General features: G+C 33.6%; 5 protein-coding genes across 5 annotated transcripts; 1 reads left to right on the top strand and 4 right to left on the bottom strand.

The window, feature by feature from the left end:
* The first annotated feature begins 3,861 nt into the window (after positions 1 to 3,861).
* Positions 3,862 to 10,427, top strand: LOC18097816 (CDPK-related kinase 5). The gene is made up of 11 exons (XM_006384378.3): positions 3,862 to 4,543; positions 6,507 to 6,637; positions 6,950 to 6,991; positions 7,095 to 7,203; positions 7,760 to 7,838; positions 7,917 to 8,213; positions 8,294 to 8,406; positions 8,736 to 8,843; positions 8,935 to 8,997; positions 9,088 to 9,255; positions 9,893 to 10,427. The coding sequence occupies exons 1-11, from the start codon at positions 4,004 to 4,006 to the stop codon at positions 10,031 to 10,033; spliced, it is 1,791 nt and encodes a 596-aa protein (XP_006384440.1). The 5' UTR covers positions 3,862 to 4,003; the 3' UTR covers positions 10,034 to 10,427.
* Positions 10,428 to 12,939: 2,512 nt separating this feature from the next.
* LOC18097815 (protein ANTAGONIST OF LIKE HETEROCHROMATIN PROTEIN 1-like) lies at positions 12,940 to 14,899 on the bottom strand. The gene has a single exon (XM_006384377.3). The coding sequence runs from the start codon at positions 14,580 to 14,582 to the stop codon at positions 13,260 to 13,262; it is 1,323 nt and encodes a 440-aa protein (XP_006384439.1). The 5' UTR covers positions 14,583 to 14,899; the 3' UTR covers positions 12,940 to 13,259.
* Positions 14,900 to 34,891: 19,992 nt separating this feature from the next.
* Positions 34,892 to 36,483, bottom strand: LOC18097814 (uncharacterized). Its single transcript, XM_024598711.2, has one exon. The coding sequence runs from the start codon at positions 36,292 to 36,294 to the stop codon at positions 35,179 to 35,181; it is 1,116 nt and encodes a 371-aa protein (XP_024454479.2). The 5' UTR covers positions 36,295 to 36,483; the 3' UTR covers positions 34,892 to 35,178.
* Positions 36,484 to 41,824: 5,341 nt separating this feature from the next.
* Positions 41,825 to 46,906, bottom strand: LOC18097813 (polyadenylate-binding protein RBP47). The gene is made up of 6 exons (XM_006384375.3): positions 46,304 to 46,906; positions 44,767 to 45,244; positions 43,255 to 43,337; positions 43,051 to 43,181; positions 42,797 to 42,893; positions 41,825 to 42,296 (listed from the first exon to the last, which is right to left on the bottom strand). The coding sequence occupies exons 1-6, from the start codon at positions 46,685 to 46,687 to the stop codon at positions 42,162 to 42,164; spliced, it is 1,308 nt and encodes a 435-aa protein (XP_006384437.1). The 5' UTR covers positions 46,688 to 46,906; the 3' UTR covers positions 41,825 to 42,161.
* A 2,606-nt stretch (positions 46,907 to 49,512) lies between these two features.
* Positions 49,513 to 53,274, bottom strand: LOC18097812 (uncharacterized). Its single transcript, XM_006384374.3, has 6 exons — positions 52,847 to 53,274; positions 52,118 to 52,353; positions 51,781 to 52,039; positions 50,511 to 50,690; positions 50,281 to 50,436; positions 49,513 to 50,144 (listed from the first exon to the last, which is right to left on the bottom strand). Exons 1-6 carry the CDS (start codon positions 52,883 to 52,885, stop codon positions 49,977 to 49,979), a joined length of 1,038 nt encoding a protein of 345 aa, XP_006384436.2. The 5' UTR covers positions 52,886 to 53,274; the 3' UTR covers positions 49,513 to 49,976.
* Between the last annotated feature and the right edge of the window lie 18,815 nt (positions 53,275 to 72,089).

The raw sequence follows: 72,089 nt of genomic DNA, 5'->3' as shown, positions 1-72,089 counted from the left end.
TTTCAAGTTTATTAAAATAATGAGGCACAAACCTTACAAATTAAAAAGTTGAATGAGAATAAAATTGAAAAAAATATAATTTTATAAATTATCTCAAATAAAATAAATAATAATCAAAATAATAGAGATCAAATCTAACAAATAAAAAAAAATTGAAAGATGAAGAGATTAAAATAATAATAATTACCATTTCATAAATTATTTCAAATAAAATAAGTAACAATCAAAAGAATAAGGACTAAATTTGATAAATAGAAAATTTCAATTAAAAAATAATAAGGAAAAAGCAAATAACATTTATAAAAATAAGGATCAAAGTTAATATAAAAATTAAATTCTAAGGGATGAAATTAAAAAAAAAATATTCAAAACAAAATATATATAGCAATCAAAAGTTTGAGGACCGAATTTGATATAATCAGTAAATAATATAACATTTCTAAATTTTTCACAACTTCTGAAAAATTCTTTACGCCCAAAATAAAAATAAATACTTTTTTGAAAATCAAGTTAAATTTTTATTTGATTAAAAATTATATTTTATTGACCAACCTTTTTAATATTAATTAAATACATGATCAAACAAACACAATAGCATGCAAAAACATTATTGTGCACGAAGGAATCATTTTATTAAAATCATCAACCCATGTAATAACGTAGTTTCAATGATTTATTCTGACAAGAAACTGCTCCCATGATTTTCAACGAGACCACCACCTAGAAATCAGATTTTAATTGCCAAGAAAACTCTCCTCGTCAACAAACAACATGAAGGGAATCTCTCTGCCATCACTGAATTCAGTGCTGCTGCTGTTTTTCAAATGCGAGTCTCGTCAGCATGTTAAAATAATGCATACACTATGCAATATCCTCACCCCCTCCGACGTAGAAAATCCATCTCTAAATATATATTTCGAGGAGGCATCTCTAGAGTATGTAGAGCTTGGCGTCTACAATAATATTAGGTGCCTGTCTAATTATGATCTGTGAGTGGGTGCGGCATTGACCTTTGCACGCAGACAAAATATGGGTTTATATAATCAAATCAAATCAATTTATAGCTGAATTGTTACACAAAAATAATAAATGGTGATATGGTCCCGGAATGAGTAGACAGGGGAGGGAGAGTAGGTGCTGTGTGCAGGCAGAGGCGATGCCATTTGCCTCTGCTATGAGTTTTTTTTTTTTTTTTATTATTTTTTTTTTTTTTTAAGTTTGTGTGTCTTTAAGAAAGGAAGTTTCTTTAGGCTTTTTCTAGAACTCGGTCATAAAGCAAGAAACAAATCTATCCCATTGTTTTTTTATTACCAGCTTGTATCTTTAAAGCTGTATTCATCTGCTTAAAGTTGAACTATCACTTTCTACTTCCTGTCGGGAGTGATTTAAAAAAAAAAAAAAGATTCAATTGTAACATAGTTTTAGTAATTTAACAAATTTAGAACGGCTTATAGGGAGGTGATCGTTGTTTTTTAAAGTGTTTTTTTATTTGGAAATATATTGAACTAGTGGTTTTTTTAAAAAAAATTATTTTTAACATCAACACATCAGAATAATTTTAAAACATAAAAAAATTAATTTTAAACAAAATTAATTTAAAAATTTCATCAAACGTCATTATAACCTTTGCCGTAATTAGCTAGTTCCCATGGTTTTAAAAACTACAATTTGATCCTTTTTTTTAAAAAAAAAATATTATTTTAATGTATTTTTAAATAAAAAATACTTTAAAAACATAATTAATGTTACGGTAACAAATGCTCGAGAATTATTAGTTACGATGATAATAACAATGATATTTAGATTAAAATAGAAATTGAAAATAAAAAATCAATAATATCAAAAATATTTTCTTAAGCGTTTGATACATGAGACCGTACACGTAATTCTCGAAGATTGCCAGTAGGATTTAAATTCATTATTCTCATTAAATCTTTTAGCATTTAATAAGTTTTGCTATTGTATTAGATATTAAAATTAAATTTAGCTCACATTCACAATAACGTTTAATTTTATCCTGTTGGCTCACTTGTAGCTTTACAAATTATTATTATTTATTTATTTGATATTATTATATAAATAATTTAACAATATCCACTCGAGACAATATAAAAATATATTTTTAATAATTTGATTTTATTGTATGTACTAGTTTTATTAATGGAGTTATTACACATATTAAGGAATAACTTTTTTAACACTTGTAAAATTGAATTTAATTTTATATGTGAATAGCTTATTATAATTTTTATTTTTAAAATAAAATATTAAATCACATAATTGGATTTAGATATATTATTTGTAATATTTATAGAATTAAATTTAATTATCAATCTTGACTATTTTGTGTTTAATTCAGAATTATAAGGTACATCTTCTCAGTGAATAATTTATTTATTAAAAATATATTACGCTGAACTTCCTCATGCTGGCCTTCAGCATGGAGCTTTTTCAAAACCATACCGTTTGCTTATATTCAACAGGACTGGAAAATTATTTGTTTATATTTTGTATTATAAAAGAAGTGTTTAACTGTCTACCTTTAATGGGAAAAAAAAAACTATGGAATAAACAAATAAAATATAGAAAAACAGAAGAAAAAAAACTCATCTTGCAATTATCCATGTTAGTTACCAAATAAAATAGAGAGCAGTAGGGTTGAGCAAAAAAATTAAAAAATTGATTAAACAGAGAAAACCAGAAAAAAATAACCGAAAAAACCGAACTGTGAAAAAAACAAATTAAAATTTTCAAAAAAACCGACCGGTTCGGTTTTATAAGCCTGAAACCAAAAAAATCAAACTGAACCGAATCCAAACCGAAAAAAACCAGAAAAAACCGAGCCAAACCGAAAAAACAGAGCCAAACAGGTTTGAACCGGTTTTTGTCCTAAAAAACCGAATCGAACTGGTCAGTTTGAACTGGTTTCGTTTTTTTTTTTTTAAATTTCAGTTTGGTTACTTTTTTTTGATAAAAACCGAATCGAACCGAAAATAATCACCACCTCCAGAGAGTGAAAATAATCACCTATAGAGAGCAGTTCTTTGAAATTAATCAAACCATGATTGTGCCATCTATCATGCTTTGCATCCACTATTCTCCATTTTCTCAATAGATAAAAATTGTTTTCATTAAATACATAAGTATTTATCTATTAAATATAATGTAAATAAATGTTTGAAAAATCATATTTTTAGATAGGAGAAGGTAGCATAGATGCATAATTAAAGTAAATAGAAGTTTTTGTTGAAGAAAAAAAATATTTCTGAAATAATATTTTCAATATTAAAATTAAAAAGAGTTAATTTGCAATTTTCTATGTGATTTATTTTTATTCACTTTTTATAATTTGAATTTTATTTAGAATTCAAATCAATACTCTTATAAAAGTTTCAAACACCAGAATTGGTTTAACTCTTAAAATTAAATTCAATTTCAAATATTATAAGCATAATTAAAGAGGGTATTTTAAAATGTGATAACAATTATTTTTTAAAATATTTTTTTGTTAAAAAATACATCAAAATAATATATATACACACACATATATATTTAAATTATTTTTAATATTAATATGTTAAAATGATTTAAAAATATAAAAATATATTTTTAAAAAATTTAATTTTTTTGAAAACAAAATTTCAAAAGCGTTTCTAAACTATTTGAAATAGCTGTTCAGCTTTCTATTTTCATTTTCAAAATAAAATAAAATAAAATATCCCTCGTTTGGCTTGGCTCGGATCTGATTGGAAAGAAACAAGAAGAAAAGTTCATGTGGATGCCATGTCAGGTAGTAAAGAGTGTACAGTACAGCTCACCATCCCTAGCTTCCTATTACCCTCGGCACACCCACCAACAAATCCAGCCCACCCCCCTCCCACTCAAACTCCAATAAAAACACCCACCAAATCCTCCACTCTCTTCCTTCCCTCCTCCAAACTCCACCATCATCGCAATGCCGTAGCCCCCACCCTGCCACCACCACCACCCCCGCCTCCTCCTAATGGGAACTTGCACTTCGAAACCTCCAAAACCCAACCCCTATGCCCCATCAGACACCGACCCTCCACCCCAACTCCCATTCCAAACACCATCACAACATGACCTGCCTGCCACCCAAACTCAAACCCCCAAATCCCCAGTCACACCCTTCCCGACCTCCAAAGCCTCCCCCTTTTTCCCTTTCTACACTCCTAGCCCTTTCAAAAAGACACCTTTCAAATCAACCACTTCTACTCCTCTTCGCTTCTTCAAGAAATCCTTTGCTCCTCCCTCGCCCGCGAAGCACATTAAAGCTGTGCTTCGCAGGCAAAACAAGAAGAAGAAAAAAAGTGGGGCAGAACCGAATGCCGAAGAGGACGATGATAATGAAGAGGCAGTGGAGTTAGATAAAAGGTTTGGTTTTTCAAAAGAGTTTACTAGTAGATTGGAAGTTGGAGAGGAAGTGGGGAGAGGACATTTTGGCTATACTTGTTCTGCTAAGTTCAAGAAAGGTGAAAGAAAAGGTCAGCAAGTTGCTGTTAAAGTCATACCCAAATCAAAGGTTGGCACCTTACCTTAAGATTTTTGTGTTTCTATTCGTTTATCTGGTGGATCTTCTTGTTTGTTAATTTGTTTGTGCATGTGGGTTTTTTGTTTTGTTTTTTAAATAGTAGTTTTTTAGTGTCGAAGTTGATTTGCAGGTGGTTTTTGATTTTGGGTTCATTTTAAAGTTATTTTGCTAGTTTTGAAGTTCCAATCTCGAATCTTTGGCTACTTTTGTTGTTCTGTGGTTTTCTGTTGTCTTATCTCTTTTCTTTTCGGTTTAAGTTAAAAAGGAAAGATAAAATAACCTGAATTTGGACGGATTAAAGAATCATAATGACGAAGATATTGCTTGGGATCTTCTGTAGGGGGGATTTTGAATGTAATATTAAATGGACGCGATTTTTATGATTGGAATTTTGAGAGTGATAGGCATAACGATTGATCAATTTGTTTATTCGTTGTTTTGGTCAATGGCACTGTGTTCGGCACTTCTTATTGTGGGTATTCTATGTTCGTAAAGTAACTATTTGGGCCCATAAGTGCGATTATTCTTCAGCAATCTTTTTGTGAGTGGTTGTCAGCAAAGCGCGTGAGATGATGTTAATGCTCCTAAGACAAAAAGTTATGAAACAAATGTGAGTAACTAGGAGTGTGGTTAAGCACTTTTGGAGTGTCAATATCATCTCCCGCAAAGTGCCTGTAGACTAAAAAAGAAATGGAACAACAATTGAATTTTCCTCAATATGTTCAGATTATGCTTTTTTGACTCTTATCTTATATTTTACTATAGCTGCTATAATTTAGTAAAAACAGTGAAATATCAAATTATGCAAATTGCTCAAATATTATGACGGTATCTAATTGCTGAGAAGGATCACTGTCTCAATTGGGGTCTTCATTTATTTTTTTCAAAATAACATCTTGCTTGTTTTGGAGTTAGAATCCTGAATCTTCTGGTTCTTGTGGTTAATTTTATTCATGTTTTTTATTTGTTTTTAAGAAACTGGATAAGCAACTAAAATTTGGAAAAAAATAAAATAGAGAGGGATAACAGCAGATGGTACTGCTCAGAATCTTTATAGAGGGGAAATATTGGATGTAAGTTTAGATGGATGTGCATATCGGAGTATAATAAGCAAAAAAAGTTAGCCATTTGTTTATTTGTTGTTTCAGTCAATTTCAAGAGGCCCGAGTCTCTTCTCTTATGTATGGTTTGTTACTGTGTTGAGCACTTCTTAAATTTTCTTGACATGTTAAGTTACAATTTGATGACATCCATTCGTTGACAGTTGCTACAAGTTTGAGAGCAGATAGTTCAATTGTTGTGACTGGACCTAAATGATGAGAAGTTTCATTATCTCAACCGGGGTCTTCACTTTGACCTACATTAAAATTGATGACCTACACAGGCGGTGAACTTCTGCTCACCACCTTCTTACTCTCATGAGCATACTGGAATGGGAAAAGATTGTAGTTTGATCATTCTCCACTATTGATGCCAAACACATTGTTCGGATTGTAAAATCTCCATCAGACAGCTAACTCATCAATTTACAGTATTTCTCTTCCAAAAAAGAGATGCTGAATTGCCTATTGGGCTTATTTTGTGACTTCTCTATTTCTGTGCCCAATCCACTAAGTTTCCTGCAGTTAAACTATTTCCTCCAAACATGAAATTATGAAACCTGTTTGGCCATTGTAAACATGACTTGGAAGACTGGTAGGAATTTATACATTACCCTGTCTGGCTTTTGTGGTGGTTAGTATCCCGCTAGTGGTTCAAAATGACTAAGACTGTATTTATTAATATGTTCATTTAAACCCCTTAGAAATTAGTTGTAGTGTTTTAGAAAATAAAAATCATTTCAATATGAGAGTTTAAGGTTTCTGAATTGACATGGTGAGACCTTTCGACATTGCTCATTTATGTTTAACTATTACTGCATATCGTCTCATGTTGATCGCTTCAATGCTGTCAGATGACAACAGCTATTGCAGTTGAGGATGTAAGAAGGGAGGTCAGGATATTGAAGGACTTGACAGGACACAACAATTTAGTGCACTTCTATGATGCATTCGAAGATCTTGACAATGTCTATATAGTGATGGAGTAAGTGGAAAATACAAAGCAGCTTAAACTTAAAATAACGTGTCAGTTTTTCTTCTATAAACATATTGATAACTAATTGTGGTGCAGCATGCATCTTCTGGACAATTTTTCTGAGGACCATTAAGATTTTCTAGTTTGAGTCAGAACATTGTTTTGTAATCAAATGATGATATGCTTATTGGTATGTTTAGTTTATGACAAACATGGATATGTAGAAGAACAAATCAATGAGAAAATTGCTTGCTGCATGCGTGAATTCTTTAAGAGATCTTTGACCTCCTGAAAGTTGATTGCTGGATATGGATATTTCAGGCTATGCGAAGGAGGGGAGCTCCTAGATAGAATACTTTCAAGGTGATTCTTTTAGCAGAGGATAAATCAAAATCTGAATTGTGTATTTAGGTTTTCCTATGTTCCTCATTGTAGCTTCTAACTAAGTACTCTGATATTGTTTTAGGGGTGGGAAATACTCAGAAGACGATGCGAAGGCTGTTATGGTGCAGATACTAAATGTTGTTGCATTTTGTCATCTACAGGGTGTTGTGCACCGAGATCTCAAACCAGAGGTGGAACATACTCATTCCCTTTTCATCTCATTTCTTTTTAGTGGGAGAATCATCTGAACACAGAAAATACGTTTACCCCTTCAAACACAATGGTCATAGGAAATTCAGATGTGGATAGTCCATTTTTTTATGATTTTTCTGGAATGTAAAGTGACCTGATGAGGTGATGTTTGAAAAGGGAGGAATGTGTTGGGACGTCTCCTTTGCTTCATCTAGTTCCGAAGAAGAATGATGCTTTACATACAAATTGCACTGTTTTCCAAGCATACAAATGTTGTTTCTTCATGCTTGCTTTGTTAAACAAAGCATCACCTCACTCTCATGGGCTAAACATGTGGGCTATCTCCATGGGCTAGGTTTTGGGGTCCCCACTTGTATCATATTTATAAAGTTAAACAAAGAAAAAGTAAACACAACTGGCGCATGTCATTTCCTATGTGAGATCATTTTGCTTGCCATCTCATATCTTTTCTAAGAATATATTGCATGATTGCTTCATGTCCTCTTTATCTATTTTCCTCTTTCATAATCTAAGTTCATCCATTCACTTGGTCAGAACTTTCTATATACTTCTAAGGAGGAGAACGCTCAGCTGAAAGTTATAGACTTTGGCTTATCAGATTTTGCCAGACCAGGTTTTTTACTTGCCTGAATCTCATCCTACTTGACCTTGGGTGTTTGAGTGGGTGTTTAATGCCCTTGGTGTTTTGCAGATGAAAGACTTAATGACATCGTGGGAAGTGCATACTATGTGGCACCTGAAGTTCTGCATAGATCCTATAGCACTGAGGCTGATGTATGGAGTATAGGCGTGATAGCTTTCATTCTTTTGTGTGGTAGTCGTCCATTTTGGGCCCGGACCGAGTCTGGAATTTTTCAGGCAGTCTTGAAAGCTGATCCCAGTTTCGATGAAGCACCTTGGCCCACCTTATCTCTAGAATCAAAAGACTTTGTTAAACGCCTATTAAACAAGGATCCAAGGAAACGAATTACTGCTGCTCAGGCTTTGAGTTAGTGCTTCACTTACTCTCTTGTAGTTCAGTCTTAACCTCATCATTAGGAGCCACACTTCATTATCTTTTGTTTGCAGGTCATCCTTGGATCCGGAATTATAATGATGTAAAAGTACCTCTTGATATTATGATATTCAGGCATATGAAGGCATACATGCGGTCATCATCTCTGCGTAAGGCTGCTTTAAGGGTGTGTATTCATTTATGGTGGCAAAATAGCCAAAGAAAGCCTATAAATTATACCCATTGGTAGAACACATCTCATAGTCTTTAAGCCATATTGTGTTTGTGATTCGTGTCTTTAGCTTGCAAATAATGTAAAATCCGCTTTTTCTCTAAATCCTCTCTTTAATATTGACTCACATTCAATCGTATTGAGGCTTTTGTTCAAATGAAATTCCAGTAAAACCACAGCAGACTATCTTGATTTCAAGTTCTCTTGCAATCAAAAGCAGTAAGCTTTGTCACTTGCCTTCTAATTAACCTAGAACCCTTTTATTTTATGGCATCGTCTTGCAGGCATTGTCTAAGACATTGACAGCGGATGAACAGTTTTTTCTGAAGGAGCAGTTTGCTTTGCTAGAGCCAAAAAAAAGTGGCAGCATAACCTTGGAAAACCTTAGGATGGTTGGTGTTCTCTTCTCTTTTATATCTGAGATGGCATGACTGCATGACTTTATAGTGAAAAGCTTTGTGCCACTCATTTTATATTCTGCAGGCCTTGATGAAAAATGCAACAAATGCAATGAAGGATTCTCGCATCCCTGATTTTCTTGCCTCGGTATATGCCAGCATTTAGTTGTTCATGACTTTAGATGATCATGTGCTTTTAGTTCGATGTACCCGGGCCTTAATTTTCATTTCATGACAGCTAAATCAACTTCAATACAGAAGGATGGATTTTGAAGAATTCTGTGCAGCTGCATTGAACGTTCATCAGCTGGAGACTCTTGATCAATGGAAACATCTCGCCCGTTCTGCATATGAGATTTTTGAAAAGGATGGAAACAGGGCAATTGTAATTGAGGAGCTTGCTTCAGTAAGTTGGAATTCTAACATGTTTGGGAAGGCATGATGATTCATGATATATTTATTGCTACTGCTTGCTTCGAGCACCAAACTAAAACCTCAACAAACTTGATATCTCATGAGCTAATATACTGACATCTTAAACTTTGGCTTTTAAAATGTCTAAAATGTGACCGGTAAATGGTTAGTGATGGTCAAATGCTGATAACCTATCTAGTGACTGGCCTTTGAAGTATTAATGAATGATGGCTGTTCTTGTGTAAGTAGTCTCTAGTACTTGAATAGGAACAAGAAGAAACTAAAGGGTTAAGTAGGGTACGTTCGCCTTGTTCCCCCTCCCCCTCCTCTATTAGTCGCATTTAGTTTGCTTGAATGCCATCTTTTTCATGTTTCTTTGTAGCTCACGTCACCCTGTGTGTGCATTGCATAGTATACCAGCATTTTAGTAGGATTCAAAATTGGATTTTTTAACTGCAAGGTAATCTGCACTAGTAAATTTACCCTGTGGACCCTGGGAAGGGACAAGCCTACCGAGACATGTATCTATGTTTTCACTAACAGTCTGACAAACACTTGCACTTTTGTAGTAATTTTGGGATGCAACTAGACATTTCACCGTGCTAAGTTTTCACAAATTGTTGTTTCAGGAACTTGGGCTTGGCCCCTCCATCCCAGTTCATGCCGTTCTCAATGACTGGATAAGACATACTGATGGGAAGCTAAGCTTCCACGGGTTTGTCAAGTTGTTGCATGGCACATCCAGCCGAACCATTGCTAAGGCACAGTAAAGAGCTACTATATCTATGTTCTGTTGGATGTGCTGCTTATTCTTTGCTTCTAGGGCAAAAAAAAAAAAAGAACAAAGAAAAAAGGTGTGATGTAAAATCTAAGATGCTCACATTAGTAGCTGAAGATCTGGAGCTTCGTTGAGCATACCTATTAGAGCATCGCTCCCCTCATGTCACCAGCCTTAACCCTCATGTCATCTCTGAGGCGTCTGAGCCATTCAGAATGTGAGTGACCATGAAGATCACTGCCATCGTTGTGTAAAGATATATTTCAGGTTTTTTCCAAACAGGCAAGGAAACTTTCTTGTTCCCACTATGGATGCTTCACACATCTTAAATGTTGTTCCTAATCATTGTTGTTAATTAATACATGTTTGTTTTGTTTAGCTTTCAACATCGCTTCATTCATATCCTTTAATTATGAGTCCAAACTAGTTCATAAGCACAAGCACAGAAATTAAGATGACTAATTAGTCTTTCATCAAGGGATATCTAATTTCCTCCATTTTGTTTAGTAGCGTAGGCCTTTCGTCTTTTTGGAAACTACCCTACCATGTTCCAATTTGGAGTTAATTCAGTAAGGGAGATACTGATTCTCTCAACACCAAATCAGCAGGCCACTATAGAAAAAGTTTCTTGCACTCGAATATTTAGTTATTAGATGCCTAGTACACACCTCGGCTTCTTCTAAAGTCCATTCCTCCATAACATCCACCAGGGAAATAAAGATCGGAATGTTTCAATGACTGCTTGTTCATTGATGCCGTTAATCCTAAGCTTTTCGCAATGTTCCTCACTCTGAATAAAACGAGTTAAGAGTCCTGAATCTCAGAAGTTTTCTCGGTAAAGCAATAAAGACTCTAATTGACCTTTTTTCTCGACTTGTAGTTCCAAGTCTCGTTACCGTTGTAGTCCACCACCACCCATATGTTAAACCTATCATAGGGGGACTGCATATCACATATAACCAGGAATCTTACAAGGTCAATGAAATAGTTCCAGAGTTACGAAGTTCGGAGGGTAGGGGAATTTGTCGATGTTTCTCCTTTACGATACTGAAAGCACAAATTTGTGCACTAATCTGTTCAGGAAAAAAAATCGGTGTATTCCACAAACCAATACATAACTCCATTCAAAGTGACCAAGGACTCATCATAACAATATGAATATGGAAGAAATCCCATTCTTCTCCACGAATGTTGCCTAGTTTTTGTATTGGTTAGTCTCTACACGATCTCCAAATCGAAAAACCTGCATAGTACATGTCATTTCTTCATCTTTTGGGAGAGCAACAAATCCTCTCCGGATTGGTTTGCATGTATAAAAAGTATCGGGACTGATTTTTTCATAGAAACAAAGCAATCCATTGAAAGAATTACTCAGCAGGGATAACTATGGTCGTACTGAATATTGACGTCGATTTTATAAAAGGTTTTGAGGACAAGCAGGGATAGTTTTGCTTTTTTCATTAACTCTACCAAACAACTATAGCGATCTACTGTAAAATTCTTTTCCCCACATTGCAAGAATAGCCATATGATACCATGTTTTTTTTCCTCCTAGTTTTCTCAAACAATCCTCTTCATATAATTTGAAATTTGCTACCGGGTCGTCAAGGTTTGCCGGGTCGTCAAGGTTTTGCTGCTGGGTCATCAACGTATTTCACACACGATGTATTATAGATATCTAACAGCTATCTTTTGAAAATATACATTAAGGCTGCTTGTATTCATCCGCCTCAAAGGCATCTTGATGGCCTGGTCTTAACTTACATGACCTTTTCTTCAGCCATTGGTTATGATATTTTGCTGGTATCTCATAGTTTGAACAATGGTTTGCCAGATCAAAGGAGATGCAGATGCGGAAGCTGACATTCTCCCTGTGGCGCCTTACTGACGCGCTAGCATTCTCTGAAGCATTTCTTCTCATTCAATTGGGCCATCTAGTTCAATGGCTCAAAGTGGCTACCTCAAGATTTATATCTAATTCTTCTTTGGACGCAATGCCACGATTAACGCCAATAATTACAGTTGAGAGAATTGCACCCTAACTTCCCTCCATTAATGCTGTTAGCCAGGCAATGGAAAGGAATCACTAGGATTTGGTGGATTTATGTAATTTCCCAGTGGTTGCAATGTTAGCTTTATAGTTCCACATCAGATATCCTGCTCTGATTAAGAGCAAAACCAATATTTCACGGTCCACGGTGTGAAGAATAAATTTAGAATCAAACTTGACCAGTCAAGAGAGCAAAACAACTGCTAGGCTACCGGAACCATTCATATAATTCGATTTCAGTTAAACAGTCTCGCAGAAATTGAATCCCATAGCAAACAAGCCATCTTCCACTGCAGCAGACTCGCAGCATCCCCAAGACCTCTACTGGCCAGGAAAAAACAAAAAATCTATCGCCATGAAAAATAGTAAGCACCTCAATGTAGCAACCATGACAGTTTGTTATTATTTGGCGATGGAATACCTTACCTGAAGGCTTTGGTAAAAGATATAGCAAGGCAACATCAGCTCATTAATTTGAAAAACGAGATTCCCCTAGATGACATCGAGGATATATATATATATAAACACCTAGGATCAATATCTAGGACTGATGCATGATTTCAGCAATGCATCAAAACAGCAAACACTATCAATGAAAAAGAAATCAATATATTAATGGGAAGGTAAGGCTGCCGTAAGATTCCAATAATAAATGAATAAAAGATATGCTCTTATAAGAATTTTATTTTAATAACCAATAAACACAACAAAGAATTCATTGATCAATGACAAAAATAGATCGAAAGTGCTGACTTTCTCATCAAAACTTCAAAGTCTGCATTTAAATGTCACTGAATCAACCACACTGTACTAGATCTCAAATAAAGGACAAGAGAAAACACCACCGGTCATACAAGAGGGAAAACATACATTCATTTTATGAAGCAACAATGACATGTAACAAAAGTACTGATACCTCCAACTAAGGTTCTCTGGCTTCTCTCTGATTAGAGAATTTGAATTTCCAAGTTAGCTCACTCAGTAAAGTACAGAAAATTGATTACATGTGGAGTTCACTGATGCAGAAAACTTACATTTAAAACTTTCCAAAGAAGCTAGATAAGCAAAAGAAAACCCACAAAATACCTAAACCGGGTTAGAATTACTAAAGAATTTATCCTTACAGAGAAGTGAAGGCTTGAAAACAAACTCTCATCAGATCATAAATCTATCTCGAAGAAAGTCTCTGGTGCAAATCTTCAGTGAGCGCCTGCCTCAAGCTATCTCCAAAATAATGAAAAGACTTCTCATTCTCAAGCACTCTCACTGGAACCCCACCCTCATCTGGATCCTTCCAAGTCTCTGGCTCTGGTTCCCTTGCAATTTGGCACAAGTTATGCAACACACAGCAAGCAACAATTGTCTGTGGAGCATGATGAAGACCCACATTCAAATCCTGCAAAATCTTCCACCTCCCCTTCAACAATGCAATAGCGTCCACCACTACAGACCTCCCCTTCATCAACATGCCATCGAACAAATTCTGTGCTGGAGTCCCTGACCCATTGGGTGAAAAGGGTGTCATAAGAAATGACAGCAACGGATAACACCAATCCCCAACTATATACGGCCTAACATGATGACCCCTAACATCAATCACCTTATCCCACACAACATCACCTGAAACAAGCCTATTATACAACAAACTCTCCCTCAGATGACTAGCATCATCACTTCCACCCGGTGCCTTCACACACACATCCCAAAACATCTTCTTATGATCTGCCACAACCTGCAACAAAACTGAGGAATATCCATATCGGCATTTATACACATTCCCCTCATTATCCCCACATTTCACCTTAATTGGACTCCCATCAATAGCGCCACACATGTTAGGCAAAGAAGTCAACTCCTCAAATGCCTTGGTAGTCTCAATCAACCTACGTCTACTAACAGGAATCTTAATAAATTCAGGGTAAAGCTTAGTAGCCAGCAATCTAGTAACCATATTAGTAATCTTAGAAATCAAATAAGGCTCTAAAGAATACCGCGAAGCAAGTGTTTTAGCAGAAAACCCATGTGCTAATCTAGAGAGAACCATACTAACAGCATAATCAGAAGGTAAAGAAAGATTAGAAGCAGTAATATGGGGTTTTAATTTATCAACAACAGTAGTAAAAACAGGATAAGATAACCCGTACAGTGTCCTCCACTGCGCGTCGCGAAGAGGAGCTTCTAATGACCAGATGTGTTCGGTGGAGAGTGCCCGGAAAGCGGAGACGGAGAAGGAGGAGGATTCTGGGTTTGTAGCGGTGGTGGAGGTGGAAGAGGGGGGTTTAGTGGAGGCCGGTTTTTTTTGGGAGGCGAGGTAGGAGAGGAGGGAAGCGAGAGTGAAGAAGAGGAGCGGGGTAGGGGAGGAGGAGGAGAGGAGGGAGGAAGGGGAGGAGGCAGAGGAGGATGAGGGGGAGGAGAGGAGAGGGGTTGATGGGTCTAGGGCGTTGTGGAGGTGGAGGAGGTTTGAGAGCATTAACATGAACGATTCATCCATGGGATTTTGTGGTTAGATTTAGGGTTTTGCCAGAGGGAGGAGGGGGTACGGGATCTATTTCAGGTGGAAGTGGTGGAGGCGGCAGAGGAGGAAAGAGAAGGTGATGCTTTAGGGTGGAAATTAGGACTAGTTTGGCTGTGAAGTGGGGTCTTCAGTTCCGGAAGCGTTTCCTTTAGGAGTGGTTCCGGTGAAGTCACCCCTCGTTGGTCAGAAACTCAGACCAGTCCCATGGGATTGGCTTTGTTAAGCGAAAGCGGAACTGGTTCCTCTGCATGGACCCACCATGGCTTGTTATTCTTTTTGTGTAAGGAAGGAAACTATAATAATTTTGGCAGAAAGTTTGATTGATCACAGTTTATTTTTGCGTGTGAAATTATATTTTAAAAGTAAAGAAATTTGTTCAGTTTCTTAATTAATTTTAAAAATATAATCGATGATTTATTTAATTAATTTGAATGCACCTGACTAACGTGAAATTTCTTTGTTTTAAGATCTTCGAGAAAGAGTTTTAATCTTTACTAATATACTAGTAGATATTTTTTATTATCAAATAAAACAATATAAATATATAGGTTAAGACACTGCTATATTCCTGCAAGAATAAAAATACAAGTTTGATTTTTAGAAAGTTTACTTATTGTGAGTGATAACTATGAACCCCAAACATGACTAGTCTCATATTTTAAAAGGGTGTGAGGATATTCGGGTAAGAAAAAAATATAAGCATATAGGTTTTTAATAAAAAGAAATTGCAAACGAATTACTATTTTGATTTTGATTTTTATTTTTAATAAGGTAAAATGAATGCTTTTCTTGTAAATAGAAACTCTAAGAATAGAGGAATATAAGGGATGGGTTTTAATAATCAAGAAATCTCTTGGTTAAGAGTTAGATATACGTTCTAATACTAATCAACTAAGCTGTTATTTTCTCACTTGAAATCATATTAGCTTGGAATTTCTTTTATTGTGAATATAATACATGATTTTAATGCACGCAAATACTATCATCCATCATCAAGAGTAAATTATAAATTAATCTTTATGGTTTTGCAAAATAAATTAAATCATCCCTCTATTCTTAAACATAATTAATTAGTTTCTATATTTTAAAATCTATTTGAAATTGATATCTTCATTCATTTCAAGAATTTTTTATTTTTAAAAAATAGAAGAAAGTATGGAAAGATTATGAGAAAAGAAGATATCTTCTAAAATTAAAAAAAAAACCAAGTGTGTTTAACACTAATTAAACATTAATTATTTATTCTTAAAACTAAAACAATATTTAACTCATTTTATAAAATTCAAAAAAAAATAATTTATAATTTACTCCACATCATGAAAATCAATTATATTTGCAGTACTTGAACCATTAATTTAATGAACTTGATGACATATTAAATCTAAAAAAAAGAATTAGATAGGATTCTCATTTGACATGTAGACTAAACAGAAAAAACAATTTGATTTCTATGGTTATTACAATTATTTAAAGGAAAATTACTCTCATCATCCTATAATTTAGTTTTTCATTTCACTTTACAACCGATTTTTCAAAAATTACACTTTTCATCCTAAATTTTTAAAAACATGTGACATTTTGCATCCTCGAAAATTGATGAAAAAATTAATAAAAAATTCTATTTATTTACAAGACTGTCATTATACTTTAAATAATGACTAAAGAACACTTGAAGTCTAAAAATAACAAAAATAAAATAAATTAATTTCCTCTAAATAACAAGTTAAACCCTAACTGCTATAATCTCATATGTTACTAACCATATCAAAGATATGTTAAGCTTTTGCAATGAAGATGAGAATGTAGAATTGAAAGGTGTTTTCAGACGGGGTGTGTTATTATAGGCGAGACATCTTCCAATAACCATAACAAATATAGTGAAGTCTCCATCTTCTCATGTCAGATTTGATAACTGCTCTTTGTGGTGATGAAAATATGAAAATGAATGGTGTTTTCGCTACTCCTGAAAGGGTGATGAAGCTCGGAACTCACTACATTGAATCTGAGCTTCTTTTGAGGATGATTGTTATATGGATGACAATTGTTACCTGTAAAAAACCCTTCAATGCCAAAATTAGTTTAGGTTTGTAGGTGGTGATCATAGAAAAAAGTGAATGGAGAGAGAGAGTTTGATACTTTTCTGTGTTTTATCTTGAGAGAAAATCCTCTACTCTTGCCAAAACCTAGCATTTTTCATCTTCTTGAATCTTTACCCGCTTCTCACTTGTAAAGCAAAATCAAATATTGACTTAAGCATTAAAATGTCTCTTGTTTTCATGAAAGACTTGTTTCACAGGTACAACTTGGGCTCAGATCTCATTAGCCAGGGAAAGTCAACATTTTTCTGTGAAGTTTTTCCTCGACTTCATCAGTGGCGTCGTTTGTGGGAACCTAAACAAAATGATTCTCCATTCCTTTTCAATTTCTATAAAAAAAATTTCTATGACTGATAAAACTCCAATATTTAGGAGAATGACTAATCTTCATACAACAGGGACTCTAGCTCCTCAAGGTATCCAACAACTCTTCCAACACTGAAAGTACTCTACAACGTTGTTTTAGCCATACATGAACAACATCGCTCTCTTCAATACAACCAATAACAAAGCTAACCCACAATGCTAGGTGTGCAAAGACAACTTCCATTTTAAAGAGAAACTATACAAAACAACATGTCAAGTAGACACCATACTCCAACTCTCCAAATGAGCCAACACTCCACAACATATCCAAACTACAAATGTGGTTATCTCCATCAATTCTCTTTTGAGTCTCGGTCTTCTCGTATGGGCATCCATATTCTTATGCTGTCTTTGAAGTTCATGTGACATATAAGCTAACATCAAACATTCAGCCTGTTCATCGTCATCAACATTCCTAACTTTATCTTTAGCATCCTCAGCAAGGGAATTTTGAATTAGATTTTTAAGAATATACAACCTATTTTCTTGCTTGAGAACAATTCTTAAATTTCGGTTTCAATCTAAGAAATTTGGTCCAGTCAATTTGTTAGCATCAAGTATGCTTCGTAGGGATATGTTACTACTCATTTTGATCCATAAACCTATTTATATAAGATAAAGAGTATTAGTTTCATGCATACATATTTTAATTCCAAATTTAGATAAAGTCTTTAATTCTAATTTGATCTCCCATTATTTCATTGCAAATTAATAACCCTTCCTATTAATTCAGGAAATCTCGCTTAGATTTTTCTAGTGGGCTAGGATCTCATTTAATTTATCCAACCTTGAGTGACTCAACATATTAAAATAAAATAAATTAAATAGATAACATAATTTATCAATCACATCTCTATATGACTCCTAGATCAGTTAGGTAACAACTTTTTATCTAAACATATCATATATGTTTCTCCTAACTCATGTTTCTAACCTCATATGATCATGAGTGACTCATAAGAAGAACCCAATTTTATAGCATTAAACATATTCGATCAGTAGTAACCTTGAGTGGCTCAACAAATTACCTATGAATAGAACTTTGATTTTATGCATATAAAATTGAAAGATAACTATTCATGTTCTCAACATGTACTTAATATATTAATGAGAGATTTATTATCAATTAATTAGGTCTCATATATAACATGGCATAACATATATACATTTCAGACATAACAATTTATATATAAACATACTCCCCTGACATACTATTTTAATTGGATGATTATGAACATATCTAAACTAATTCCCTCGAGCCACTGAAGGGAATTAGATGGTCAAATTCTAGGTAGCTGTAGTAAGTTTTTATAAGTCCATTGCAAGCACTTCAATTATAGCCTTCTTTGTCATTTCTTTCTTTGTCTTGGATTATAAAATAATTTTCTATCTAAATTTCTATATTTCTAAATTACATAACATTTACATAATTAATTAAGAAATCTTGAGTTACATTCAAGAAAAATTAGATGAGAAAATAATTACAACCCAGAATAAGAAATAGAAATAAGGCAGGATACACATGCTCTATTTAATAAAATTACAATCATTCAACCATCAAATAAAAATACAATCACATTGGTCTTTAATGTCCATAATCATCCGTCATGCATAATAACATATTAATATGCATAATCCAATTGTTGCATACTTCAATTCTAATTATTGACTTTATATGTAATTTTTAAAATAATATTTCTAACATTTAGAAATATTAAATCAAATCGAATTTAATAGTTTCCCAAATATGATAATTAAACATTTTAATTCAATCCTAATCTAATTAGAAAAATTAATTTTATAATTAATTTAATTTAGAGTTTCAAATTTAATATAAAATCATTATTTTATATATGAAGGGCTAAAATCATAATTTCAGCTCCAAAATACTTAAATTAATTAGATATTAATTGCAATGGTAGAATCATAATTTTCCCCCTAAAAAACCCTAAAGAAGCTGCAGAGGCTGAATCGTAAATCCTGCCATTTCTTTTTCTTCTTGCTGGAGCTGCTGGCAATGGCACACTACAATCGTCGACATCATGCCTAGAGCGGCAACCAAGGCTGTCGCTGCACTAGGTGAAGCACAACAACGCGAGGCTGCTGGCACCGTGCTTGGCTAGGCAACAACCCATGGTTGCTGTCTCTCATGCCATCAACGAGTGCCAACAAATTTAGTGTCCCTGCTGGTGGCGCAACAATGCTCCAGGTGCTGCACCTGGTGAGGCAGCAGCCATAGCTGCTGTCTCTCACACAGAAGCGTGCACTAGCATATTTGGTGTCGCCGTTGGAGGCATTGCCAATTTTTTTTTGAATTTCCAGGCAGATCTAGAAAAATTACAGCTAGATTTGACCAGAACAATAACCATATTATTTTTGAAAAGAAAAAAAATCATAAGAGAAAAATTACTTTGGGAAAATTAATTTTTGATCATAAAATTAATTTGAAATTAAAACTAATAACAATTAAAACATGTAATCAACAACTCTAATTGTCTAAGGATGGCTCTGATACCACTATTGGGTTCCTGAATATCATATACACAATGGATTGGAAACTATGAAACAAAATTATTCAGGAGTCCCTGGAATCCCGTTAGATAGATCTAGAGTTGTTTAGGGATTTATTACCTGAAGATCTAATTGTTTTTGGCTCTGAATAATTTCTTAAAAGCTAGGTTGTCACAAATCATAAGCCATCCAATTTTCCAGCCTCCAGTGATAATCCACACGAATCACCCGTGAGAAATCTCTTACATCCCTATTTAGGAAGGATTTAGGAGAGAGGGATTGCTATGCCTGAAGTGGTAGTTTAATATTGTGTTTACGTAGTTTTTCAGTCTAACACACAACCACTCATCACTATTAAAATAAGAGGCATAACTTACTATTTATAGGAAAATTTGAAAAACCCTATAAATTGATAAAATATCAATTTGCTCCCTGAATAATATTTATATATATTAATTTATGATAATTTTAGAAATTAACTCAATTAAGTCCTTACTTGATTTTTCTAGGTTTAGAAATATAATCATTGTTTTAATTATATTCTAGTGCTTAAGTTCTAAAATATATTTCTAATCAAGTCATACTAATTAAATCATCTTATTTTAATTTTTGACTAATGTTTCTTAATATGTGTGACCCATTAAGTTTCTAATATGTTGACTCAAATATAAATTTTAATTCTAATTAAATAAATTAAACAATTTAATTTATTATCAATTCAACAATTGATTAATTTATATTTGAAGATCACGTGCATCGTCTAACAATGTGTCATGATCCCCCAAATATTAGAAAAGTTATTAGTGGTTTGATTTAACCTTTCAGTGATCAATTTTCTAGTGGAATTAATATCTTTTCATTAATAATGTTCCGATTTAACATTAAAGCATGTGTATGTTTGTCATGTTAAATCATGTTTATTCTCTACATAATAGTCATTGATCGTTTAAATAAGATTTGAAACTTTTTCAAATTTCATTCCACCTTGACCAATGATTTCTTGATTAATACTATTTGAGAATAGATGAAACATTCTCCTTAATTCATCTAGAGTGATGAATAATTTCTTGATCACTCAAGTACCTTCACATAGTTTATGCTATACCCAATGTCTGCCATTTTATTACCTCGATTAAGATAACATATAATAAGATCAAAGCATAACATTCTTTATATAATATGAGTTAATGATCTCAAGTTTAAAGATCACTGATACAACCGTCACGTGAGCTTTTCCATAAACATAAGTGATCTCTCAATTTGAAATTCTCATGCGGGTCAGTTTAGTGTATATATCTTATAACAAACACCTATATATTAGTTTTAAGTATCAGTTATACCTCAGTTTATAAGAACAATTACTTCATTTCATAAAGAAAAGAACATAATATATACCAATCTTTATGGCTTTAATGAATGTTCAATATTTAAGATAACATCTACCAAGAACATTTTAGAAACAATGTTTTGATGCAATATGAATCCCATAATTATAACAACTTTATAATTTTCTTTGCAAAATATTTTTGTCCCATGAACTTTATCTTTACTGTAGATTCATTAATCTAATATTATAAGAATGTTAAAGATAAATTAAGCTTTTATTAATAAAAAATATATATTTACATGAATATAATAATATAATCAACTATACATACCATCAATATAATAATATCATATATAATCAACTATACATACCATACTAACAATCAGACGAGATGATTGTGATTAATGTTGGTTTTCTTTTGAATGTCTGATAGAAAGAAAGCTAATCGGAGTTATCAAAAGGATGCTGGAGTTTCAAGGAGGCGAGTAGTCTTGGTGTGGTGGATAGGATAGGATTTTCAAGAAGAGAGTAGGTAGAAAGAATAAAGAATATGCAACTTAATGACAAGTTAGAAATGGATGTGCATCAGTATAATACACCATATTCTAGTTTACTGTAGTTTAGTGAGTTTAGCAGCATTATGTTATTTAACAAATGGTTTGGGACTCAAGCCTGAGTCCTTGCACATCCAGCTTTGTTAGAGTGTTATAGAGTTTTGATTTGATATCACCGGCAGATTCCATAGACTGTCATAAATGTCTGATCTCTGTAATTCACAGAGCCCAGTAGAATATTTACGTAATTTCTTATCCATCTCTCTCCGCAGATTCTTTCTTTCCAAAGGAAATTGGCCACCAGGTGCTTCATTTTTTCAGGTAATATAACGTGCGTGTACGTATCGGAGTGCAACACAAAGATCGTACACAAAATACTTCCATATACGTGCTCCCTCTTTAGTGTGAGTTGCAAGCATGAGCTGGATATGAATAGCATAAAGGTTGTGTTGGCTCCCAATATTTTCCCTAGACAACAACTTTCTTGTTGGCAAACCAATTTGCGACTGAAACTCTGCAAATTTTAATCTATTGATTCCAGTAGTGAATAATCAGTAGTAAAGATCTGTCAACAATTGAATCAACCAGACTTTCTTGTGCTGCCATTACTGCTACTATATATTCAGCTTCATTGGTTAACAATGAAGCTGTTGGTTATCTCTTGCTACACTGGGAGACTACTTCTGAACCAATATTGTTGGAGACATACTGTTGTTGATCTGTGATGTCGTGATCACCAACATAGTTGACATCACTAGAGAATTGCCGTTGAGAGGGAGTGTTGAGAGTCAACTCCCGAGAAAAAACTGATTTGACTTACTATAAAGCTAGTTGTTGAGCCATTTTCTGCAGCCAAGCCAGCAATGACAGGGATAAAAGCCACCCAAGAAGTCCAGTCTTGACCAATAGCATTAGAATCCATGTGACTATAAACTAGTAGATTCTCACATCCAGCTATTACTTGCAAATGGACCTAAGAGAAGTGACATCTGTGACCAACTATGCACTGGTATAGAAAGAAACAGTGACTCATTTTGCTACACTACTTCCTTGAATGTGTTAAATGGCTGGTCAGAGGAGAGAACGCCTTATAAGCTGGCGAGAATTGTGTGCAATTTACAGTTAGCATTTTACTTTATTTTGTTGAGGATATTCCCAATGTTTGGTTGTGTGAGGTATTTGTATTTTTGCTAAATATACTAGCAGTATGCTTTGTTGTGGTTGTTGTCACAACCATCTGATACGTTGTGTGAGGTAATTGTATGTTTGCTGCAATGTACTAGTATTGTGCTTTATTTGGTTGTTCGCACACCCGTCTGATGTTTCAATCAGCCATTGTCCCAATAGCAGCTTTTGAAATTTCATTGTCTTGATTGTTTTAGTGTTCAAATTGATACAGCTTTGAATGATGACAGAGTGGGAGTAAAACAGCACTTCAGACTATTACTACAATCAAAGCAATGGTTTACACTATGATCCAAACTCACGCTTTTACTATTCTGATGCTATAGGCACAGGGTTATATAATGGAATTCTACTTGGTCTTCTCTGGTTTCCCCTTCTGTCCTCGTCATCATTTTAAGATGTTTGCTAGTTATGTATATTAACTCAGAATTTATGTGACAGGCCAGTGAGTGACACAGGAAGAAGCTTATGCTGCAGTTCAGGTTCCATCGGGCTCCAAGAATAAAGAATCCAATTGAAAAAGCCTTTGCCAGCATCAGCTATCGGCTCGGTAAAAGATAATAAAGTTGCTGCTGCTCAAATGGCCCTCCACCTGGTCCTGTTATTTCAGCTTCTTTAAATCCTGCGAGATCTGTTAAAGGTACAACCCAAGTAAGTGAGATTAACCTGCACACTGGCAGTTTTGTCGTGCATCTAAACCAAGTGCTAGCATGCAGGTCCATGTCACTGTCGACCTTCTCGAAGTTGTTTTGTTGATTTTACGAGTCATTCTTTGCATGAACATTCTTAGACACTGCATATGAAAGAATATCTAGTTGTAATTAGAACACCGAAAAGTTGATGAGCTTGGATTATTCTGTTTCAATTCCTTTTTTTATGCAGATACGGAGTTTTATGCTACAGAAAATTACACACTCTGGAAACTTCATTCTCAACCACATAAAGTGATCGTCCATAGTGTTTCAGGTTCTAATCCGGTCTCTTATCGCCATTTGCTCGGTAACAAGGAATGCTAGGTTTCTAAAAACGTGGGAAATGAGGAAACTCGAATAACATAATTTCTGCAGCCTTGTGATCAAAATGTCTGCTCTGTATTTTTCCTGATAACCAAATTGACTGCTCGGTTAGGAAACATCATTGTTTCATTCTGTAGAACGGTGGGAATGAAGACATGCGACTCCTGTGCTATTTGAACGGAAGCCCTATTGCAACTGGATGTTGCAACGAAGTAGAGAGTTCTTTTTTCCCTATTATGTTGATGAAATTTACCTCGTCTATGGTCCATGGTTTAAAAAATACGAAGCAATTTAGGGTAAGTTGAATGGCTGATATCTCTCTGAAACTTGATTCATAAAGTTTCCTAGCGTGCATGTGCTTTAGGGACAGGACATCACTTGCCTTGGGCACAACACATGAAAATTTAAGCAACTTTGTGTGACAAAGTTAAATGCAGAAAGAGGAATGGCGACATTTCATTGCTCTTGACATCATTACAAACGCCATCTTTCTTAGCTATCTTCCCTGTGATCCAATATGATAAAATTATGCAATTGTTTGTGTTCTTGAGAATTGGATTCTTGAATTATGTTGGGCTTTCCTGCGTCTAGCTTTTTATATTATTTAGATAAATCCAATGACGTCAAAAAAGAGTTAAGCAAGAAGCATTTCTTTTGATTTTTTTTTAAAATTAGCAAAGTTAATTAAAAATGTTATGAAATATCACAATTGAAAGAAAAATAGGTGAAATAACATGAATTATATATGTCACGATTTAAAAATGTGATTTTTATAGTTTACTATTATTCAGAATAATGGTATTCTCTTAAAAAAGTATTAAATGAGTAGGAAAAAAGAAGAGAGAAAAATAAAAATAAAGAAAGAAAAAGATCTTAATGAAATAACGAAACTCCGATTACAATATCACTAATATCATCGAAAAGATTTCGACGACATAAATCCAACGACATAAAAAAGAGATAAGCACGAAGCATTTCTTTTGATTTTTTTTTAAATTAGCAAAGTTAATTAAAAATGTTGACGAAATATCACAATTGAAAGAAAAATAGGTGAAATAACATAAATTATGTGTCACGATTTAAATTTTTGATTTTTATAGTTTACTATTATTCAGAATAATGGTATTCTCTTAAAAAATATTAAATGAGTAGGAAAAAAGAAGAGAGAAAAATAAAAAAAAGAAAGAAAAAGATCTCAGTGATACAACGAAACTCCGATTACGACATCACTAATACCATAAAAAAGATTTCAATGAGATAAATCCAACGACATCAAAAAAGAGTTAATTAAGCATGAAGCATTAATTTCTTTAATTTTTTTTTAAAATTAGCAAAGTTAATGAAAAATGTTGATGAAATATCACAATTGAAAGAAAAATAGGTGAAATAACATAAATTATATATATGTCACGATTTAAAAATGTGATTTTTATAGTTTATTATTATTCAGAATAATGATATTCTTTAAAAAATATTAAATGAGTAGGAAAAGAAGAGAGAAAAATAAAAAGAAAAAGAAAAAGATCTCAGTGATACAACGAAACTCTGATTACGACATCACTAATGTCATCGAAAAGATTTCGACGAGATAAATCCAAAGACATCAAAAAAGAGTTAAGCACGAAGCATTTCTTTTGATTTTTTTTAAATTAGCAAAGTTAATTAAAAATGTTGATGAAATATCACAATTGAAAGAAAAATAGGTGAAATAACATAAATTATATATATGTCATGATTTAAAAATGTGATTTTTATAGTTTACTATTATTCAGAATAGTGATATTCTTTTAAAAATATTAAATGAGTTGGAAAAAGAAGAGAAAAAGAAAAAAAGTTCTCAGTGATACAATGAAACTTTGATTATGACATCACTACTATCATTAAAAAGATTTCAACGAGATAAATCCAACGATATCAAAAAAAAATCACCAACGAATATTCTTTTTTTTTTTTTTTCTCCTTTATCCTATCCATTTAATATTTTTTTAAAAATATCACTATTATAGAATAACGATGAACGATTGAAGTTATGTTTTCTAATCTCGACATGTAAAAAACTATGCTATTCCATCCTTTTTTTTAAATTGTGTTATTTCATGAATTATTTTTTAAATTATGTTAAAAACCAAAAATAGCCCTTTCTTTCACACAATAATCTCTGTCGGCGGTTGACTTGGCCGGTCGTTTGTTTCAACAAGTCATGGAAATCGGCTGTCAGAATGTATAGAGAAAAGATGAATAATAAATGCCGGTCAGTCAACACTGTGGGCTCGTGTAGTTGTTGACCATATGGCGCACCATTAACATCTTTGGTGTTAGAACTTCATACACCAACCAAATTTCACGATTTATTAAATATGACCAGTCCTTGAAAAATACATTGATTCTAATGTTTTTATTTTACAATATTTTTTTTAAATGAGATTCGATTTCAAATTGCATGATATGATGCTGAATGATTTTAGCAGCTTAAACAACATTTCTTGACTTGTCTTCTTCGACTTTCAAAATCATTGTTGCTTGGGAATGCTTTCACTTGAGTATTACCCAAGCTTTGGAATTCAAGTGCTTCATTCTCTATGAAGATCATAAATATTCTCCATGGAAAGCCAGTCAAAAGGTTTGGACCAAGCTAGTAATACCAGAGCCAAAAAGGGAAATTGATCAAGAGAGAGGTAATCGAGTGAACTCACCTGAGACAAAATGAGATTGTCTTTCTTAATTTGTCAAGCAACAAAGTGATGCTAGCATAGAGTGTTAATTAATTATGAGTAATTGTATAAAAAATATAGTGATATTTAAATTCATAATGTAATAGGATCAAATATTGCTTCATGAAAAACTTTCTCTAATGTAGCAGGGATCTTGATTAATTTTTATTTTAGTTATTATAGTTTTTTTAAAATATTATTTTAGCTCCATTTTTTATTTTTATTCTAGAGTTTTATTTTTGTCATTGTATTTAATAAAAGATTCAGCTTAGTTTTCATGATGAAAAACTTTTTGCAATTAACTTCTTACATGATTACTCTTAATTATAAAATATTTCATTACATTGCTTTTTATTTATTTTTAAAATGTTTAGGAGTATCAAATCATGTTGCAAGTGGGCAAAAGGTATGATAACTTTTGCTTAAGGCATCAATTTTCCTCATTGCTGATTTAATATTTTTTAAGTGTGGAGGTAATGTTTGTATTTGTGTTTTAAAAGTGTTTTTAAAAGTTTTGAAATTTTTTTATTTTTTTTATTTTAAATTAATATTTTTTGGTGTTTTCAGATCATTTTAATTCGCTGATATTAAAAATGATTTTTAAAAAATAAAAAAATATTATTTTGATACATTTCTAAGTAAAATACACTTTAAAAAATAACCGTAACCATACTTCCAAACATATTCTTATATTAACGCTTTTGTAAAAACGCTTTTTAATTAAAAATAGATTAATATAATATTATTTTAATTGTCTACATCTGCTATAAAAAAATATCATGAATTCAATATAAAGAGGAAAAAGTTAATGAATGCAGTGAATTTCCATGCAGCAAGATATTACATATCAAGTGAAAATAACAATCCTGCCGGTAACAGTGATGACAACGACTGTGCAAGAAAACCCAGAAAAGTAGAGTGGAAGTCGCCGTTTAAAATGATATAAATGCAAGCAAGTTGATGAGTTGTCTTCTTCAAAGGCACGAGCTATGGAAAAAGCTGTAGCATGTTTTTCCTCGTTCTGTCTCTGGCTCTGGGTAGAAAGTCAATACGGAGCTTTAAAAATGTACAAGAGGACAGTTGTGGAGAAATTATCAAGCAGCGCCTAGGAAAAGAAACGTCTGGCTGTTTAGGAAACCAAGATTTAGGAGTTATTGCAGGAGTAGTTCTGGACTTAGCTGAGATCAATCATCACAACGGGCTTGCATTTGATACAATTCTGAGAGCCCCAAATTATATCATGAAACTGCAAATTAACACTTCAAGGTAATCAGAGCTGCCATCATTTTCACCAACAACCATGCATGATGAAGCTATCATCAAGGATATATACAAGGATATCACCAAAAACCATTGGCGTCCTATCATTATCATCGTTATCATCACAATAGTCACTGTAAATGAGACAAGTTTTTTGTTTAGGAAATTATTATTCTCCATGGTCATGGAGAATTTCATTCATTATTGCATATATCCAAGGTCATGGCCAACTTATCCTCCCTCGAATATTTAGTTTCCTCGCTAGCTAACAAATCCCAGAGAATAGAGAGGAAAAGGAAGGGTTGTCATAATTTCCATGTGGGTCTCCTTTATAATACACAGTGCTAGCCTTTTAATAAAGTTAGGCTGCATGCATGGTGAAATGCCCCTCTTTTCCCTACAGGAGTGCCTTGCAAAAGCAAAACACTTTACAGAATTAGTAATGGAAACAATCCGCTTAACCAAACTGATTGATTCTACTTTGAAATTTAGGGTTTGATTAGTCTTGTTAGACTTAAAAGCCATATATTACTTCCAAGTGATGATAGAAGAAGAGGAGGAGGGATGGATGTTTAATGTCTGTAATAGAATTAAACAATAACATCACAACTCATGGCAGAATTCGAACAACTCGCCATCACTGAGCATAGCGGAATCTCTTAGTTGTATGCTTTGGCATCCTTCTTTCTTTCTTGTGTTAGTACAACAGAACATTCAGCTGCAGCACTATAGTTTTGCATTTTTAAGACAACGCACACATCTGAGAGTCTAGAACATCTTAAACGAAAGCTGCTTTAATTTCTCAACTGTTCATCATTGCAGGTTGTAGTGATGATCAAATCATGGCCGTAAAATGCAGGAAAAGGCAAGTTTTGTTAGTTTTATTTTTCTTCTTTCTTTTTTTGAATGTCATTGATTCCTCAACCTTCTGTTTGACGATTGATGCCATTCATAGACCTTTACACTGTTTAGCATCATGGGAGTAATGATTCCACAAACATAATGATTACGTTATGGAAAACCCTTTTCCTTCCCATGTGTGGCGCACTGCTGCTCTTTAATTTTCGGCTATCCCATGTTGTGTTATCATTTTCCAACATTTCAACTTTCCGGAGATCTAGCTGGTAATGTATATTTAGAGAGGGACCAGAATTAATGTATTTTTCTTCCCATTTTCTTCTGGAGATAGACCTGATTATGCAGCTTCACGTGATGGGATTTCATGCAATAATTTGTCGATTCTTTTAAAAATGACCTCAAGATCTCATTTAAAAAAAGTACAAATTTAATTGCTACTTGTGTTTTCTTTTTTAGTACACTGAGATGCGTTGCTTAAAACCCATTTTATCTGTTTTGGTTTACTTCTTCTGCACCAGAAGAGAAAAAAAGTAATCTGATTTTAGTTCAGATATGTTTTATTGTTGTAAATAATGAAAACTATTTAAAAGGTTTTTATTTAATATTGAAAAAATATAATTTACTTCTTATAAACATAAAGTATATATAAAGCTTTCTATCCCACATTAAAAATATAAGATCTTCATCTAATGTTTATATAATAAATTTTGATATGGGATAATTGTTGATAAGAACTAATTTAACAATCAAATATTACAAAATAGAAAAACTAGAAATTAGGAATAAATTTAGGAAAGATTTTGGTATATTTCTATTCTTAGTTTTGCATCCTTAAACAGGATTGTTATTGTAAATGTATATATACAAGTTCTATGCAATAAAGAAATTGCACTGTGAATTAATACAAACAATTATCTCTAAACCACCCGGACATTGTTGACATGGAATCAGAGCAACCGATCCAAATCTAAACCTTTTTTAAATAACAGACAACCTATAACAATGGCATAACCAAACCCACCAAACCATGCTCAGATTAGAATCACAAATTCCAGAACCGACACTCAAACCAACTCTACCCAAAACCCCGACCTGCCAATTGTCATACCTGGAATCAAACTTAATGGCCAGAATTATGAACTATGGTCATAGATCATGGAGATGTTCATCTCCGGCAGAGACAAACTTGGATTAATTACCAATGAAATTAGACACCCAGTACTTACCGACCCAACATACAGTAAATGGAGAACAAAAAATGCAATTGTTAAAGGTTGGATTATCAATTCTCTAAACCCAGATTTAATTGGGAATTTTATTAGATTTTCTAAAGCTAAAGCTGTTTGGGACGCCATTGCCACAACCTACTTCGATGGAGGAGATAATGACCAAGTATATGACTTAAAACGAAAAGTCAGTCGAACCACACAAGTAAGGGGTTCTCTAGAAGACTACTACACTGGCTTACAATCTCTCTGGCGAGAGATTGACTACAGACGCCTAAATTCCATAAAATTCGATGAGGACATACATAAATACAACAAATTAATTTAAGAAGATCAAATTTATACTTTCTTGGATGGTTTGGATGATCAATTTGATCAGACCCGCTGAGACATTCTTCAATAGATCCCCTTGTCATCGATCGAACAAGCCTTCGCTCAAGTGAGAAGAGAGAACACCAGACGAACCGTGATGGTGGAGAAAAAAGAGGGAGATAGTTTCAGTCTACTAACAAGAGGCAGAGACAGAAACTAGGATGAGATGAGAAGGGGAGGCATGCTGAACCTTGGGCTACAGAATGACAAAGCTATCAAGAATGGTGTGAACGACAGGATGACTAATGAGGGCTGAACGACAGGATGACTAATGAAGCTGGAATGATTTCAACGGCCTCACTCTCACAAGCCTGAACAGACGGGCTGAACCTGGTGGCAACTCGTCCAAACCATTTTTTGGCCCATCATCATCTAATAAATAGACCCTTCGGCCCAGGCCTGGACCACATGGCCTGAATTCCAGCAGACCAATTTTTTCTAGACTGAAAGCCTAGGAGGGTGGGTGCACTCATTGTGGCGGAAAAAAAACATACCAAAGACACGTGTTTTCAACTACACAGGTATCTAGAGTGGTGGTATGAACTGAGGGGAAAAAATAACGAACGAAATGGCCATGCAACATTTGTTACTAATATATATCCAAATACACTTGTGTCACTCGATAGTCAACCTCAGTTTACAACTCAAGACCCATGTATTATTGGTTTCACAAACTTAGTATCCAATGGTGAACATGTAAACAATTGGATTATTGACTCAGGGGCGACATATCACATGACCTATGATCATAATGACTTTAAAACAAAGTCAGTTCCTCGACGAAAGGCCATATCAAATGCCAACGGTGATATATATTCGGTAACAGAGGGAGGAACAATGGAATTATCAACCATATTCACTCTTCCTAATACTCTTTTTATTCCTTCACTCTCCACTAAATTACTATCAATAGGGCAGAAGATTTAAATTGTTGCGTACTGATGTACTCCTCATTTTGTTTGTTTTAGGATGTTCTCACGAAGAAGATTTTTGATCATGGTACTAAGAGGAGAGGGTTATATTATGTGGATGATTTGGACCTTGGAAAAATTCATTCCACTCAATCATCACAGCAGCAAAGACAAGATATTTGGTTGACATTACCGGTTAGGACACCCATCATTCAGCTATCTACAACATTTATTCCCTACTTTATTTAAAAATGTACTTCTCTCTAGTTTCAAATGTAAGGATTGTATCCTGGGTAAAAGTCATCGAACAAATTACCCCATCAGTTATAATAAATGCAATGCACCATTTGAGATTATTCACTCTGACTTATGAGGTCCTGCACCTGTTATGATTACTGATGGCTTTAGATGGTTTGTCACCTTTATTGATGACTGTACAAGGGTCTCTTGGGTTTATGTGTTGAAACATAATAAAGATGTCCTACCAGTTTTTCAGAAATTTATCACCCTTATACAAACTCAGTTCTCTATGGGCATTAAAACTCTTCAATCTGATAATGAAGGCGAATATATTAGTCAAGAGTTTAGACAATTTTATTATAGGAAGGGCATCATACACGAGACTACTTGTCCACATACTCCTTAGTAGAATAGAATTGCCGAACAGAAAAATAGACACATACTATAGACAAGACGTACCACAATGAGAGCTGCCCATATACCCCAATAATACTGGCCTGATGTCGTGGGTACATTTGTTTATCTTCTCAACCGCATGCCATCCCGAGTACTTAATTTTCACACACCACTCCAAACTTTGGAACGGTATCTTAAATTACCTTCAACACTCCATATACCTCCAAAGATATTTGGCTGTGTTATATTTGTACGTGTTCCAACGCACCAACAATCCAAGTTGGATAAATATGTTGTTCGCTATGTCTTTCTTGGCTATGGTTCTCATATGAAAGAATACCGGTGTTATAATCCCCTTACACAGAAACTCTATATTACTATGGATGTAACTTTTCTTGAGACCAAATATTTCTTCAATGAACCATCCCTATCTGTTCTTCAAGGGGAGAATAGACATGAACAACAAATATGTGATTGGGTTCATCGTGACCATACTCAAACAGAACTGATGATTACTGAGCAGATCAACCACGCCGACTTACATACTCAAGCCACATCGAATAACCCCCTCTCCAATATAAAACACGACCAAAATCAGAATCGTGAGGACAATCCCAACACTACAATTGAGGTAAGATCTCCTGACTCTCCTACATTACCTCATTCTATGACATACAATTTACCTCATAAGCATAATCGGGGAGTGCCCCCCAAACCGGTACTCAACAGAAACAAAAGGAAGAAAATTCAAATACTCTATTGTAAATTTTTTCTCAGCTCATAACATACTAGATGCAACAAAGGTCTTTATGGAAAATGTGTCTTTAGAACAGGTCTAACGAAGCATTGAATAAGTCATGCTAGATGAACACTAAAAGATAGATGTCTATGATGAAATGAAGGCTCTCCATAATAATAATACTTGGGAACTAACTACATTGCCAGATGGGAAAAAAAATAGTTGGATGCAAATGGTGTTTACTGTGAAATATAAAGCAGATGGGACAATAGAACGATACAAAGCGAGACTGGTAGCTAAAAGATACACACAAACATATAGCATAGACTATCAGGAAACATTCTCACCAGTAGCCAAATTGAACACAATTCAAATACTCTTATCACTTGTAGCAAACCTAGACTGACCTTTATATCAATTTGATATAAAGAACGCATTTCTTCATGGAGATTTAGATGAGGAAGTGTATATGGATGTTCCTCCTGGTTTTACTGGAAGAAAAGAAAATATAGTGTATAGGCTTACAAAATCACTTTATGGACTGGAACAATCTCCTAGAGCATCATTAGGAAGATTTAGTCTACAATGCGGAAGCATGGATTTAGCCAAAACAACTCGGACCATACACTATTTCTAAAAAGAAATGGGGAAAAATAATAGCTTTGATTATTTATGTTAATGATATGATAGTCACAGGAAATGATGAAGAAGGAATTTCAGAATTACAAAGGTATCTAGCAAGTGAATTTGAAATGAAGGATCGTGGTGAGTTAAAGTATTTTTTGGGCATCAAAGTATATAGATCAAAATTGGACATATTCCTCTCACAAAGAAAGTATGTATTGGACCTATTAGTTGAGATAGGTATGTTAGATTGCAAACTTGTGGATACATTAATCATACAAAATCATTGTTTAGTAGAATATCTAGATCAAGTTTCCATAAATAGAGAACGATATCAAAAATTGGTGGGAAGACTCATCTACCTTTCACATACACGTCCTGATATTGCGCACGCAGTCAATTCAGTCAGCCAATTCATGCACAACCCAAGTGAAGTACATATGGAGGCAACATTGCGAGTACTTAGATACTTAAAATCCTCTCCGGGAAGAGGAATTCTTTTCTCAAAGAATGATCACCTTAACATCATTGGTTATACTGATGTAGACTGGGCTAAGAATCTGACTGATAGAAAGTCTACGTTAGGATATTTTATCTTTTTTCGGGGAAACTTGGTGATCTGGAAAAGTAAGAAGCAAAATGTTGTTGCTTTATCTAGTGCTGAAGGAGAATTCAGAGGGATGACCAAAGGATTATGTGAAATACTATGGATAAAAGGGCTACTTAAGAAGCTAGGATATCTTATAGAGACTGAGATCAAGATCAAGATGAACTGCGACAACAAATCCGCAATTACTATAGCCAATAATCTAGTTCAACATGACTGAACTAAACACGTGGAAGTAGATAGACATTTCATCAAGCAAAAACTCGATGAGAAGACTGTGATTTTTCCTTTTGTCAGATCTGAGGATCAATTAGCAGATATACTTACTAAAGCAGTATCAAGTAAAGTGTTTCATTGCTCTCTCAACAAGTTGGGCATACGAGATATCTTTGCACCAACTTGAGGGGAAGTGCTGACAAGAACTAATTTAGCAATCCAATATTACAAAATAGAAAAACTAGAAATCAGGAATAAGTTTAGGAAAGATTTTGGTATATTTATATTCTTAGTTTTTCATCCTTAAACAGGATTGTTATTGTACATGTATATATACAAGCTCTATGCAATAAAGAAACTACACTGTGAATTTATACAAACAATTATCTCTAAACTACCCGGACATTGTTGACAATAATAACCAACAAGAAAATGATAGTGGGCTCACTCACATAAGTTTGAGCTGGGCAAGAGAAAAACCTTTGATTGCCCTCCTTGCGTGCAAGGCAACAACTCTTTCCCTTTTTTATTTTAAAACTATTTTAATAATTACAACTCTTTAATTCCCTACCAGCTTTTTTATTTTTGAACTGTTATAACAACTTTTTTCTCTAATTTATTTCATGTCTAGCTTTTACATGTTAGCAGCCAATATATATCATGCACTATTACGTACAATCAAAGTGTGCCGAAAATCATTGTATTTTCTTGTGTTTGGAAAACTTGTTGGTATTTCTTTTCGCTTTTAATCTAGCTGTTGTTTCTGTGACTCTCGTTTTAGAGAAAGAACTTGTTGAATCTTGAAGGATAGCCTTGTATTGAGAAAATATCTTTAAAGACAATATCTGTACACACTCAAGTTCTATTTTCTTTTACTTCATCATATTTTATTTACAACATTTCTTAGGATTGAAACACATGAATTTCCCCTGCAAGATAGGAATCACCACATATTACAATGAGGTCCGGAATGGCAATGCCAGAATATATGTTAATGCAGATTAAAGTGCAGAAATAATATTTGTGTTCGGTCAAGTTTGTATGCATCAAACATGTGTTGCCAGAAAACATTAGAAAATGCCATGCTGAATTTATAGATAAGCATAAAAACTACATTCCTCTTTAAATATTTTACTTGGTAAACAACATCTCAGACCCAACCAACCACAAGCAGCTTTACACGATTTATATTCCTGTAGATGCCTTTTTATCAATTATGCAGTATTTTCATACAATTTGTGTCCATTTCATGGATACAGACACAAAGTAATTAACACTATAATTATGTAATAGCAAATATACTTTGCTAACCATTAATTAAAACTCAAATCACAAAACAAGATCGAGGTGATCTGAATCATCCACGTGTCAAAGAACCAACACCTCTAGCGATCTCATGCGCAGCATTGAATCCTAAGCACCCCAGTAGACCTTGCTTGTATGGCAAGAACGTTTTCCTTCTCATTTCCTCTGAAACTGCCCGGTTCACTGTGTAATGCACCTCATGAGCTGATATAGGCCCTGATCTCCTCCTGGCACTCCCTACACTATCCGTGGATCGAAAGCTAGAATTCTTGACATCCTCTGTCCCTTCTTTTTTGGACATAACTGAAAATCTTGTTAGCTCATCATTGCAACTTGTTGTTCTGCTACCTTCTGATGCACTTCTGAATAGCAACAAGTCCTTTAGCTTCCATTTCTTGTACCTTTTCGATGTGAATGATATCGCGGATAAGATAGAAGATGTGTAAGATGATTTGGGGGTGATTTCTGTTGAAGCAATAGAATTTGAATTCTGGGAATTCTCTTCTTGGTCAAACATGATGTCTGAAACTCTTAAAGGAGATAAAGATCTGCTTCCTTTACGTATAGAACCAGCCGAAAATGAAGAGCCACCGTTTCTTCTGCCTCTTCCACGTTGATTGGGTGCTTGGCCTTGTTGATTAGGTTGTAGTTTAACCTCTCTTTTACGCGTCTCTTCAATGGCAGCTTGAAAGGGGTCAAATCCCTTTGTGGTTCTTGATATTGGTGATCTTGGAGACCTTGGAGAAGAAACTGAGGAATCATAGCCAGGTGGTGGCTTCAAAGGCTTGATCTTGCCACCATCAAAGAGTTCTTCAGCCGATAAAGAAGCTCTTTCTAAATGACCACTAAAATCGAACTCAAAATCTTCATGAAAACCATCGTGATCACTATCATTCCTGCTGTTGTCTTCTCTTTGGTTCTTGGATTTGGGAGTTCCAGGCTTCTCTTCCCAGTCAAAAGGGATCATCGAAGAAGATGAATTTGTAGAAAGAGTAATATCATTTAGCTCCCTGTAGAAAGAAGAAGCACGAGTGGGGCTTGTTGGGGCACTCAAGAAGAAGTTTCCAAATCTTTGAGGACTTGAAGGAGCTGTCATGTAAGGAGAAGAACAAGTGCTATCGAAGTTGAAGTCCACAGGTGGCACTGGCATCACAACTTCCATTTCCATTGATGGGGTTGCCGGTTGTGTGCCAAGGTTGGTTTATGCGAGTTTTGGGGGCTGCCAAGGCTGAGATCGGTTGAATTGTGTGGATTTATAGAGGGAGTGTGAAAGACATTAGAGAAGGAGGGAAGGGAAGGGAAGGAAGGAGAAGGGAAGGAGAGGGAGATTTGACTGGAGAGGGAGATTTGTCATGAGTATTGTGTGGAGGCGGCTTTATAAAATCTATTAGCTTGCTTACATATTTATTCAAGCGTGTGTGCGCGCGCGCGCGCGTGTGTGTGACAAATTGTAACTGTCTTTTCATCATTGATGTTGTGTTGGTTTTACTCTCCAGTTATCTACCTTTTTACTTTATTTTTTCAACCAACGTAATTTTAGTATAATTTAAGGTATATTTGAAAGTGTGGTTGTGTTTATAATTTAAAATATTTTTTATTTATAAATATATTAAGATAATATTTTTTTTATTTTTTAAAAAATTATTTTTGATATCAATACATTAAAACGATTTAAAAAAATAAAAAAAATAATTTTTAAAATTTAATAAAATACAGTTTGCATCATTTTCCAAACAAATACTAAATCTTTAAATTTATAACTAAAAAGAAAAAGAAAACCTTAAATGTCAACTTATAACTTGTTTTAATGATTTGCGGTTGAATTATTATTTTGTTATTTAATTTTTTAATTTTAAATTATTTTTTATATTAAAAATAAATATGTTTTAAAAATATATATTATTTTAATATATTTTTAAACAATTTAAAAAGTAAATAAATTATAATGTTTTTTTTTTCCTTGCCAGAAACTGCAGTTAGAAGTCTAAAACAGTGAGCCAACATTATCCTTCACAGGGACACAGAAGTAGTGGGATTTGAATTTGAGTAAAATCTTAAAAAGCAAAAATAAATAAAAATACATGTGAATCAGATTCTTTGGAGTATGGAAGTTTAAGAAGGGGGCATAGTTGTCTTTACACTAAAGAGAAGTTCCACCTAAAATTTGTGTTCTCATTATCGTTTCCAGGCTATTTCTCATGAGACTGACTGACAAGTCTGTCATTATTTGGATTGGCTCATTGGGACTACTTGGCCTCTTCCCACCACCACCACAATAATAATAATAATAATAATAATAACATTATTTTATTTTATTTTATTTTTATTTGTTTTTTAAATTTTAATTAAAAATAACAATTTTAGCCCATAAATACTAACATAACTCTATTAGAATAGATTGATATAATTATCTTATTTAATAGATAATAAATAAATTATGAATATTGTTAAACCCGACTTGAAACTCGCACGAATTTAACATGAAATATAAATTTATAAAATATTTAGAATTTTTTAAAATAATATGATGTATACATATCTTGATATAATATATATATATATATATATATATATATATATATATAAATATTGTTTAACTATTTTTGTATTGATTAATAAATAATAGTAGATATTAATATCGTCTAAAATTTTAACCTGATAAATAATAATAGAAAAAGTATAAATATAAAACAACCCACTCCACGGATACCATCCTTAATTTTGACCGGATCGAATGATTAATGGTCTCTTGAAAGCGATGTTGAAGTTAAAAAGTGGTCAAATATCTATGGCCCTCTTGTTATCAAGATGCAGCAGAGTTAAGTTATTATTATTATTTTTTCACCGTGTTTGATCGTAATGCAGTGTATGTGTAGCACAAGAAGTGCGTAGCGCAAAGTGTTTGGAATCTGTATCGTAGATGTCGAGTTCAAGTCAGGTTGTGTATTTTTTATAAGAACTTTGGACAACTAGGATTTTACTCGCTTACCTAAACTTACAAAGTACATTTTTTGAGGGTAGGTTTCCTCGAATCCAAAAAGAAACATCATTTATGCTTGTTCAGTGTTGTTGTTTTAGATTTACTGTAACGTAAGCTGGACGGTGCCTGTCATTTTCCAGGTCTCTTCTTCTCTACCATGTTGTAGCATGCAACACGCTCTTTTATTACTTACCCTCTTCTTCTTCTTGTGTTTTTTAAGAATCTTAATCACGACAATTCATTCGGCATTAAGATTTAAGGTTGTTGTGCGATGGATCTCTATCAACTCTAACTAGTTTGGATTAAACTGATCGGTATAGATGTTGACAGCAGAGAGTTGTCGACTGCAATTTACTCATACTTCCTTGGAGTATGCAGAACATTGCTTTATGTCTGGTCATCTGATGTAAAATCTTCCCCATGAAGTGACAAGGAATTAACAGCAATCAGCACTTGTAAGGCCAAATTGTGAATCGGATTGAAAACAGAAGCATGGTCATCTGGTCTAATTTCTTGAGTTTTGGTTGGGTTTTAATGGATCGTTTTGGGAGGCCTGGAACTTTTCCCTTTTCTCCTTGTTTGTTTTCCTTTTCGTTTGCACTTGTATTCTCTTGGGTACTGGTTTCAATTTTGTTTTTGATTTTGGTATTGGTGTCTTAAGGTTGTTTCAGAGTACTTTTATTTTAAAATGCATTAAAATAATTTTTTTATTTTAAAAAAATAATTTTTGACATCAACACATCAAAACGATCTAAAAACACAAAAAATATAATAATTTGAAACGAAAAAAAAATAATTTTTTTCAAAATCATTTCTAAATGCAAAAACAAAAAAGAATGTCTCTTGGTTGCTTTCTTGCTTCATTTTTTTGTGGTAATGTCAAATCAGGTTTTTTTTATATATATAATTATTGTTATTAAATCTGCTTGATTTGAAGATTAATCTAGTTAAATTTAATTTTAAAATGAATTGAGAGTCAATATGGTTGATCTGTAAAATCAGGATAAGATCGATCATTTCAACTCTAGATATTTTTATTTTTCATTCAAAACAACATGTTTTTTAAAATATTCTTGACTAGAGCTATTAAAACTTAAATACGTTGCCCTAGAAAAATCTACCAAATATACCGCCACTAAATTATATTGATCATGGATGGGCACACGACTGGAAAAGAAAAGTCAGCCAACAACGATATTTTATTTTTATTTATTAAACTTGAATTTTAGAATCGTTATTTTAAATGCATCTTGTCATGAAAATGCGTTTTTAATATCATTTTGATAAATAAAAAATTTGAATTTTAATCAATCAAGCTGCTTGCCGGTTTATTTGATTTTTATAGTAATACATAAGCATGTGGGCTGGCAAATTGGAGGTGGAAGTCTTGAATTGTGTCCGTCCTCTCAACTAATCCTTTCCTCGTTTGTTTTTAGTCTACCAACCTCCATTTTTTTTTTGTTTTTCAAAGTCCTTTTGATCTGGTTATTATAATTATTCCACACCACAGTTGTTTCCCTCTTCTTTGCTCTTCTTTGTATGTATGATGTTGAAGTAATCTAACGCCAATTAATTTAAAATTGTCAAAGAGGGATTTATGGTGGAGCAAATATCTGTTTTTTCACCGAGAAGAAAAACTGTCTCGATCGAGGGGCCACTCAATGCGTATAATTTCCCCCAATGCATGCTAGATTATTCTAAATTAAGCAATCTTTTCCATGCAATCGTTATAGTATGTTATCCTTGTAATTAATGGAGTGTATGCACTATTTGACTTTGTAACAAATATGGAATATAATTACGAATAGTATAACTCAACCGATCAGATTCTAGATTTATTTAATAGAGATTACCGGTTCGAGTTTCATAAATCTCAGGGTCACTGAAAGCTTATATATTCGTTAATTTCAGAGCTTGTGAAATTAATTGAGATACGCACAAGTTGGTTCGAATATTTATATTAATAATAATTAAAAAAAAAGTAATAGAATGGTAGGTGGGCTGCAATAGAATAAGTAATCCACCAAATATAGCTGCATGGTTTTCATAATTTCCCATTAATGACACTTTAGAGACCGAATATAAGATGATGTAATTGAGATTTGACCCACGAAAACTATAAAGAAATCGATACAATATGCAGAGGCATGTGATGAAATTAGTTTTCGTCGAGCTTTTTCCTCGAAATTTCTTGTGCCGAAGTTGATAGGGAGGGTACGTGCTTGTTCATGAACCTTTTTAATTATAGTGTAAAACAAGGTGGTGGTGGTAATTAATATCTTATATTAGCTGACAAATTATTTAAAATGCTAAACTTTAACCGAACCTTCTCTTAAAATAATGTTATGCCAAGACTTCAATGTAGTTAATGTTTTTGCCACGAGTTTCATTTCCTTCCGAGAACGACGAAGAGTTCTCCTAATTAAAGGAATATTATTTGCTGGCCAAGAACGACGAATAGTTCTCCTAATTAGAGGAATATTATTTGCTGATGAATGGTGATGGACGGCAGTGTTGCAAAATGACAATATTTTTCATATGCGCCAAAAAATATTTATGTTTATGTTCCAGTTTATCAAACGGCATTGGATCTTATTGGAATGCGATACGGGACGGTTTGAGAGTTTGATGAAGGTTATTTTTTAAAATATTTTTTATTTGAAAATATATTAAAATAATATTTTTTTTATTTAATTTTTTTTATATTTAATATCAGCACATTAAAACGATCAAAAAACATATAAAAAAATAATTTGAAGTTAAAAAAAAATTAAAAGCGGTACTGAACCGCAATGCCAAACATGGTCATATTATCGAAACTCAAAAAGTAAAGAAATTTGACTATTTTATGGCTATAGATGACCACTTTATCAATAAGTTTGTGCTAGTGAACAAAACTGTCAAAACATCCGGGTGAGATTTTGAATATCTAAAGATTCAACGGTATGTGTAATGATATAGTCGCTACTTACAGGGAAAATAGTTTCTAAGAACTCCTAAAATTTTTTAAGTTTGATCCAACAATTGGATAAGACCGAACCTCCTTTAGAACATAAATCTATCTTACTAGTCCATAAATATATCTGCTAAAATATTTATTAAATCTATTTAGAACAGATCATGGTAGATATATATTTATCTGCATAGGATCACCTATTGGCTGCATGCATGGTGGATTTCGTGGTCTTGCGCCATCTTTGTTTTTTGTTCTGCCAGAGCAAATAATTGTCGTCAAGGCGTATAATGTAAAGGATTATAAGATCGGACGAATACTTGAGAGAGCCACAACAACAATTGAGTTCGATATAGTAATCTCTAGTCTTTAGCACATGCTATAGAACACGAATTACATTAACAGAGTGAAGGCTTCTACAAGTCCCCGGGTTTCATGTCGTCAACACATTTATGTATGAAGCTGTAAGCCTTCAAAAGATTCAATTCAGAATCCTGTTACACTGCTAACATGTTTTTAAGAATAAATGAAGGATCCTAGGAAGACATGAACATGGTTACACTAGGAGCCTGTCAGCATTTGAACAACTAAAATTTATCAGGATTATTATAAAAATCACCATGCGAATACGCAATTTCTTGCGCGCGCTACTTGGATTACTAAGGCTTGCAAAAGCTACTGGATTACAGAAGCAAGAAAGGGGATATGAGCCGAGGTGCTCGACTAGAGCTAAATGAACTTTACAGATAAAGAAACTGGCACGAGTGGTAATAACTCCTCAGTTTAAGCTTCAGCTTATTTATGGGCAGAACTAACAAATATTCAAAGCTTTGTCCCTCATAATTTCTTGTTTAGAGTTTCAAGTCTAAACAGATAAATAAGATTCTCCCGCCCAAATAATCAGTCTTTCCAAGCAGATCTCAAAATTCTAGTAAATATTAATACAAACCCTAACACAACTCAATAAAAATTCAATCACGCTACAAAACTCTCACAAAGTACAAATATATAATGACTGCATTTAAAGCGTGTCCTGCTCATTCAGATTACAAGCTGTTCGTCGTTGTCGTTGTCCTCCTCCTCATCATACCCAACACCCAAGTTAAGACACCCCGGAAGCTGCAGCTGCAACGTACATGCCTGGGTCCTGATTTGGTGGCATAGCATATCCATATCCAGCATATCCTTGCCCTCCAAAATACCCCCCATGCCACTGATTACCATGATCCCCTCTCCACTGTCAAACCCACAATTGTTGTTCAAAAAATCAATTTGTAAAGGAAAAAACAGTAGCTGGTGAACTCGGTAATTAACATGTGATGTTGAGAGAGATTTTTATTACAGCTATTACAAGACAACAAAAAATTCGATTCTCAACTCAGAGAAATAATTGAAGTAATAACACAAAGAGAATAGGAAGCTGGAGGTAGGTAACCATCCATGCAAATGTCCTTTAAGGAATTTAAATAAGGGTTTGAGTTGGAGCATGGAGGCATTTCTCCAGGTTTGCATATGCCATGCAGGGAAAGGATATATCTAATGCTATCCTATCAACAACCTAAACCATCATTCAAGCAGCAGCTTATCACCGCATGCATAGCAGAAATCAAGTTACATGTCCTTAAAAAGAAGGGAGAGGAAAGGGACTGGTCAGGTCCTAATAGTAAAATTAGACAGCCAAGGATGGAACTCCTTTGTACAGCAGATCAAGTCTATTTTATGTTGAAAAAACCTTACCTGCTTGTTTGCCGGAGTGCGACCCCAGGAAAGGCGAACTGTCTGCTTGCCAATTGTTGTTCCATTCAAACTCTGCAGTGCATCCTCAGCATTCTTTCTGTGATCAGAGATAGGAGAGTGGATCATTGTAGTTACAGAAATCAAAATAATCTGCTATTGTTATCTACCATCACAAAGACTTGAAACATCATTCCTGGTGATGACAACAACGTAAACAAAAAATCAGTCCAGCATGGAAACTCAGAAAAGGTTACCTATTAGCAAATTGTACAAATGCACATCCTTTTCCAACTGGTATTTTCACAGAGACAACTTCACCGAATTGAGAAAACGGCTGCCTGAGATCCTCATCAGTGACATCAGAGTCGATTCCTCCCACAAATATCTGCCATGTTGCATGAATTAGGAAATTCACAGGATTGGATAAAATGTGTGCAGCACAATAGAACTAAACTCACAGTTGTATTGTTAGAGTCACCATCAGATTGTGATCCTTGGGCCATCGCACCATTTGATGCATGTCCACCAGCCAAAACTAAAGCTAATAAACAAAAACATAGATAACTTCATATTATAAACCAATCCCAGAGCATAAAACATATGGAAGTCATCGCATTCATCAAATAGTCAGCAAGTTAAAGGAAACTGGCCTAGAAAGTTCATCATTAGAGAGCTACAAAATCAGAGAAATAAGAGTAATATCTCCAAAGAACAAACACCAACAGCGCACACAAAATAGCATGGTCCAACTTAGAAGCCCATGTCTATGGCAAAGTGATGCATAAAGCTTCAAGATGGAAGAAATTTTTCAAGAAAGGCTACCCATCAAAAACCCAATCTTTGCAAAGGCCATCATTCTTAAAACCTGAAACACTTCCATGCATGGTTCCACCTATTTTCCAATAAAAAAGGAGAAAATATTCACAATATTACGTTTCAAAACATTCTGGTATTTTGCATCCTCAATGACAGCACCATGAAACCCAAAATTCATTGGAAAACCATAATGTCTAGTCATGTCCAAGGGATACAAATTTCAGGATGGAAGCGAGACACTACTGTTACAAAGTGCCTCGGGAAACAAGCTATACACACACACACACACTAACAAAACTAAATGGTATGAGATTGATTCGCAAGGGACATTGTGAATATGGCTCATGCACAAGGAACAGCTGTTAACAGATTGTTTGTAAACATGAACTCTAAGCATAATAATTAGTACAATGAGCAGGGCAGGGAAGCAATAAATCGTAAGATGCAATAAATGTAGAGCCTAAAACAATACAAAAGGAAAGGAAAGAAACGAAGAAAGAAACCATCAGAGTGAAAATTGCATGTTAAAAACTACTAGAAGAAGAAACACATCATGAGTATCTGGCTGTTTAACCAGAAGGTAAAAAACAAAGGAGCAAGGAATACAACCATCAAACATGTAGTGAAATGAAAGATGATGATAAGGCATAATGAAATTGTTTAAATCCCCTTTCAACTCCAAACTCCAAACACTAATTGAACTAACCCAACCACAACAACTTCACCAAACAAGCAAATAAAGCACAAAATGAGAAGGGTATGGGAGTGAGATGGTATAAAATAAGAGCAGGGACTGCACATATTAGGTTATGGCCCCTGCACCTAGAGGAATTCTATTCTAACCACAAACAAGTTTATGGCCCCTGATGACGAAGGATTCTACCAATAAACATCAAGCACGATATGTTCACATGCACTCAAGCATTCAGAATAAAGTCTCTTTTGTGGGACAAAATTGCACTTATGCAAACAATTGAAACACAATTTACAGCATGGTAATTAAACAAAACTAGATAAACACCAACCAAAATTAGTAACCAAATTGGAAAATTGCACGTGCACATGCATAAGCACAAACCAATTTTTGACAGAATTGAAAACAAGTGAAAGCTATCAGATTTCAGGTCCCTAAAGCTAGTAGCATCATATCATACCTTGTGAAGAATACTGCTGTTGATATGCAGATGGCTTTTTAGGGGTCGCAACTCCTATCCGCATAGGCCTACTTGAGCAAAAAGCACCATTCATCTCCATCATGGCCCTTGTCTTCTCATTTTCATCACCAAACCTAACAAAACCATAACCTTTTGAACGGCCAGTATTAGAATCAATGACAACCTTTGCTCCCTTGACGGATGGATATTTTCCAGCAAAGGTTTCCTGCAACATTGAATCGGTCACATCTGCAGCCAAATCACCAACAAATATAGATAGATCAGAACCAGGATCTGCTCGCCTTTCACCGGCAAAACTTGCCCAGTTGAGACGAAAAGGTTGTTCTGTATTTGGCATCATAGAGCCACTATAGCTCTGCAAGACTTTCTCAGCTGCTGCACGGGAATAAAACTCAACGAATCCATACCCTTCCAGTTGACCAGTTTGCTTATTGCGGATAATCTTTACAGATGATACCTACAGATTTATTGACATCAGCATCAGAAAGTAGGAATACAATCATGGATTATTCAGATAAATTTTTGTTCAGATAAAAAAAGGCTGCATAGAATCTTCTTGTGCAAAAACAACAGATTATTAGATGAAGCATCTTCAGCGATTGAAACTGAGTGTTCATCGTGCAGTTAAAGACAGACCAATGCACAAAAAAACACGATGAATGCTAGACACTTTTCAGTCTTAAAGTAGCAATGGAAGTATTCAAACTGAGTTATAATCTCACCCCTGCTTTGCATGGGAGAGTAGAGTGCACTGCATTCAAATTGAAATCTAAGTCACTTGAGCATCAGAGCAAATCCATCTCAGGGAATGGTTGATGCATGTCAATAATTACAAGAGATCAAGAAGATGAGTGCAAACTGAGAATAACAACATATCTCTTAAAGTTAATTCTTCTTTCACAAAAGAAAAGATTCTTTCCTCTATAATAGCCAAGGAAATTTCAATTCCTCCTTCAGGTTCCGTGTAAAAACAACACTGCAATAGTTGGTGCAGCACAAAACTGCAACTAGCATCTTCATATTTGGATTTAAGCAATTTGAGGCGGATTCCCTCCATTTCTAAAAATATAAAGTTGACGATCTTTAATGCAGCTTAGATTACAAAGCATTTTAAAAATTTAAAGCGTTTTTATATAATATCAGATCACAAAACCAAATCAGATCAACAATCTCCAACATGATTTGATAAATTTAGTACATTTCAATTATGCTTTTAATGAAGCTGGTCTTTAAGTCATGCTAATCAAGCCCACATCATTAATGAATTTATAATTTCAAAACAAAACAAGCTACTCTTCAACTTAAATCACCAGAAACAAAAGAAGTTAAAACAAAAAAGGAAATCTTTTTATCACTGAAATCCTGGAAAGTAACTAACTTTAAGCCCATAAAAGATCTTAAACCTCATATTCATTAAAAAAAAAAAAACAAAGAATAAATCCCGTATACACCCACAAGCCAAATATAAATAAAAAGAAAAATAGACTGAAACAGCAAAAAGCTTAAATCTGTATACCTCTCCGGTATGAGAGAAGCAATTGTGCAAGTAAGCCTCGTCCATCCAATGAAGCAAGTCACCAACCCATATAGTTTTAGCCTCCTCGTTAGATCCCTGTTGCTGTAGTTGTTTTTGCTGCTTTTGATGATACTGCTGCTGCTTATTTTGATACTGTTGGTGTTGGTGTTGTTGTTGTTGATAGTAAGCCATGTAATGGTGATGTTGTTGATGAGGATACATCATCATCTGCTGCTGCATCATCGCCATAGCAGCTGCTGGATACTGCATAGCTGCCATCCATTGTTGCTGCTGCTGCATGTGTGGGACCCACTGTTGTTGATGAGGATGTTGAGGTTGGTGTTGTGGAGATGGGTTCTGATCAGGACCGTTGCCTTGCTGCATCTTGATCTGAATATGATTAGTCAATCTCCCCCCTCTCCTCCTCCTCCTTCTTCCAGTACTACCACTACTCTCAAAGCAAGTAACCTTGTTTTTGTTTACTTTTGGAGAGAGAGTCTGCGTGTGAAAGGAGAGGAGAGGAGAGACGAGGGAGGCTGAAAGAGGAAGAGAGAGGGTTGCGAAGTTTAGATTTAAAGGGAGGCGCTCCGTGGATCTATCTGCTTTGGAGTGCAACAGTGCGAGCGTGTGTTGTGTCCGTGTTGGGTTTTCTTTCCGTCTTCTGGGAAAGCCTCATGTTACAAGTTAGCCCCCCAATTATATAGAGAAATTTGATTGAGTCCCTGAAAGAAACACTTAGCATGTAAACAAAATAAAAGCGTAAGAACTTTCAATCTCTTACATTCCTTGTCACATAACTCTCTGCATAAAAATACCTTAAATTAGATTCTAAGAATTTCAATTAATTCGAGTCTTTGGGACTTCCATGAGAATAAAAACTATTGAGGGACTAAATTGAGGTCCTGAATTAGTTTAGGGATTGATAATAACCGGATGTTTGCCTTCTTTTCGATGAGTCCTACTAGGGGTTTAAGGCCTCGGGTGCAGCGATTGATTGCCGTCCATGACGTGTGGGACCCATGCACTGGTGGGCGCGTTTTGCTGACATGGACGGTTGGATGCAACTTGTGAGATGGTGGCAATTTATTCTATTCGTTTGGTGAGCTGATTTTAGTTTTTTAAGTGAGGTAAAAGGGAAGTTGTTTTCTTTCATAGATCTGAAACTCTTGAACCAAAATCAACATCTTGTAACACTTTAAGGATTGCCGTACCATATATTTTTTTTAAATAATTCCTTTTAGATTTATTTTTTATTTTTGATACTAGAATGTTGAAACACTAAAAAAAATACTTTTGAAAAAACAAATAAAAATACCTTTATTTATTGAGAGACGCTGCTATATTCCTGTAAAGGTGAGAATACAAGTTCGATCTCTAGAAAGCGTATTTATTGGGAGGAGCAGCCATAAATCCAGAACAAAACTAGTCTCACTCTTTAAAATAGTATAAAGATACCCAGATAAAAAAAAAACCACTATTTATTGCAAACATCTTTTTTTATTTTCTTACAAAAATATAAAGATCTATTTGACTCTTCTTTTTTTTTCAAAATATTGTGAGAGTCTATTTGACTTAATCTTGCAATCTACTCCATATTTGATATTTGATATTGACATGGTCAAATGCTACATTGTACTATCTATCACTAACAAGAAAAATTAATGTTTAAGTCAGGGAGGGGAGAGAGAGAGAGAGAGAGAGAGAGAGAGAGAGAGAGGATGATCTCACTAACAAGTTTAATTAGTAGTGAAACTTCTTAAATTTTGAGAAATTAAGATGAGCTAATAATTGTATGGAATGGTTGGTGCAGTTGACGTGTCTCTGTTATGCTTTCCTTCCTGGACTGGAAACCTTTGACTTTCTCATATGGCAGTCCGGTCAAAACGGGGCCGTGTGGGCTCTATCTCTCTTTCTGGTCAAACCTGAATAGGCCCGACTGCGTGACTTTGAAGAGTTCTGTGTTCTTTCTTTGAACAGAAAGCTGTAACAGAATCTAAGCATGGCCCAATGTACAAGGCAAATTTCATGAGTGTATTTATTTTTATTTTTTAAAAAACAATTTAAATTTATTTTATTTTTTTATTTCTTCAAATTAATTTTTTTTATATTTTAAAATCATTTTGATAGGCTGAAGTCAAAAATAAATTTTAAAAAATAAAAAAAATACTACTTTAATGCATTTAAATTTCTAAACAAAAAACACTTTAAAAAACAATAAGTACCACATTATCACAGATAGACTCTCAATACTAAAATGCAAAGTGCTTTTTAAAAATATTTTTTACTTGAAAATATTTTAAAATAATTTTTTAAAATTTTTTAATATTAACATATCGAAATTATTAAAAAAATATTAAAAAAAATATCAATTTTATAACATAAACCTACATAAATACAAAGTGCAAAAAAAAAAAAAAATAGTTACATTGACCTATAAGTGATGGCTTGACGTAATTTATGCGCACATGCTCATAAACTACAGTGTCCAGGTATCATCCGGAAATTGGCCGAGGCCACACGACAAGTAAGGACAAGACGCAGCTGCTGTGCTATCAAATTGTGCGCGTGAGGAATTAAGGTTGAATTATTTTTTATAAAAATTTGAATTTTTTATTTTTATTTTTTATTATAATAATGTTAAAAAAAATTTAAAAATAAAAAAAAATTATTTTAACATATTTTTTTAAAAAAATTAATTTATATAGAGGCTTACCCTAGCTTGTGCCGTCCAGTCCAGTCCCGTTTTCTCTCGGTCCTTTCTTTTTTAATATATCAGTTTTCGCCTGATGATAACTAGAATAATTCAAAACAAAGTCAAGGCCCGGATTTTTTTTATTTAAAAAAAAAAAAAAGAGAGGAGAAAAGAAAGGAAAGAAAAATGTCGTAGCTCATCCAGGCTCTCCAGCCAGTAGCAAGCAGCAACACATCTGCTTCCTTGAGCTACCTGCGGGAACCATTTCACCTTAGGATCCTGCTTCTGCAGCATGAAGCATGCCATTATAAGAAAACGAAGGTAGTAGAAAAAAAGGCAGGCAGAAAATATAACACCTACCTTGTTCCTTCATCTGCTTGAAAATTAAACACAGCTCAAACATCTAAATGTTCAGTATTTGCAATCACCTTGAATGTCTCCACAGAGGTGCCCGGTGCCCCTCTGAATGAAATCAAATAAAAACCACTTGACTGAACTGATCATACAGCATAAGGAATAAACAAAAAATATTGAGCAACAAGTTATACTTGTTAATATCTTCATTCTACTTATACCCGTCTGCCTTCATAGGTAGTACAAATTATACCAACTTCTCAATTCAGAAGATCGGTAGCCTTCTGTATACTCTTGCCAAGAGATTCTACATGAAGATCTTCCGGTGGTTATGTTGTCTTTCTAGTCCGTATAAACACATTGATGCACAGACAAGAAAAGGTAAGGTCAAACTGCAACTTACATTGCTTGACTTTAATACAAGAGTTCTCCCAAAGCGAAAAGATAAAAAAGAATAAATGGAATATTAAATTGGTGAGAAAAATGTTGGAATAAGAAATTGAGAACTGTAATGCCCATGCTGCAGCCAAAATTGAAAAGCCAGCAGGCCCTCGTCCTGTAACAGGTAGAGGGACGAGATGTTAGATGGTAGAGCGTGCTATGCACATCATTACAGTGGCTCTACTTTCAGTAGTCTCCACTTAGGAGGCTTTCATAGTGCGTTCCTTTCAGAGACTTTTGGACTTCGTCCCAGTTCTCAACATAGTTCAATAGGGATCCTTTGTGTATCTTTACTTGATGACTCTTAAGTTCTCTTCGTGGAACCTTTAGAAAATCTTGAACATCTAATAATTTCTGCAGAGTAAAAGAGAAACTAGTTACTTTTTCTGTTTTGAATGTTTTTAGCCACATAGTAGAACCGAACCCACATTTAAGGGCACTGACCAGTAGAAAGGAGTTGTAAACAAAACATTCAAATAGTTCAGCTTACCGTGCGGTTCTTGACTACATCTTCATAGTAAAGAATAATGTGCCTTGCACTCTTAAAGTACTCTAAGGCTTTGGCAGTTGTGTCTTCTACTTGCTTCAGACTGGGTATCAGCAAAGTTGTATTGATCAAAGACTTGTATTTCGCTAGTATCTCTGCCTGAGACCATCAGTTGTTGTAAGATAGCACACATACAGAAACTTTGAGAGGGAGGGGCAGAGAGAGAGAGTAACCTCACGAGGCGAATGAACATGGGACTTATGGGTTCCATTCAGTGGCTTCACATCTCGATCATAAGAATTTGCAAGTATAGAAATCATCCTGCGTAACAGATTTCTCCTGAAGAGAAAAATAGCTGAAACACCTCTGGTTTTGAAGTACTCCACTATTTCTTCATGGTGTCGCATCACACCCTACATCAATTGTTATGATGAAGAACGTGAGAAGTGCAACATGAGATAAAATAAAACTAAATGTAGATAACCCATTATTAGCATACCAAATGCCCATGTAGCAAAATTTGAAGTTACGAGGTGCAAGCTTTTGGTAACATTACATATGCTAATAAATTTGTGAAACCTCTGTAAAGAAACCTATTATTTTGCTCATCACCTTGATAGAGCCTAGAAAGCGGCATAGTAACAGATCAATGCTGTTCAATCTTATCTGCTTCAAAATGTGTTACGAACTTGGATTTGGAACACAGCATGATAACAGATAACTGTTGTTCAGGCTGAACTGCTCCAAAATGTGTTACAAATTATATTGTTGAGTGTTTTAATATCGAATCAGTTCACAGATCAATAGAAGCTTCCATTTCCCACATTGAGAGGTTTTTTCAGGCAATACAAGCTGTTTCAATAAATGGTCCCATACTGCCTTTGAAAAGAGGCGTTACACCTCAAAAAATTATAATAACTGATACTTAAAACAGCCTTCATACAGTAAAATAATAATAGCATACTTCCAGAAGCTTTAGCCTGCATTCAGTGAGGGAGACGAAAAGGGAAACTTAAAGCTGCCTCAACTTTTCTGTCATTCAAAACTAAGAAGGGAAGCATATGTATCAAGTTCATAAAAATTTCCTTCCAAAATAGGTGATATTTTAAGGAAATCTCAAAGCAAGTAAAACGCAAAAATTCAAGCAAAGGGTGCGCAATGTATTAACAACATTTTATCAAAAAGCTTTAGATCGAAACCAATGAGATACTGGATTGCTATCAAAATGCATTTTCTAGGTCTTAATGCACGAAGAAAATCATGGATGAGAAATGAGGAGGTAGTCACTACCACATGCAATCCCATATTATAACTCCAAATTTTGTGAGAGGGCTCTCGTACTTCTCTGCTAAGATGATGCTAGATGTTACTAATGTACGTAAGTGTCTGCTCTACCCGCACATGTACTGAAATGAATGTTTTCCGCACTCATCTGAAACTAACACATACTGGTAATGAAAAATAGCAGGAAACCAACAAACATTTCAAGGATAGCACTTTCACCTGATTAAGCATCCACTTCAGGCCAACTGCCGCAGTACACTCATTCTTGGAAGCACTGCTTGACCAATCCAGATTATAAATTTTATCGAGAGTCTCCGTAATCGTCGAAACATTACTCCTCCTAACTTTAACAGAGAAAATCTCTCCATTTGAGCTTATGTTAGTATGATTATTTAACAATGTCTCAAACCATCCACTCCCAGATCTCTGCATTGACAGAATAGCAAAATACCGCACAGGATTGCACTTGCATTCAGCCCTGCAACGCCAAAAAAATCCCATCACTAATAAAGCCCACGCAAAACCCAAATTCAGCGTCAGCGCATGTAAGTCTTACCTGCTATAAGTTTTCGGCCGCGGGTAGTGCACATAAGGGATTTCCCAAGGTTCAATATTAGGTTCCGGACATGGCCTTTCAATCACTTCAACATTTAAAAATCCAGGATTTGTTCGAATGCCAATTTGCTTAAGACAAATTGAACATATATACACACCACAAACCATCGCAAACACCAAAACAACCATCCTTAACGCTAATGGCGACTTCTTAGGAGCCTTTATAATAAAAGAATCCTGCCATTCATAGATTAATTCGCAAATTACCTACACATTAGAAATTCACTAAAAAAACCACAGTTTAATGCATCAAGAATTTAATAACCAACTCTGATTTAGCTCTATAACCGATGCCAACATGGGTAAAGGTATAAATAAAGAAAAAACAAGAGATGGGTATTAATGGAAACGTCAAAGTAAAAGCTTGAGAGCGATTTTTCTTTTCTTTTTTTGATCTAGTAAAGCTAGGAAAGCTATAGTTACTATCGAAAGAAAGTATCCCTTTTTATCTCATTCTACAATTTAATTAAGAAATTAAATAAAAGCTGGGTCTTGCTTTGCTTCTATGCTAAGGCAAATTAAAAGAAGCAAAATCCACAAAGACAGGAAGATCATAATGTTAAATAAACAAAGCCCAGATCCTAAAAACATCACAAGAACACATTTTATATTACTTATATAATATACGACAGCAAATTTAAAAAAAAAAAAAAAGGAGAAGAGAAAGAACCTTGGAGAAGAAGAAGAAGAAGCAGAGATCGTCAGCCATGAGGTTTTTTTTTTTATTGAGAGATTAAAAGGGAAGAAGAGGACGTAAAGGCATTTGGCGGCAGCTTTCTTCCTTCTTAATTTTTTTCAAAGTCCAGCTAGAGCAAGAAAAGGAAAAGGAAAGGATTACGGGCTTTTTCTCGTGAAGAACACAATGATAATTGTATATCATTTTTTTATATCTAAAAAAGAGTTATTATTTATTATTTCTACGGATTTGGATTTGGATTTGGATTTGGATTTAACAAAGATTTTCCGGTAATCTGAAATGCGGGTGCTATGATTGTTGCCACCTGGGAAGGCAAAAGCAAGACGGAGAAGGCAAAATGGTCACGAAGCGAGTTTTGTTGAGGAATGGGTGAATAATGAAATTTGCTGGGTTGATTAATTTAAACAAGACAGGTGGGTGTGGGATTAGGCTTTTTGACTTGTGTAGTGTGGAGTGTGGACCTTTGCTTTGAAAATAATTCAGTAAAGAATCTTACTTTAATCATTCCAGAGAACGAACTGAAGATTTGGAAGGAGAAATCTTCTTTGTTTATCTTTTCGTTTTTTTTATTTTACAGATCCACTTTCCATGCAAACAAAGTTTTAAAAACAGCTTTCTGGTTTCAGGTTCGAGTCATGTAATTGCTTATATAATGGCTACTGGAGACTTATATAGTTGTTAACTTCAGGGTCCGTGGCATTAGTCGAGATACGTGCAAGCTGGCCCGAAAATTCACGTTAAACTAAACAAAAAAAATTTAAAAACAACAAAAAAATAATAAGAATCACTTTGATTCTATCGATATAAAAGGAGGTTATTTAATTGCAGCATGTCTTACGTGTGAAGGGTTTTTTTTCTCATTTATTTTCATGGGTTAAGTTGCATGGCATAATCTACAAACCACCTTAGCATATGTGAGCCATAAATAAATTGCTTACGTTTGTGCTTGAATCCATTGCGACATTTTGGGTCTTCTTTTTTAAAATTAGCACAATGAACTTAAAGTTTTAGCGGAATAATATCATTTGAAAAAAATTTAATGATATAATACACTTTAACATTATTATGTCTTGGAAACATGACATTTAGTAAACATCACTATTAAGAAACATGATAAGATAGATATCGCGCTTCTAAATTACGATATCAATTAAAATTTAAGCTCACCCCAAATTAAAGACACTTACATAATAAACACCCCTCTCTCTCTCTTAAAACATATCAGACACACTCCCAATCTCTCTAAAAACCCATCAAATACTTTTATTTTGCCATTTAAAAAAAAAACAAAAATCCAACTCATCCTAGTCTCTAAACATCCTAGGACATGTTTTGGGTTCAAAATTGACCGTTCCTTTTATTGTTGGTAAAATACTACATTGCTATGAATTTGTGTTTAACTTAGTTGAATTGAAATAATTGCTTAGGTTTAATTTAGGGTTTATGGTGAATTAATGTTAAATTAGTTAAGAATATCATAAATTAGGGTTGATTTGATATATTTGAAGATGAGAATAAGTTAAATTAATTACGAATTAATTATTTAAATTAGTTATGTGTTGAGTTTAATTTATGTTAAGTTGTCGAATAAGAGATTTTGTGTGTATTGTTAGAATCAACTAATAATGTAATTAACTACGCTTGATGATTTCATGAAAGGGAGCATGAATGCGATAGAATCATGATGAAATACATGTTTCATTGAATTGTTGATAACCTGATAAATTTGGTATTTTCTTTGAATTATATTAATTTACTATGAACTTGGGTTTGAGTTAATGCAATAGAGCGTGAAAATATAAATTAGATTTTGTATCATGAATTATTTTTAATTTATAGTAAATTTTCTTTAACATTAAATTTTAGAAATTTGATTGTATTCGATATGAATTTTGCCATTTAGTGTGAGGGTAATACCATTTAGTTACAATTGCATCCAATTGACTAGATCCCGATTTGTTTGTTTTTTTACAAAATATCTTATAACATATTTATGTTATGTCATTATAGTGACAATATTGTCTATGATGTGAACAATTGTATCACATATAATGGAGGGGGTAGTTTGTTGTTAAATGGTAATTTAGGCATATCATATGTTGAAATGAAAGAAAACATTTATCATGGACTTGTGTGAAGTTATAATGATATTGATGTTGAAATAACTTGAATGTATCAGATTGGTGAACATCAATATTATCCTATACCGATTGTGTGTGATGGTATTTTTAAGACAATAATTGATTTTTTCATCCAAAGTGGTTTGAACATGATGTTATTGTATGTGAGTAGTCAATCAAATCTTATGTGTCCCAACTTCATATGAACTTTGCCTTAGCCTCTTGTTTTGGAGCTGTTTTGGGTTAATTGTTTGCATTGACATGTTAGCTTGTCATCTTTAGCAAATAATCTAGTGTTAAAACGCATCAATAACACGTTTTCATGCATTTAGATTATAGGGTTCTTTCGACTACTCAAACACATTTTGATCAAATTGTGACTTTTGAGTGTTAATCGAAAAAAATAGATGCTTGATTCTTGATCTATGCATGATTGAGAACAAAACCTTTACCTTAATTGTATGAAAACTTGTATGGTTTGTGATTTGTGTTTGCTGAATTTCAATTTGAATGTCCGTCGTGTTCTTTATGTTCTTGGTGTTTGATATGTTTTTGTCAAAAAGATTTTATGTTTTTGTGTTTTTTTTTAGTTTAATCTATTTTTGGTTTAATTGTTTGTTTTGCTTCAGTTTTCGGGTCAAATCATGGTTTTTGGTTTTATTTAAGGTTGAACCAATGTTTTCTAATCTACCTGATTGGTTTTGTTTTGAGTCAGATACTAATGCTTTGTTTGATTAGTTACTGTTTGTTATTGAGGAATTCTTGGCCTAAGGGGTTGTTAGACAAACACACCCTAAGGGGTTGTTAGGCCTATTTTAATAGTTTTATTTTGAATAAAAATGGTTTTTTATCAAACAGACCCCAAAAAAATTCCTAAAAATTCTAAAAAACATTCAATGACCAATTTAAAACTATATGGGGGGGTCCTTTGCATATTTTTCCAGTAATTTTATTTAATATCTGGACTGTAGACTTACACTGTAAGATGCTAACGTAGTATTAAAATACTCGTTTTTCGTAGAAATCTCAAAGATTTCCAAAATTTCTGAAAAAAATTTCTCGTTTCAAAAATAAAAAAATGTATTTTATTTGGTATGTATTTGGCCAAGTCTCTCAAAAGATAAAACTTATATTTTTCTATATATATATATATATATATATATATAAGGCATAATTTAGCATTTTTTATATATACACAAAAACTCAAAAAATATTTTTGCATGTATTTTTGGATTTAATAGCCTGTTTATTGAATTCATGAGAACTTAACCAATATTTCAATGACCACTAAAAATTTTAATTCATAAAAATTAATGGTCAACATTCAGGTATAAATGTTGGACCTACAAGTACGCTAGCATTTAAATACCAGAAATTGAATTGAAAATTCTCAAAATTATTTTGTATATTCACTAATTTAATTGGGAGTATTTTTCATTACAACTTACAAGTTGTGGAAAATTCTTTTGTCTTTCAGAATAGATGAACCCTGTCAGGGCACCTATATGAATTTTCCTCACAAGAATTTATTTGGGCATACGAACCCATAATGAATTCGAAACGTCAGATTTATTCATGAGAATAAATCTTTATTCTAAGCCATAGATGAATCATCGGTTAGGAACCCATTGATGCATTTAAGCCACATATAGATCATACAATGCATCTTATCTCAAGTAAGAAGTGTTAGGGGTGCTAATACATTTTATAGCCATAATCAATCTCTTACCCTAGAATTTCATATAAGATCAGTTCATTTAAGTCTCTTAGTGACTTTGAATCAAACAACTAGGTAGCAACTCTTTGATCTCGACACCGCAACGCCGCGCGCGCACGTGCGGTAACTATGGTAATGGAAACCCTTAATCACAGTACATGCCTACCAGACCCGCCAACACTTTTGTCCTGCGGTTGCAGGATCAACATTGATTAGAGGATGTATTCGCCAACATTGTAAGAATTTTTAATTTTAATATAATTTTAATTTATGTTTAATTTACATATCATTAAAGGTATTATTTTATATTTAATTTATGTTTATTTTACTTATCATTAAAGGTATTATATATGTATGTAGGTATAATTTAAATTATTATGCAGGATTAAACCACTATTTATTGTTGGACACATAGACGAATGAGACTAGATGAGCGGGTCCAACCATATATGTTTCAAGCAGGTTTTTTTTTTGTATATTAGTTGTCTAGAGCACATCAAGCTTGACCATGGCTTGATCCATGCACTAATTGATCCAGTTGTTTGAATCGGTCGACCAATTCGCATAACAACTATGATTTTTTCAATTTTTTCTTCCAAATATATCTTATGCATGAAAATATATATCTTTTTCCAACTTGTAGACTAAAAAACAAACTACAATTAAAATATCTAAAATTTACTATTCACACATAAGCTTACCTCTGTTTTTCAGTGTCAATCGGTCTGCTGGTTTAACTGACTAATGTGAAGCGGTTGACCAATTTGCCAGGGAACTTGGATTATAAATGATGTCGCGGTTGAGAATCGCAACATTTAATCAAATATCGTGTTTCTAAATCACGATAAATGTACAATTGATTTGTGGTTCACAATTGTGATATTTAATCAAATATCATGTTTTTGAACCGAGACATTAATAAAATGTCACAGTTTTAAACCGTTGACAAATTTAAAATTGAAATCACGGTTCAACCGCGATATTTAATCAAACTTCGCGTTTCTTAACCACGCGATATTAATAAAACTAGTACATTGGCATATACCCCGCAACGGGTCAATATTAATTTTTTTAGAAATGTAAAAAAAAATATTAAGAGTATAGAGAATGTTTTCAGCCTCTTGAGTCTGGTGGTCATGCCAGATCTAATGGACGTGGGTCTAGAGGCCATGTCAAACCCAAGTTACTCTGGTCTGGCGGCCATGCCAAACCCAAGAGTCTTTGGTCTAGGATCACGCCAGACCCAAGGGAGTTGGGTTTGGCAGCCATTTCAAACCAAGAGCGTTGGGTCGCCACACCCAAGTCCCTTGGGTCTGGCGGCATCACACCAGACCCAAGAACTTTGGGTCTGGGATCATGCCTGACTCAAGAGACATGGGTCTGGGAGCTATACCAAACCCAACAACTTTTCAAATAAAAAATAAAACAAACGCCTCTATGATCCTCTTAACATCTATATTGTAATCTACAGTGCAATACTTTATATACATGTTATCAACACAATGATTTTTCTATACCTCTATGGTTCTCTTAACATCTACTGTGTGGTTTCCAATGTAAATATTCTATGTACATAGTACCAGTACAATAACTTTTCCATATGTTTTAAAGTATAGTATAATGTTACGGTTCTAAACAGTTACTTCCTCGAATTATGCTATTTTGTCTAAACTCTTTGATCATGTGATAATTCATTTTTTTATTTGCATTTTGTATGCTAAAATGCCAATTTATCCCAGATTTTGTGACGGAGTCAGACGTGAGCATATCGAGACGCTTCCAGATAATAAATTAATGTGTTCCTGCTTGGTGTCAACCAATTAATTAAAGTAGATGAAAAGATTATAGCTTGTTTATTCTAATTACATGTTGAAAAACATTTCTTAGACAAAATCAGAATACTTCTTCGTGAGCATTTTTGGCAATTTGAAGTCAGTTTACAATCTCAACAATTTCTTATTTGACAAATAACGAGAATGTGTTCCATGGATACACAACCTTTTTGTGCCTTTTGACTTATTGAACATAAACTCACCATTACCTTTCAAATTTAAAATTTATAGTTACAAAACCCTAAAAACATTTTGCTTTATGTTCCTTCTATGCTCGGTTCTTCAACTGTCGACCTTGAGTAGATAAATTTTCTTTTTTAAGTTTCACAATATTTCAATAAATCTCAAGTAAACATGGGCAAGAAAAGAATAGCTCGAAAGCTCCCAAAAACATCTCCAAGTTGTTACAAGAAAGCAGACAGAGAAGTCTTCAAAATAAAAATATTAGGTCTCTACGGGTCTTTTTTTGTTTCTAGGAAAAGGATAAATAAGGGTCACTGATATTCTTGGTCCTGTTTTCGAAAAGGAGCTTGGGGAGGAATGAGACTAGCCGAGAAAGGGGTTCCATTCAATTTCCCTTTTGATTTGAGAATTCTAAAGTCTGATAAGCCCAATAAAGCGTGGCAAGTGCAGAGGAGCGAGTATTTTGGTACGTTATCCAAGTTAATTTTTTTTTTTAATAACACACGTAGAAAATAAACCGAATCAAGAAGAGTCAAAATAAACTAAGAAGAGTTAAAATAAAAAGAGTCAAAATAAACTGAATCAACCTGTCAATGAATGGATAAATTGTTGATTTTTCTGTTTCAACCAATCCTTAACATAAATCAGCAATTGATGACATATTCTTTAACTTTGAATGATTGGGTACATCAAGCTCATAATGCTGCAACTGAAGTTTCAAATGAATTTTTTCTTGGTCAGGAAAATCTTCAGGATAAAACTTGTCAACAAGTAAGCATATATCTTCAACATTGAATAATTTATAGTTATTTTTAGGATCTAAAACTGTGCTCAACTTAAGAAGCTCGATCTCCTGCTCATTGAATCTATTATTTATCTCTTGCAATTGTTGATCAATGATAGCTGTAAATATATCAACTTGGTAGTGATGCTCAATTGCACCTAATTTTTTTTACGGCGAGAATGTCCCACACTAGAAAAACAAGTATCCATATCATGAACTTCAATATCTTGATGCTTACAAAATGATGTCATTTCTTCTAAAAGAGTTTCCCAACCATCATCTCTTAACTTCTAAATTAAAGTCTTTGTGATAGTCACCAAATGCATAGCATTTAAAATGTTTTGAGATTTTTGTTGTAGGGTTTGGCAAAGCACATTAGTAATTCCCATAACATTCTTCATTATATGTAAGATAAAAAAAAAAGTTGGTAAAACTAGCAGATCCGAGCAAAAAAAACAAAAAGAAGCAAATATAATATAATTATAAAAAAGACCTCATCAAATTTTTAACAAACATCCCAAAACAAAACAAAAATAAATTTTAAGTTTAGGGTTAGCGATGCTCAATTACCTTGTTTTGTTTGATGAAAGAAGAATTAATTGGTGGTGCTATGCTTCAATGTTTCATTCGCGATTTGTATTTTTATTTCTATATTTTGCCTTTTATATTAAGGCTGCAGCGAGAGAAACATAACAAAATCCATTCAGTTAAAATATTTATTTATAACTTCATATTTTTTTCTTTCCACGTAGATAGTTTTAAAGTTAAAGGATAACAAATATATTTACTATTAGAAGGCCCACCTATTTAAAATAAAAAAAAATTACATCTTCTCACACTTAATCACTAATCAATAAAAAACTAACTTAGAGAATCAGTCATCATATTTTTTCTTTGCACGGCCCGTACCCATGCTTGCCTCCCCTTGATTTCATCGTCATGAGTTTAAATCTTTTGAAGAAAACCAGGTAATGGATTCCATTGGGATTAATAACTTTTTTTTCTTCTAAAATATTGTTTATTTAATTATATGATAACAAAAATAGATGATCGCAAAATCAAGCATTAAACTAATATTGAGACTTTTTTTAAGACTATGATAACCTCATAAAAAATAAAACGAAACAAATTATGAAACTCAATTCTCAATCAGTCTAACATCATAGGATGAAATTGAAATTTATAAAAAAAGAAAAAGATAAGAAAAGTTAACTCGCCTTACACGTCAACAGGCCTATGGACTTCCTAAAACTTAATAACATTTTTTTTTCTAAAACTATTTTATTAACCATATAATAAAAAGAAAAATAGACGATCACATAATTGAGTTCAATTAGAAAAAAAAAAAAAAGAAGTACCCCACTAAACCCACAAACTCATGATAAATGACTATACTCACAAACCAGGTTATTGACTCCACAAAGTTTAATAACCTAGTTTTTTTTATAATTATTTTTTATTTAACTATTTTTAAAAAAAATAGACCATACCACGATGCTAAGATATTTTTATGATACCAACATGATGTTGAGATATTTTTTTGACACTACAATAACTATATAAAGGCAAATTAAAATAAATTATCTACTCTAAATCTCCGTAAACACATGACAAAGGACTAATTTTTTTAAAAAAAAACCAATAACAAAAAAAAAGTCAAAATTAAAAAAAACCAACAAAATTATTATTGTAATTCATAGTAATAATAATATGAGGAAATAATGTTTTATCAATACCTTTTAGCTTTATTTATAATGTGACGATTATAAAATGATAAATACCTTCTATATTTACAGTGGTAGATAAAAATAAATCACTTACTAATTAATTTTATCAACATTGTCTTTTGTCAAATACCACTTGTCTTCTCTTATAACTCTCACTAAAATTGAATTGAATAATCCGAATAAATCATTTGACTCTGCGAAGATAGAGAGGTTTTACTTGTCTTGCCAAGTCCATTTAACCTATAAGGTATGAATAGTACCCCGGCAAGGTGTTTTTTTTTTTTTTTGTCAATTTTTAAATTTAGATAAAAAAAAAATAATTTTACTCTCATATATAATATAATATAAATAACCAAAATCTGTTATTCACAAAAAAAAAAAAAAAAAAAAAAAAACACTCAATCAATCAAAATCTTGTTTTCAAACAAACATTGTGTTGTAGTCCCTCTCTTTTAGGCTTTTTATCAAACACTTTTGCATAGTCAAGATCAACAACGAGGATGAAAGCAAATGGAGTAGTTGGCTTACAAGTGAGGCAGCCTAGTCCATGTTCTTAGCGACTCAAAGATTTTGCAAGAGATTTTGTTTCTTATGGTTTTACTAGTGAAGATAAGAGTAGGTCTGTATTCCACGATTCTACCCAATAATTTTCTTTCTTTATTTTGCTTAGCTTCAGTTTTTTTCTGATGACACAGGTTTTGATTCTGGAAATGAATTAGACCTTTGTGTATTATTGACAAGGTAGAATGACTAATTTTGATGAATGTTATCGTGGTGGCTCACTTGACTCACTGTTTGATGAATGTTATCGTGTTGGCTCACTTGACTCACTGAAGAACACTGCTGGGAAGAAAATTTATCCTAGAGAGCTATCCCATATCTAAGATTGTTTAAAGGATACAAGGAAAAAAAAAAAGCTAGGCTTATTGGTACAAATGATACGACTGAATTTAAGTTGGTGGTTAGGGTTTTATGTTTGTTATATAGAAGGAGAGTTTTTTTTTAATGGTAAGTTTGTTATTTTAAAGCAATATGAGTTTTTTAATCATTAAATTAAATATAATAGTAATCTTGTAAATAATTCATTTTTTTATTGGTTTTTTTTTTTTTTTTTTGCCATGTAAAATGTTATAATCTTTTAAAGTTTAGTATGCTTTCTATAATTTTCAAAATAATTTTTTTTAAAAAAAGAGTGTAAAACGGAGTAGAGCATAGGATACTTGGGATACTTTTTTAAAGCAGTCTCTGGATTTGCTATGATGTACAATTCAATCCTTATTATGGTAATATAATTCCCTTGTCCTCTTAACTAATAACTTATGAAGGCAAGTCGCTGACTATTTATGTAATTACTGCATAGGTGACCCGTGCTATGCCGCCGGTCGGGTCAAAATTTTTTCAACATTAAAAAATGATATTCAAGTGACGATAATCCGAGACAACTCGAGTAAAATTAACTAAAACATAACTTGGGATATAAGACCGAAAGAACCCAAGAACAGAAAAATACAAAAACAAATTGTAAAGTTCAAGGCCTAATAACCTAATGTCAAAGATAAAAATAAAATAAAATTCAAAAAATATAACGCCGAGAAAAAAAACCTCAAATCAACTTAGGGTAACTTGACAAACCCACAACCTATGATAAGAGACTAGGATAAAAAAAAATATATATCAAAAGAAGGATCTAGTAAAAAAACCAAAGTTCAATAAAAAACATTAAAAAAACCCCAAGTCAAACTAAGTTAACTTTATCAACTTACTCTCGAAATAACCAAACAGAAAGAAAAGTAAAAAAATAACAATGAGAATTTTAAAAAAATATATAGCAAAATACCTAAACTTCCCTTACATCCATAGTTAAGAAGATTATGTTTTTAGAAGCATTTAAGTATTTGAGTTGTACAAAAAAAAGATGAAAAACCTTAAAAGCCCTTGAAACTAAGAAATTTTTTTTTTCTAAGGGTCATTTAGTAATTATATTGTAGATAAAAATGTTAAAAATATCGATTAACCCCCTTAAAAATATCGATTAACCCCCTTCTTTAATGTAATTACTAATAGGTCCCATTAAAAACACCTTCCTACCTTTAAACCCAAGCCTGCCCACCAAAGGTAAAATCAGACATGCACTAAATGAATTCACAATGAATGTCTAATCTTTTTTAATATAGAATATAATTTTTTGCATAAATCATCCATATTTAAATTAATTTTTTCACAATAATTATTTTTTATGACATTTCTTGACATTTAAATCTTAAAACAAATTCATTGACGGACTAAATTATGCGTTCAAGTATATTGCAATAATGGCGATGGTTAGGGTTGTTATGGTTTGAGGTATAGCCATAGCCTAACTACTAACCACAATTATAAAATTTTGAAAAGACATGATCATTAAAATTTGTTAGCATTATACATCCAATTAGTCATTAATTATTTATTTTATTTTGAAAGTAACCTAGATTAATAAATAAATTTAATAGTTTTAGATAATCACTCGTTAGCTACAACTACAACTTTGGTAAGAATCTATTTATAACCTTAATCATTGCCATTGATTATAATTAAACTCAGGCCTAATGCTAAAATACCTTAAAAAAACAACCAAACATGTTTACCACATAAAAGTATTCTTAAAATATACTTATCTTATCCCTATGTAATAATAACAATTTGGTTATTATAGAATCTATAATCGAAACTAGTCTTCCAGTTAGTAATCTTAATCACTAAAAAAACTATAAATGATCAGGTTTGCATTATGGATTGTAAGTGTATTTAATATATATTACAGCTGTGAAGTGGGAATTTTGCCCTTCACTCCCAAATCATTAAGATTTGCATTGGGAGTAATTTATCAAAAAATCATTTCATAATTCAACGAGAGCAATAAGGTCTTTACATTTTTATTTAGCATACTTCATCGCCCTTAAAAGCAAAAATTCATAAACATGGATCCAGGGGCTATATGAGGAAGTTAAAAAAAGGGTTTGACACGCGTGAATAGTAGCTACGGGTTGTGGACGATGCATGTGGCGTTGTTTTTGGCTAAATGCTTGCTACGGGGCGGCACCCAAAGCGTTTCGGTAGCCCTTCCACGACTAGGTGGCACATGTGGTCTGGTTATTTTTGGTTTGGCACGTGAGGTCTCTTTTGTTTTTATTGTTTTCCCTATTTCATCCATGATTTTCATGCTAGCCTTCTAAAATTTCAAAGTAATCCTTTAAATTTTATTCTTTTTAAAATTTGGTCTTTATTTTTTTAATTATTATTTTATTTGGAATAATTTAAGAAATTAGAATTTTTTTTCCCAATTTCATCCCTCGTAGATTTATTAGTCTATCATTGTTATGGTTTGAGGTATAGCCATAGCCTAACCACTAACCACAATTATAAAATTTTGAAAAGGCATGATCATTAAAATTTGGTAGCATTATACATCCAATTAGTCATTAATTATTTATTTTATTTTGAAAGTAGCCTAGATTAATAAATAAATTTAACAGTTTTAGATAATCACTTGTTAACTACAACTACAACTTTGGTAAGAATCCATGTATAACCTTAATCATTACCATTGATTATAGTTAAACTCAGGCCTAATGCTAAAATACCTTAAAAACAACAACCAAACATGTTTACCACATAAAAGTATTCTTAAAATATACTTATCTTATACCTATGTAATAATAACAATTTGGTTATTATAGAATCTATAATTGAAATTAGTCTTCCAGTTAGTAATCTTAATCATTAAAACAAACTATAAATGATCAGGTTTTTATTATGGATTGTAAGTGTATTTAATATAAATTATAGTTGTGAAGTGGGAATTTTTCCCTTCACTCCTAAATCATTAAGCTTTGCACTAGGAGTAATTTATCAAAAAGTCATTTCATAATTCAACGAGAGCAATAAAGTCTTTACATTTTTATTTAGCATACTCCATCGCCCTTAAAAGCGTTTCGGTAACCCTTCTATGACTAGGTGGCACACGTGGTCTGGTTATTTTTGGTTTGGCACGTGAGGTCTGTCGCACCCGACATCGCGACGGCCCTAAAAAATAAATCTTCTGATTTAAGGAAAAAGAACATATTTCTGGCATCTTGTTCTTTTAGGGAAAATGTCTTGTTCAAGGAGTCGCCACCTAGTATTTTGGTCACTAGGAACCCTAACTGGTCAACAAAGATTCTATGGTACGGGATTGGTTACGTAAAAGGGAAGATATTATCACCCCTTAAACGTTCTGCCTGAGGCAGACTGCATTGTTGGTTTTGTCTTAAATTGCTAAACGTTTATTAGTTTATGCTATGATGATTTGCTTATAATATTCCTGACTCTGGCGTCAGTGAATATTCGACTACGGATACTTCCAACTCTGGCGTTGGTAAGTATTACGTAACCCAAAACAAAAATGAATGGTGTTGCTGACTCTAGCTCTTTAAATAAACCAAATAAAAATAAATTTAAATATATGCATGCATATTTTTTATATGTTTATATTTTTATATTTTCCATTTTATATTTTTTATTTTTTTTTGGGCTGGGCCCAGCTCAGCCCACATGGGCTGGGCTAGACCCAGCCAGCCCAGCCTGGTCACTGGCCCAAGCCAGTGACCCGGCTGGGCCACATGAGGCACGCGTGATCCAAATCACGCGTGCCTGGCCTTTGTTAATTAATTCAAAACAGGCGGCGAAAATGAATTAACGAAAAGCGGGGAAAACAGAGCAGAAGACTTACCTGGTTCTTTTGCAGAGAATTTGCGCGAGATTGCTGAGGATGACGCTTCTGTTTTCGAATTTCCTCTTACTCCTTATGCTTGTATCTCACGTTGTATTCCTTTCCTGTGTCTCTATTTCGGCTTGTTTTTTTCGTTTCTTTGCTCTGTTTTCCAGAACACGTCTCTACTCTCTCACGGCCAGTTTCCTCTCTCGTTTTTCTTAGGACAGAATTGGTGAGGGAAGCCTATTTCTGGTATGGGAGTTCTGGAGATAAACCTAAAAGTTCCTGTGCTTTGCTTGTGTTTCTTTTCTTTTCGGTTTCTTTCGTCTCTCTCGCCCTCTCTCCCTCTCACCCAGTTTTCCCCAGTTCTTCCCCCTTGTGATTCCTCCTCTGTTTTTCTTTCCTGTCGTCCCCCCCGCGAGGTTGCCTTTACCCGGGTTTTTATAGGGCTGGGAGATCGATCGGCGCTGTAACAGCCGGCAGTAATGGCGTGGGGCGCTCCATTCAATGGAGAAACGTCCCTGCGTTTAATGGCGGAGCCGCTGCAGAGGAAGAAAACGAGCGAACAGTCGCCTGCCCCAAAACGACTCCGTTTTCTAATTTCAAAGGCTGCTTTCAGTTTGGTTCTTGGAATTCTTGTAATTTTGCAATCAAGCCCCTGGTTAAAATGTAATTGGATCCTTGCATTTCCGCGCCATTTTCAAGCTAGTCCTTGGATTTTAATTTTTGCAATTTGGACCCCAATTAAACCCCAAACTTTGATATTTCTTCAATTAAGTCCTTGATTTCATTAATTAAATTAATTCCAAGCTCAATTAAGTTTCAAAACTTCCAATCATGTTGCCCTTAACCCAAATTTTAATTTATTCTTCATTTTTTTTTTCATCATCATTTTTTCATTTTTTTTATTATCATTTTCAGTAAATAAAATAATAGTAATAATAACAATAAAATAAAAGGGTCAAAATTTGGGTTATGACAGTTGCCCCCTCTTTATAATATTTACTATGCAAAGGTATTGGAAAATTTCATTTTCTTTTAGCTTTGTGTAGTAAATTTATAAAGAAAAGTAGATACATAAAGAACCTTTGCTCCTTTTTTTTAGTCTTGAAAATTTCGAAAACAATAGATTGACACACGACCTTTATAGAGAGATGTAGAAATCAAGAAACAAGTCATTTGGAAGACGACCCACTTTTTTTGTTTTTTTTTTGTTTTTTTTGTTGTTTTGTTGTTTTTTTTAATGGATCAAATTGTTTTGGGCAACCTGCCCGATGATAAAAGAAACGCGAAAAGGGTTTCGAGAGTGGTCTAATTGTTCCAGGCGACCTGCCCGATAGAGAATAAAATGCGAAAAGGGTTTCGCGAGTGGTCTAATTGTTCCAGGCGACCTGCCTGATAGGAAGAGTAAAACGCGAAAAGGGTTTCGCGAGTGGTCTAATTGTTCCAGGCGACCCGCCCGATGAAAAAAATAAAACGCGAAAAGGGTTTCGCGAGTGGTCTAATTGTTCTAGGCGACCTGCCCAATGAAAAAAATAAAACGCGAAAAGGGTTTCGCAAGTGGTCTAATTGTTCTAAGCGACCTGCCCGATGAAGAATAAAACGCGAAAAAGGTTTCGCGAGTGGTCAAATTGTTCCAGGCGACCTGCCCGATGAAAAGAATAAAACGCGAAAAGGGTTTCGCGAGTGGTCTAATTGTTCCAGGCGACCTGCCCGATGAAAAAAATAAAACGCAAAAAGGGTTTCGCGAGTGGTCTAATTGTTCCAGGCGACCTGCCCGATAGGAAGAATAAAACGCGAAAAAGGTTTCGCGAGTGGTCAAATTGTTCCAGGCGACCTGCCCGATGAAAAAAATAAAACGCGAAAAGGGTTTCGCGAGTGGTCTAATTGTTCCAGGCGACCTGCCCGATGAAGAATAAAACGAAGAATTTTTTTTTTTGACAAATACAAAGAAAAGGGTCTCATTGTAATGGGTGACCTACCCAAGTAAAAAAAGAAAGGGTCTCATTGTGATGGGTGACCTACCCAAGTAAAGAGAGAAAGGAAAATTAGGGCTCGAAGGCGCGCTCACTAGGATGGTCGAGGGCTCGAAGGAGCGCTCGAAAGAAAACGAGGGCTCAAAGTCGCGCTCGATAAGAAGCGAGGGCTCAAAGTCGCGCTCGATAAGAAGCGAGGGCTCAAAGTCGCGTTCGAAAGAGGTGAGGGCTCGAAGGCGCACTCAAAAAAAGAGGTAGGGTTAGGAAATGCACTACCTTGGATGGTCAAGGGCTCAAAGGCGCACTTGAAAAGAGATGAGGGCTCGAAGGCGCGCTAAAAATGATGATCGAAGGCTTAAAGGCGCATTTGAAAGGAGACAAGGGCTTGAAAGCGCCCTAAAAATGATGATCAAAGGCTCGAAGACACATTTGAAGGAGATAAGGCTCGAAGGCGCACTTGAAAGAAGATAAGGGCTTGAAAGCGCCCTAAAAAATGATGATCAAAGGCTCGGAGGCGCATTTGAAAGGAGATAAGGGCTTGAAAGTGCCCTAATTTCTAGGTTTTAATTTAAACGACATGTAACTCATCTTTAATGAAAAGAATGAGTTACATGTTGTCTAGTCCTTGTTTGTCATCGTTTTCAAACGAGAAGGCTAATTAGGTTGCCACCTTCAAACAAATAAACATGACATCTCCAACCACCTCATAGACTCAAACCACCACCAATGAAGTAAGAAACACCTCATCTATAAGGATTAGCTTTTAAGCTGATCGAGAGCTCACTTTCATGATAGATATACATTCCCTCTTTAAGGATCAACTGCTCTTATCCCATGTTTACATCCAGTTTGTCATGATGATCTCTTCAAGATAGCTTACTTATTCATCCATGATTGAAGAAGAAAACCACCATGATAGTTTAAACTTTATGGCTACCTTCTCTTGACAGGTTTAAGCTCATTAAATGACAAAAGAAACCAAAAAGCATATTTCTATGGAGGTTAAAGGAGAAAATAAGAAAGAATATTCTCCAACAAACTCTTGGCAAAACGACCATGGTTTTGCCATTTTTGGCTTGGTTTAGCTTATAAAAGGTTGTTCTTGAGCATACCAAAAGGAAAGATTTGGAAAAAAAATTACAAAGAAAATCATAAAGAAAAAAAGAAGAAAGAAAATACAAAAAATCAATAGAATACTTAGAATAAAAAGGAAAGAAAGATAAAAAAGATTGTGTTTTAAAAATGAAGAAGGGAAATCTAGATCAATTTGAGATTGCAAAGAAGTTGAAAATCAAGGGAAAAAAAGCAAAGAATCCAAAAAAGGAATCAACTTTCTGGTAAACCTTCAAACTTTGATAAGAAGGTGGAACTCAATGAGCACACCTCCTCCCTCTTTATTTTTGTCTTTTAAATTATTTTTATTATGTTTGTTATGCATTTTTTAAAGTCATTTATTACTTTTAAGGCTATGCTTATTATTTGAAATGTTTAAACATGCTTTGAATATAGATTGTATATGCTCAAGTTTTGTATATTGCCTTATTTTGATGTGTTATAATATAATTACAGAATGGAAAATATTAGTATAGAATGTTGTTTTTATATGCTTTGATGTTAAGATAATCTTGTTTGAAGTTATGATAATATGTTTTAGGTTTTGATAATGTTGTGGTTTAGTTTGTTTTAATTTGGTTTGTTGGGTTTGCTGAAGTTATAAGCATGTTGTTTAAGATTCAAAATAATGTTTATGATCAATGGAATAATATTTATGCATAGACAGAGGCTTTTTCTGCTTATTGTCATTATGGTTCTTGCTTATTGTTTCAGCTTTTAATCTTTTATTTCTTATTATTTTGATGATTCAAACAATTTATACTAACCATGCTTAAGCTTAGGTTGCTAGATTAAGGCTGTTTTTTTTAGTTTTATCTCACTTTTTATGGGTTTAGACCTTTTGTTAGGTTTCTGGGTTTGCTAACTTTTCTAGGTTACCATTCATCTGTTGAACTTTGTCATATGTCGTTGTTTTCTGAATCATTTTGGTCGATTGATAGTTCTTGTGTGTGTGTGCATGTCTGTTGATTTTTAATCTAAGACTTTTATGGCTTTAAAACACCGATTTAATGGTTTTTAATCTTTTTTTTTTCTTTTTTTTTTGCATAGAATCAAATAATCGTAATATTTGAGTCACCTTAGATTCTTGTTTGAATATTGTGTTTACATGTCTCTCTGCTTTCATTTCGATTCGATCTAGTCTGCTTTTTAATCTTGTTCAAGTTCTTGGTGTTCTTGAGCAAATTCAAATGTTTTTCCCCTTTGATCTTTGTTTTCTTCTTTTTTGGTTTCAGGTTGTGTTTGTGGGCTTGGGTCTATGGTCTAGGAAGCCCAACCCATGTGGTTAGGCTTAACCTATTTTTTAATAAGGCAATGTTTGGCATGATCAATTTTTATCAAAGAAAAAACACAATGTTTGTCCTTAAAACGCGTTTGTCAAACACAGTCTCACGGTATTTTTTAAAGCCTTTAACTCTTTTGTTAAGAGCGTGTTTAGCAAACTCGCCCTGCTAATTTTCCAACAGTGTTTATATTCTTATTTTTTGTGCTTTTGTCAAACAAACCCTAAAATAATTTCTAAAAGTTCTGAAAAGATTCAAGGATCATTTTAAAATTATTTGTGGGTCCCTCGTATATTTTTCTAACCATTTCACTTAAATATCGGGGTCGTAGACTTTTACTGTAAGATACTGACCGAGTATTAAAACTACTTGTTTTTCTCCAATATTTCAAAAATTTCCAATTTTTTTTAAATTATCATTTCAAAAATACAAAAATATATTTTATTTTGTGTGCATATTGCCAAGTTATAAAATTTCCATGCATATTTCATAAAAAAATATATAAATTGCATTTTATCATACTTTGAAAAATAGAAAAGAAATCTTTAATGGGTATCATAACAAGTTTGTGATTATGCATTAGGATTTGACCAAAATTTCAAATAAAAAACTTTTTTTATTTATTTTTTTAGGCTTTAGGATTGTTAGATTATAACCTGATGAGAAAAGAATCTCCTCACTGAGAATGATTTTTTTTTTTAACCTTAGACAATTTTTTTTGGATTTTAGAATGATTAAGTTTTAACCTGATGAGATAAGTATATCCTTATTAAGAAGGATTTTTCTTAAATCTTAGACTGACTAACGAATAGAAACATGACTTTGAACCTTCAACGATGTAACTTACCATAGATAAGGTGCACTGGGGGTAATACGTTTTTTCTTTGCACAACCAGTCTCTTTATCCAGACTCTTGCAGACCATTAGGTTTTATTGTGACCATAATATTAGATGACAACTCATGAATCCTTTCAAATCATAATTTTATGATTTATCCCAAAACATCCAAAACTCCTTCGATCCAAAAATCATGAGCACACCCCTTCCGTGCCATCCAACGTGTAAACAACATTACAAATTTCATAATTATTTTTCTTCCATTTTTAATCCAATTCCACTACTTTTATTCTATATAATTTCAATCTTTACACAACTCAACACTTTCTCCATTAACTTTGAAAAACATCCTTACAAAAATCTTATAACACCCATACAATCTATCCCACAACATACATACAACACATACACATCAAAATAACTTTGCATTTCTTAAAATTAAGCTCAACTCATCACTTCCCCTACATGTTTCTCATGGCCAGCCCTAGAGCCTGTAATCATCCCTTAGTTTTATGAAGGGACCAAATAAGCTCTAGGCAATAGCGAAATACATTACAAAAAACAGGATTTTTCAAAACATCTAAAATTTGGTCAATATTGGTTTTTATAAGAATACAACAACACAAGTTCATGAAATAGAAGTTTAGAGTGACCATTACCTTTCGCAAAGTTTTCATCTACTGCTAGAATTTTTAGGTCAGAGCATGGGATTCTGGGCATCGGTGCATGTAGCTAAACCAAAAAACATGAAAAAAAAAATTAAGAAGAGAAGATGGTGGTCGGTCGGCGGTAGCTGTCCTTCGTAAAAAATACCTTATTTTGCAGAATAATTGATTTTTTTTTCTCGTTGACCTGTCATCATCATTCATTTAATTCGTCACCTACTCATAACTCGCATCAATAAAGAAAAAAAAA

Source organism: Populus trichocarpa, chromosome 4 (assembly GCF_000002775.5).
Source record: "Populus trichocarpa isolate Nisqually-1 chromosome 4, P.trichocarpa_v4.1, whole genome shotgun sequence".
Lineage (NCBI taxonomy): Eukaryota > Viridiplantae > Streptophyta > Magnoliopsida > Malpighiales > Salicaceae > Populus > Populus trichocarpa.
This window is presented reverse-complemented; position numbering and strand designations above follow the sequence as displayed.

Bases quoted from the DNA above. Each gene is read 5' to 3' on its own strand.
- LOC18097813 (XM_006384375.3), bottom strand. From the start codon at position 46,687: ATGCAGCAAGGCAACGGTCCTGATCAGAACCCATCTCCACAACACCAA. The intron at 42,894-43,050 runs GTAACCTTTTCT...CTCTGATCACAG, and splicing joins TTTGTACAATTTGCTAATAG to AAAGAATGCTGAGGATGCAC. The intron at 42,297-42,796 runs GTAAGGTTTTTT...TGGGTTTGACAG, and splicing joins GCACTCCGGCAAACAAGCAG to TGGAGAGGGGATCATGGTAA.
- LOC18097812 (XM_006384374.3), bottom strand. From the start codon at position 52,885: ATGGCTGACGATCTCTGCTTCTTCTTCTTCTTCTCCAAG. The intron at 50,437-50,510 runs GTTACTCTCTCT...TGATGGTCTCAG, and splicing joins ATGTTCATTCGCCTCGTGAG to GCAGAGATACTAGCGAAATA. The intron at 50,145-50,280 runs GTAAGCTGAACT...TTTACTCTGCAG, and splicing joins ATGTAGTCAAGAACCGCACG to AAATTATTAGATGTTCAAGA.
- LOC18097814 (XM_024598711.2), bottom strand. From the start codon at position 36,294: ATGGAAATGGAAGTTGTGATGCCAGTGCCACCTGTGGACTTCAACTTC.
- LOC18097815 (XM_006384377.3), bottom strand. From the start codon at position 14,582: ATGGATGAATCGTTCATGTTAATGCTCTCAAACCTCCTCCACCTCCAC.
- LOC18097816 (XM_006384378.3), top strand. From the start codon at position 4,004: ATGGGAACTTGCACTTCGAAACCTCCAAAACCCAACCCCTATGCCCCA. The intron at 6,992-7,094 runs GTGATTCTTTTA...ATATTGTTTTAG, and splicing joins CTAGATAGAATACTTTCAAG to GGGTGGGAAATACTCAGAAG. The intron at 7,204-7,759 runs GTGGAACATACT...TCACTTGGTCAG, and splicing joins ACCGAGATCTCAAACCAGAG to AACTTTCTATATACTTCTAA.